This window comes from Hemicordylus capensis, chromosome 3 (assembly GCF_027244095.1).
Source record: "Hemicordylus capensis ecotype Gifberg chromosome 3, rHemCap1.1.pri, whole genome shotgun sequence".
Taxonomy (NCBI): Eukaryota; Metazoa; Chordata; class Lepidosauria; order Squamata; family Cordylidae; genus Hemicordylus; species Hemicordylus capensis.
Window position 1 is genome coordinate 131,337,276 of NC_069659.1, and position 72,089 is coordinate 131,409,364.

General features: G+C 42.9%; 1 protein-coding gene across 2 annotated transcripts; it reads left to right on the forward strand.

Moving 5' to 3' along the window:
* The first annotated feature begins 11,778 nt into the window (after window positions 1-11,778).
* UBE3A (ubiquitin protein ligase E3A) lies at window positions 11,779-57,176 on the forward strand. Of its 2 annotated transcripts, XM_053308745.1 has the most exons (13): window positions 11,779-11,845; window positions 15,186-15,349; window positions 17,762-17,876; window positions 26,623-26,667; window positions 30,214-30,524; window positions 32,115-33,361; window positions 42,768-42,912; window positions 50,138-50,343; window positions 51,216-51,380; window positions 52,723-52,878; window positions 52,971-53,044; window positions 54,979-55,122; window positions 55,475-57,176. In XM_053308745.1, the coding sequence occupies exons 3-13, from the start codon at window positions 17,857-17,859 to the stop codon at window positions 55,593-55,595; spliced, it is 2,634 nt and encodes an 877-aa protein (XP_053164720.1). In that variant the 5' UTR covers window positions 11,779-11,845; window positions 15,186-15,349; window positions 17,762-17,856; the 3' UTR covers window positions 55,596-57,176. The 2 variants fall into 2 exon arrangements, with proteins under 2 accessions (XP_053164720.1, XP_053164721.1); XM_053308746.1 differs by lacking the exon at window positions 15,186-15,349.
* The last annotated feature ends 14,913 nt before the right edge of the window (window positions 57,177-72,089 follow it).

Sequence of the window (72,089 nt, forward strand, 5' to 3'; positions counted from 1 at the left end):
CCCCCCCCCTGCTATGAGTGCATTATGGGTACACATTTTAATGTGGCAGTGCTTGTTGAATGCTGATAATACATTAGGTGTCAAGGCCAGCTGCACATAGTTGAGATGACTGCAAACCCTCCCCAGGAATTTTGTGGGGAAAGGAGTTTGTTTTCACCCCATCCCAGCCTTTGGAAGGATAGAATCTCTACCATCTCTGGATGCCTTACCCTTGCTTGGATGACTCCACCCTAATGTCACAAGGTTATTTTTTTGACACTTATATCTCATTCTTTCTTTGAGAAATGTGCAGTAACTTGCTTGGAGATCCTGGGCAGCCTCTTCACTGAACAGGCTGACATAGAATTTTATTTTAACCATGTGATCGTTGTTTTAGAGGAGTAGGAATTTGGGGTTTACTTGTTTGTTTACATGTACACACGCTACATATAGTACATAAAACGTTTTCTGAAGTGAATGCTATGTGTGTAGGCCCTGATAAGCAAGGAAGATTTGTGTGTGCAAGTGAATGCTTATTTGGGCTTCATTTAATTTCCTAGGTGTGTATCCTGCTTGAGGGGCACTACTCACATTCAACAGACGTAACGAGATGCATCAGAACTATAATGTCTGGAATACTCTATTTGTGTTTCAAAATTATTTAGTCTGTATATTTCTGGGTTTCATTCTAAGTACAGTAGCTGACAGCCAGGCTAATGCTGCATACACACCATTGGAGAGGGGCTCACTACAGAGGATGGGTGATTTTTGCTGATCTCCCCTTCTCTTTTGAAGACCGTTATGGTTCCTGAAAAATCTCCCTGAGGGTTGCTTTTTCAGGAGGCGTGTTATCAATATGGTGAGGACACCCAAATCTATTTCTCTATGTCACACTCATTGGGAGAAGGCATAACCTCTCTAAATGCCTGTGTGGGGGCAGTAATGGGCTGGATGAGGGATAACAAACTGAGGCCGAATCCAGATAAGACAGAGGTACTTATCGTGCAGGGTCAGAATTCAGGAGATGATTTTGATCTGCTGGTTCTGGATGGGGTCATGCTTCCCTGGAAGGAACAGGTATGCAATCTGGGGGTGCTTCTGGATCCAAACCTCTCCCTGGTGTCCCAGGTTGAGGTGGTGGCCAGAGGTGCTTTTTATCAACTTCGGCTGATATACCAGCTGTGTCCGTTTCTTGAGATGAATGACCTCAAAACGGTGGTATATATGCTGGTAACCTCTAGGCTGGATTACTGCAATGCTCTATGTAGGGCTGCCTTTGTATGTAGTCCAGAAACTGCAGTTGGTCCAGAATGCGGCAGCCAGGTTGGTCTCTGGGTCATCTAGGAGAAACCATATGACTTCTGTGTAGACAGAACTACACTGACTGCCGATACATTTCTAGGCAAAATACAAGGTGCTATGTATAAAGCCCTAAACGGCTTGGGCCCTGAGTTTTTAAGAGAACATCTTCTTCACCATGAACCCCACCACCTGTTAAGATCATCTGGAAAGGTTCGCCTGCGGCTGCTGCCAACTCATTTAGCAGCTACTCAGGAATGGGCCTTCTCCATTGCTACCCCTGGACTTTGGAATGAGCTCCCTGTTGAAATAAGAGCCTCCCCATCTCTGGCAACTTTTAAAAAGGCACTGAAGACACATTTATTCACCCAGGCTTTTAATTAGATCTATGGTTTTCAATTTTAATGTTGGGTTTGAATGATTTTAATGTTTAAATGATTTAATTGTTTAATTGATTTAGTTTGGATTCTAATTGTTAATTGATTTTAATTGTTTTGTAAACCTCCCTGAGCCATTTTTGAAAGGACGGTATATAAATTAAATAAATAAAAATAGCTTTTCTTCAATGAATCCCTATGAGGATTCATTACACACCTTCATTTCTTCTATTCATGTTGACTGTCTTTGGACAATGCTAGCTGTCATTTGCCAACTACACCCCGCCCACACACACACCTGCAAGGCAATGGGGTACTCACTCAGTTTATTTTTTTAGGAATATTGAAGTATTTAGATTGCTTGGTGTCTAATAACTTTTCCTCATAATTAATCCCTATGAGGATTCATTATACACCTTCATTTCTTCTGTTCATTTTGACCCCACTGATTTTGACCCCAACCCGCAAGCCACTGGGTACTCAGTTTATATTTTAGGAATTTTTGAGGTATTTAGACTCTTTGGTGTGTAATGAATCCTCATAGAGATTCATTATGAGGAAAGGTTCTTAGACACCAAAGAGTCTAAACACTTGAAAAAATTCCTAGAACACAATCTGAGTAGTACCCCACTGCCTTGCAGGTGGGAGGGGGGTGTAGTTGGCACATGGCAGTTGACAGTTGGCACTGTCCAAAAACAGTCAAAATGAATAGAAGAAATGAAGGTGTATAATGAATCCTCATAGGGATTCATTGAGGAAATGTTATTACACACTAAAGAATCCAAACACTAAAAAATAGTAACCACACATTTTGCTCCATAATGTGGGATAAAAAGGGCTAGAGCTTAGCTTTTTTGTTTTTAATGGAAGCTGGGAATTGGGGGGAATTAATAGGAGGGATCTGAATCTCAAATCGCTTCAAATCAAATCTGGTGCGAGGAGTGATTTGGACCCAAATCTTGCCAATGGACCACAAGGGTGATTTGTTCGGTCTCCAAATCACCCGAATCAGCTAGATCTGGGTACAAATTGATTTGTACCCAAATCCATTCACACATCCCTACCTCCTGCAGATGTTGGACTACAACTCCTATAATCCCTGACTGTGGCTGGGTATTATGGGAGTTGTAGCCCAACATCAGCTGAAGGGACGAAATTGTGCAGCCTTGAGCTAACACAACAATTTTGCACTTGTGTTAAGTCCTTCCACAATCCATTCATTGCTCTCTGTGTCGGCCACTGATTTTAAGTTGTTAGATACTAGTGCTTCTTTGTGCAACTGGAGTGGAATTTGCACAGGATTGAAGTAGATGTGTTTTTAGGCTGGGGTGCCTTTGAGGGGTAAAGCTAGGCTGCAGAGCAGGGTGTAAGAACGGAAGGAAGGAGTGATTGTGCAGCCAAAACAGCTACCCAAAGGATAGTGGGGATTTCCACCTACATTTTCAATTGGGGCCTGGCTGTCTTGCAGCCAATTTCTGTTGGATGTACTGACTGTTTGGGGAGATGAAGAAATGCACAGACTCGGCTTATGTATGAAAAAGTTAAAATTGGGAATAAATATTGTTGCAATTCCTGAGCTCCTGTATTTCCTTACAAAGACGTTCATGTGACATGAAATCCTTAGAGTACACAAGTGATAACTCTTTTTTTCTTATAAAAATTCTAGTCAAACCTTTTTAATTACTATTTTCAGATCATGTCAGTGGCCCAACATAGTCATTTAGAATGTTTTGTTCCTTTTTCTTTCTTTCTGGCCCAGAGCAGCTTACAATATATAATGCACTGGTGCACATAAAATATTCCTGCTGTAAATTATCACTCAAATATCTTAGTCTTCTCCTGATACTGGATGGATCTTGATGCAATTTCCACCCATTAATTCTGCTGCCAGCTTCAGCAAGTGGTTGCACTTGAGAGTGATTTTGCAGGCTCTGAACAAGTCCCTGATTCTGTTCCATCATGGCCACCTGGTTGCACACAACTATGTGCCCTGCATAAGGATGTGCACCCCTATACACATCAAACACTACAGTCAGTTTAATGGGGCCTGGATGAGAATTTGAATGTGATGGAGAGGTGCACCTAGATACATATCTTCATTCCTGGCGTGTGCTGAAAGCTTTTTCCATGTGTGCATCTACCTTGCTGAACTGGGGCAAAAGTCCTTTCTTCCACCCTCAGTGGGAAAAAGTAAAGCAAAAAACAGGGAGGCAGAAATACAAAAAAATACAAATAAAACAAACTTTGTGATTGAGGAGATAATCTAATTTAAAGCTATTTCTCATACAACTAGAGATTTGTTCTCTTGGGCAATCCAGCAAGTCTGTTCGTAAGGACAGATTTTACCTAAGAGAGAAGCCTGCTGGATTTGGAGTCTAGGTTGTTTGGAATCTCATAGATTAAATTAAGATCTTGATCTATTACCTTTACGGTGACTCAGCAAAGTGACTCTTTGCTAACCAAGTGCAGTCTGTCATCAGTGAGCTTTCTTATATAGAAGTATGTTCCTGCATTAGAACTTGAGAAATAGTCATCCAGGATGTTTCAGCTTTTCTGGGAAAGTTTATACACACACGATCCCCCCCCCCAATAATTTTTCTGCTGTACTCAGGGAGTTCTTGTTCTTGTTTTACCTTGAAAAAAGTAAAACCAAATACATAGTCCATATCTCAGGGCATAGGGACGAAAGCATTATGTGGCCTGTGGATTACAGATGCTCAAGAAAATCAGTAGAAAACTAATTACTTGTTTCTACAATATTAAAATTATGTTGAGAAATGATAAAGTAGTTTATGTTCTCCAAAGTTCTTGTAAAGTTACTATTTGGTGGAAATATAATTTAAGAAAGAGGTTCAACTTCTTGGAAGAATTTGGTGATTGCATGCCTGGCCAAGAGCTGCTACCTAATTTAGTTGGTGGTGTAGCTCTAGTGATAATCAGTCTGCCACAGTGTCAAAGATTTCAGGTTCACATCATCAGGGGGGAAACGGTCCAGGCAGTTGAGGCCTGTTCCTTTTTCCAGCTCTTCTCCCAACCCTCTGACCCCCAGGGAGCTCTGAGAACACTCCCTGAAGGATTAGGGTGCTGCTGCTGAATGCCAGGTCAGTCAATGCTAAAACATCTCTCATCCACAATTTGATTGTGGATGAGCGTGCTGACCTGGTATGTGTGACGGAGACCTGGTGGATGGATTTTTATAATATCACTATAGCATCATGTTCTTCTTGTTTGAGCACTAAATCATAGGAAGCAGAATAAACTACATGATAGAATCAAAGAGTAAAACATGTTTTTAACTTCCTAAAATTCTCGTTTCAGAGCTCTTTTGAGACAGTGTCATTCTCTGGTTTTACATCCTCTAAGCATTATGCACAGACACCAAATAACGATTAGTATTTCTAGACCCCTTCCATCATAATGCTGCTTCCTGCTTTTATTACATTGTGTCTTTCTAGTTAGATGACTAGCTCCTGAATACTCTTTCAGTTAACTTTCTTTGTTTTCAGTTTGACGAACAGATTTTTAATGAGTCTTCCTTCATTCACAGGGAAACTGTTTGGCCTATCCTCAATCAGCTTGAAGAGCAAACTGAAAATTTTCATTTTATATATTTCTACCACTCTCCTCCCCAATCCCTATCCGCAAAAAGTTGTGTGTGACATCCTGTCCCGTGCCTATGGGGCAGTGAAGAAATGTTTTTTCTCCGTCTCCATTGCATCTGCTCAGTGCAGACCAGCAGAGCTGTTCCATGTAGCAAAGACATTGCTGCACACATCTCCCCAGGTAATGGGGGAGGAATCATCTACAGCCCGCTGTGATCAGTTTGTGTGTCACTTTGCAGATAAAATCACTTGCATCCGTGCCTGTTTGGACTCCAGAGTTTTGGCAGTTCCAGCAGACGTGGCTCAGGTTCCATCTGGTCCTATTGTGTTGGATTTTTTTCGGTTGGTGCAGCCTGCAGATGTGGACAAGATATTGAGCACTGTGCGGGCGACATCATGTGCTCTTGACCCTTGCCCTTCATGGCTAATTAAAGCTGCCAGGGATGGGACAGGTAGATTGTTGGAGGTGATTATTAATGCCTCATTAAGGGAGGTCAGGATGCCATCGTGCCTCAAGGAGGCGGTGGTAAGACCATTATTTTAAAAAGCCCTCCCTTGATCCCTCCAATCCGGACAGCTATAGACCAGTCTCTAACCTGCCCTTTTTGGGCAAGGTGATAGAGCGTGTGGTGGCGTCACAGCTGCAGAGGGTCTTGGATGATATGGATTATCTGGACCCTTTTCATCTGGCTTCCGCCGTGGATATGGGACTGAGACTGCCTTGGTCACTCTAGTGGATGACCTACGCCAGGAACTAGACAGCGGGGTGCATCCCTGTTGGTTCTGCTGGGCCTCTCGGTGGCTTTCGATACCATCGACCATGGTATCCTTCTGGGCCGCCTCTTGAGTATGGGAATCGGAGGTACTGCATTGCAGTAGTTCCGTTCCTTTCTTGGGGGGAGGGTCCAGAAGGTGGTGCTGGCGGACTACTGCTTGGCCCCATGGCCATTGGCCTGTGGGGTCCCACAGGGTTCGGTCTTGTCCCCCATGCTGTTTAACATCTACATGAAACTGGGAGAGGTCATCCGGGGACTTGGACTGAGTTGTCAGTAATATGCAGATGACACTCAGCTCTGTTTCTCTTTGCCATCTGATCCTAGGGAGGCGGTGGATGTCCTGAATCGAGGGCTGGAAGCCGTTGCCCTGCTCTCCTGCTCACTGGCCATGTGAGCTAAGCAGCCTGCAAGCTGCTACAGCTCCTCCCTGCTCTGCCTCTCAGCTGTTTGATGGGTGGGCGGGGCTTCCAGAGAGGCCTCTGTGTAGGCCTTGCTGAAGCCTGAAGCTCTCCAGGCAGCAAAGAGGGAGGGAGGCAGGCAGAGTGGCCAGCGCTGTCTGCCCTTGCCCACCTCAGCTCTCTGCAGACCTGCCCAGCCCAGCCTAGCCTTTGCCTGCTTAGTAATGGAGGTATAATGTGATTCCCCCCACCACTTGAATATTTAGGGATTGACTTGCCTTAGGGCTTTGATATCGGGGAGAAGGGTAGGGCAGATTGAGAAGACTCTGAATATTTAATTTGAAACTGATTGGGGAATTTGCTGGGTGGGTGTGTGTGTGTGTGTGTGTATAAATTTTTTTAAAAATAACTATTTAAAAAAATGCTGTAAGTGGCTTGTTTCATGGCAGAATATTACAAAAACTTCTGGAATAAACTAACAATAATATTTATTTATATTTATAAATGCACTATGTTCAAGTTAGTTTGCAGCCCAGAAGGTTTGAGTGAGAATTGTGAAGCATGTGTTGTGCTTTTATTTTTATTTTCTTTAACTGGTTGGACATGTCCAAAAACCTCACTCTCACTATTTATTGATGACTGTATGTCATCAATCAGTATGATTCTGTAATGATATGAAATGTTGAGGAGGCCCTGCCCATGCTGATTCACCACCTCCTGGGGATGGCCCTGCTTCTGCACACTTGCAGAGAGTACTATGAGAGACCACAACCTGCCCTCCTTTCACATTGGGGAACTGGGAGAATTAGTTAGGACGGAGGGCATAACTTCGGGATCTCTTTGAGCCCTGGCATGTCTCATCTATTTAAAAATTTTACCAAGAAGAGGCGGATTCCTCATTTTCTCCCTCTCCTTTTCTTCTGAGGAATGGTGCTAATTCTTGTTCTTTTCTCTTTCTCCCCACCTATCTTCCTTGCTTCAGTGGGACTTACTGGTCTCCTATAGGGAGCAAAATATGCTGGGAGCACAAATTGGTTTGGTTTGGTTTATATCCCTGAGCATGTGCAATCCTATATGCATTTACCAGGGAAGGATCTCAGACAGTTTGAACGATATGGGGTTTATTTTTAAGTAGACATGCTTTCCTTGCTAGTAAGTCCTTTAGGTTTCAGTGAAATGTACTTCCAGCTAAATGTGGTTAGATTTGCTGCCTGAGGCTGCAATTCTCCATACACTTACCTGGGACTTTTACACACAGCAGGCTTTACTGCGAAATCAAAGTTGTCCCCAAAAAACAACGCAAGTCGTGGATTTTTTTAACCCTGGATATGAATCGGGCTACACTCTGTGCCGTAAAAAACCTGAATTGTGTGTGAAGTCCCTGCGAGTCCGATAACTCGTAGGGACTTCGGGGTAAATCTGGCCAATATGTGAACACACCCCTCCATTCCAGAGGAGATGCAAGTTAAAGGGTTTTAAAAGCCCTGTGTGAAATACTTCCTGTAAGCAAACGTTACTGAATTTGTTAGGATTTCTGAGAAAACATACATAGGCTCACACTGCATGGCTGAAAGTCTCCTTTGTTAATCTGCTGCGAGGGCCATTTTAAAATCTCATCCCCAGGGCCACTCCAACCTTGCTACGCCCCTAGGAGAGAGAGCACATTAATCTTATTGATATTCATGTCCAGGTTTGCTTATTTCACTCTAGATAAGGTCAGTTCCTTATACTGTTGTTAGATATTCCTCTGCCACCAGTAATTTATTTTATTTTTCTCCAAATAACTAGCTGTGACTTGAGAATGTCCCTGCAGAACTCTGTAAAAATATTCTGGATGATGAGGAAGATTGTACCGTTTGTAGTTACTGTGTATAGAGCCCCTGGCTTCCGTTAGTGAGCTGCTGTTTAGCCCTATCAGCCTTGTTCTTGTCAGTTGCTGTACTTGAATAGGTGTTGGCACTCTTCATCTAATTTTTTTAATAGTACACATTTTGACGTAAATCATGGTAACAGTCTTTTTTTAACCATGTACTATTGAATTGCATTAGACTTTACAAATAGAACACAAATATATGAGTTTGTTTATTATTTGGTTTAACATAGTGACTTTGTTCAGATGATCTGCTAAACTGTGATATGGAAGTTCCATCGTTTGGAGCCTTGGGGACCTACCATAAGTTTACACATTCCCCCTTCCCCTCTTGCTTGCTATTCCTTCCTCCATTTCCAGGTTTTCTCTAAGCATAGTTCTTTGTGGTGTCCAAACTGAGCAACTTTTGGGCCCAGCTCAGTGGTTTCAAATAATGGTTTGAAGGCTATTTCTCAGTTTGGTTTGCCCATTTTGACAAACTGTGGTTGGAGGAACCAAGAAATTAGGGAAAGAATCCACAATTGAGGCAGAGCAGGGAACATGCCAGCCTGCAGAATGTAACATTGGAACTGAGTCACTGAGTCATAATTATTTTGTAATGGAACAATTACTTTTTATTTATATGCTGCTTCTCAACAGAAAGGTTCTTAGAGTGGTTTACATAGAGAAAAGAATAAAAGAAGACTAGCTGGGCTGGGCGCAGAGCATCTATGCCTCTGCCACCGTTACCACTTCTCCCGCGTTTTCTGGTTGGCGGGCCAGCTGGAAAGCCGGCCCACTCCTTCCTCCTGCCCACCCACCAATTCCCAGCTGCCAGGCTGGCCCGCCGCCTCCTGCTCCCGTTCCACCCCCACTCCGCTGCTGCCTTCTCCCTTTGCTGCTTTCTCACTGGCTGGCCACTTCTGCACACCTCCACCCCACCACCACCATCACTTTCTGGCTTCTTCTTTCCTCGCCCCACCCCCCACCTGGCCAACCGGACTTTCCGCTTTCCAGCCAGCCACTTCTCGGCTGCCTGGCTGCCCAACCTCCTGCCGGCGGGCCCTGCCTTCTCCTCCTACCAGTGCCATTGTTTTCTCGGCCATTGGCCAGCTGCTGCCATTAATTCCTGGCCTGCTGGCTGGCTGCCACCATCCCCCCACCCCTCCGCTCATCCCCATCGCTATCCGGCAGCTCTCCAAACTCTCGCGAGAGCTGCCACACATGGGATTAGTGATGGGTACATTTAAGAGAATTAATTATATAGATAGTTCCCTGTCCCCAAGGGCTCACATTCTAAGATAGACACCAGCAACACCCACTGCAGAAATACTATGCTGGGACTGAATAGAGGTGGTTATACCTGCTAAATATAAGAGAACCACCTCTTTCAAATGTGCCTCTTTGCCTAGTTAGCAGTGGTTTCCATGTAATAATGTGACGTTTCAGTGCTTCTAAGAGATCATGTTTTATTTTCTGTCAGTGGACAGGCATGTTTTGGAAGAGTTGTCCAGAGATGTTTTATACAGCAATAGCTTTCTTTCGTATGCCATGCAGGCTGTGGGTTTGTTACAGGCTGGTAGTGCGGAGGAGAAATTGGTCATGGTGCACATCCGCACCAATTTCAAGAGAGGTAGCTTTGTTAGTCTGCTGCAGCGCAGCAAAAGCAACAGAGAGTCTTTTGGCACCTTAAGTACCAATGGATATATTTCCCAGTTCTCTTGGGAAATAGTGTGTGAATCTGGGAATGAAATTTAGGGTTGTTTGCTAGGCAGAATGTTGAAATCCAGGTTTCAATCCAATTTTCCAAAATGCCCAAGGTTCTATGCCCAAGTTTGGCTAGAAAGGTGGATCTGAAGGTTGCTCTTGCTGACTGTCACGCTGTGACATAAAGACAAGGAAGGCACCTTCCTCCTGAAGGTGTCTGAACAACAGCCTGAACAACAGCCTACCCATAAGTGGCATTTAATAAGAAGAACTATCCAGCAGTTGTGTGTTTGTGTGTATTTTGTTCTTTTCCTTTTTTCCCCTTTTAGCTCTAGGAGGGGTAATGGAGAAAGAAAGCTAGTTTAGTAAGGGAGGGTGCTGATTTAGTTGATCGGGAAACAGAATATGATTTTTTAATTTTGAAGCTGCATGATGTTTGTAAATGCTTTGAGAATGGAAACTCAAAACTTAATAGCCCAAAAAAAACCAAAAACGGACACATCTCAATGTGGGGATAAAACTATGGTGTCAGGACACGAGGCTTAGATTTGTTAGGTTCTAGGAATGTTCTAGGCTTAGCCAAGCCTGTACAGAGAGAATGTACTCCATTTGAACCAAAATGGAACCAGATTACTAGTGCTTGATGTAAAAAAAAAAAAAATTGCAGAATAGCTTTTAAAGTGATCCCTGGAGGAAAACCAGAATCTGGTGTGCATCTGTCTTGGGATATTTCCTCCCAAAGAATGCGAGTGTAAATATTCCTGGGCATCCAAATGGATAGAACCTGGCCATGGAAATACTGTAGGGTGTGATAGCCAGGTGTTTTGTGTTTTTTTAAAAAGCCATATGGAAATATATACATGTCAAAGACTTTTACAGCGGGATGTGATGTGTAGATGTTTATGCTAATGCTAGAATGCTAAAATTATTAGGGGCTCTGGAGCACCTTTGCAGTGAGGAAAAGTTAAAGTGTTTCAGACTCTTTGGTATAGAAAAGAGCTAAAAGGCAACATGATAGTGGTTATGTATGGTGGGGAGCAAGTGGGTAAAAGTTTTTATCCCCCTGTCATAATTCTAGAAGTCAGGAATATTCGCTGAAATGGATTGGCAAGTAGTTAAGGACAGAGAGTACTTAACATGCATTAATCATGAGTTAAGAAATTTGTTGGCACAGAATGTGGTGATGACCACTTTGATGGCTTGAAACAGGGATTATAGAAATGTGTGGAACAGAAATCTCTCACTGGCTATTAGTCAAAACAACTATGCAGAACATCCATGTTTCAGAGGCATTTTACCTGTGAATACCAGTTGTTGAGAGACAACATTGGGAGAGGTCTGTTGCCTTCATGCCCTGCTTGTGGGCTTCCTGGAAGCATCTGGTTGGCCACTCTGGGAACCAGAATGTTGAACTTGATAGATTTTGGGCCTGATCCAACCGACTTGGTCATTTCGTCCTTTTCCTATGTTGTTTGACTCTCCTGTCTTGCCCCCAGTCCCACCCCACCACTGCAGAAACACAAAGAAACTAATAATCCTTGTGCTTGGCAAAGGAACATTGATTCAATTTCAAGAGAAGTGTTGGTTTAACATGCGTATATTTAGAATTTAATTTTAAGCATGGTATCAAAGAACTTCCATATTTGTTTTTTAAGTCTACTTTTCTCTGTTCTGAGTAATGATATTTCCCAAAGAAAAGCTGCTTAGAATGTGGTGTTAGTGAATAAAATTATGACTTTGCCTGCTATCATAAGCTACCATTTCAAAAACTGAAGTAAGGTATTATATCCTAGGTCTACAGTTGGTTGAAGGCCACACAGTAACATAAGAGCAACTTCCGGGAGTGTCAGAAAACATGGTATGTAGATTGGTCATATGATGGATATTGTATTTTTGTATCGTTATGCTTCCATATAACTAGTTTATGAACAATCTGAAGCAAACCACCTTTATAGAGACATAGTATGTTCTTTTATATGAAAACCGATTATTGTATAATATACAAACATCTATTGAAAATATGCAGTTGCTGGTAACTGACAAGTGAAGTAATTGAATAGCCTGGAAGTTGCTCCACAAGCCCAGAGTAATTCGACTACTGTATGCTGCTTGTTTGTGAATGGAATACCAATTGAGATATCTTTTGTTTTATTTTAACTGTCAAATGTACTTTTAGTATGCATAATAGATCACATACCTTTTGAAAGTCTACTATGTTTGACGATCCATCTGGTGTATATTCTGTTCCAATACCATATTTTCTTGTCTATTAGTTAAGTGTCATGAGAAAATTCATATTGCTATGAGGTTATTGGCAAATGTCCTAACTCATTTTATACAGCTTATGTTCAGTTTTGGTCTGGCCAAGTGTGGTGAAAAGGCCCGAAAAAGCTGCAAAACAAATTAGGCTTTAAATTACAGTGCAATGTCATTATGTTTTAATGTATGATAAAATGCATGCTGAAATTCAAGTGTTGCTTGCTGTAGCCTGCCAGATTCTTGTCCTCTGCACCCTGGTTTGAGGACAAGAGAAATAAGAGGTACCTGTTCAGTTCTACCTCCTTTATACCATAGCCTGAATTCAGAGATTTAGGTATACTCTGCATATTGAAAACTTCTGTGCATACAGGTGCTCCTTCTTCCATGTCCCTCACTCACTCCCTGTCTAGAAATGAATGGGCAGCCTTTGCAAGCAAACTTAGTGTGACCCATGTGCCTATAGCAAGTTACTGGTTAATGAGCAGGTGTGTCTTATTGGTGGAAATATCTTTTGGAATCAGCTGTTGTTTAAAAAGAGAGTGGTGTGGGAAATGAAGTTTATAATGAATTTTGGGTGTTCTATCCAGAATGTATCCCTAAATTGTTCGGTGAGGGTTATGCTACTTTCACGTACATAATTCCTAGAAGATTTCTAAGCTTGGAGCCTCAGCTGGCAGCCAATGACTGCTCAGCTGCTCTTGCACTCACAGCACCTCTGGGCCAGCCCACCTGCTTTGCTGTCCAGAAAGTTGCTCTCAGCCTCACAAAGGCAGGTGGATGTAGTCCATACAGTCAATCCTTTGACAGTTTCAGATTGAAATCTTGTTTCTGAGGTTTAAAAATATTGTACACTTTATTTTATGATAATCATGGAAGGGTAAGATCCCTGACTGAGGAGTATGATCTAATTGAAGAGTTGAAGCAAACATAACAACTAGACAGCTATAAATATTATTATTATTATTAAATTCAATTTCTATACCGCCCTTCCAAAAATGGCTCAGGGCGGTTTACAAAGAGAAATAAAACAAATAAGATGGCGGAATATGACAGGACTTTACAAATTCCAAGTGCCAGGGAGTCATGGCACCTAGATTAGGATATTCAGAAGTGGAGTTACTTAATAAAACCTCCATTTGTCCCAGGCAGAAAATAATTTGTCAAGGCCTTGAAGATAGGTACCATGGCACATGTGAGCAACAGGTTCTCAAGCACACGTTTCCATCTTGGAAAATATGCTTGTTAAAAGAATACAAAAATTAAAAAGATGAAACTTTTAGCCAAGAACCACTGACTTTAGTTTTGTTTGTAGGTTTCACTGTGCCTTATTGTCATCAAGTTTTACATGTAGAAAGCAATCTGACTCGGCACAGAGGTTATAAATGAACAGCTTTCCAAAAACTTTAAAAAATCTGAAAGTCTGTTTTAATCTTCTGAAATACCGTAGGTTTAATAGAGATAGATAGGTTTAGCCAAACTCCAAACGTGCTGAAAATGAAGAGGCATTGAAAATGAAGAATAGGCAGAACACTTAAAATTGCCATCTAGTCCTGTAATTCATGAAACAATGCTGTCTGTAATGCACAAGGCATTTTACTATAGAATGCTCAGCAGCTTATGTTTCTCTTTGAGCTATCCTTTGTAAGAGTCCAGCTATCATCTTGGGGAGGAAAGGTGGGGTATATTAAAAATACATGAACAATTTCTACAATAAGGATAGAAATTTGGGGCTGGGGTGGAGCTTCTTGTTGTCAAAGATTGACCATTCAAAGATCCCTCACCTTTTCCCATTCCTTTTCTGTTTGACTGCTGCTCACTGCATCTCTATATTCTAGAACATTCAATATTTCTTCTTGGGAATATAGGAAGCTGCCTTATACCAAGTCAGACCATTGATCCATCTAGCTCAGGATTGTCTACACTGATAGGCAGTGGTTCGCCAAGGTTTCAGGCAGGAATCTCTTCCAGCCTTACCTTCTAGGGATTGAACCTGACCCCTTCTACATGCAAAGCAGATGCTTTACTACTGAGCTACAGCCCCCTCCCCAAAATCTTTGCCTATGCCAAAATTTGGAACAAATGGCACATACATTGTTTGTCGTCTTAATGTATAAATAGTGTCCAAAAGTATTAATTTTAATCCATTTTCATCACTTATTGTAGATGAACAGTTTGTATTTTCCAGTGTATGTTTGTATGCATGTGGTTGCATGGTCAAATATCTGAAAATGAAAAAAAGACATCCAGACTAACTCTTTAGGACATTCTAGATTTTTCCATTTCACAAGGGGTCGGTTTTGGCGATTTCCCTTTCCCTCTGCAGCTACCTGTGCCTACTGAAGCCATCTGTCTAAGGTTCCCCCAACTCTCAAGGACATAGCCAGGGGCGTAACTACTATTAGGCAAGGGGAGGCGGCTGCCTGGGGGCCCCCACACCTCGAGGGCCCACCCAGAGGCAAGTCACATGACTATATATTGTGGGGTGTGTGTGTGTATGTGTATGTATGTATGTATGTATGTATGTATGTATGTATGTATGTATCAGCGAGGGGCTCATTTTAAAATTTTGTCTCTGGGCCCACTCAAGCCTTGTTACGCCCCTGGACATAGTTTTGGGAGAGGCAAGCATCTACAGAGGAAAGGGGAGATCACTGGCAATTGCCCCCAGTTAGCCATCCTGAATCTTGGAATAGGCAGTCATTTTAAATTTCTCCTTTATGTTTTTTGCCCAACCCACTGTCAATCTAGAGTTTTTTTAAACTTGCAAAATACTTCATAGTCATTCTCATGAAGCTTATTATCACCAGGAGTTCTGAAAGTGTGACGTGAGAATGGAGTGGTGTTCACTCCTCTTTTTTTCAGTGTTAGTATCTAGAATTTTAATTGCAGATAAGCTCAGATAATAGAATAGGTAAGACATTAACTGATTCCATTTTCAGCAATGGAAGCCCTCAGCTGGAGAGCAAAAAGCCAATGGGTGGCCTCGGGGTGCTGTGGGTACAAGATTTGCTGAATAATCACTGGCTGACAGCGACATGACAGAGTAGAAGATCAGCCCTACATCTTATACCAGTGAAGCCAGATCACAGGAAGCGGTTGACAGGTAAAGTTTTTGAAATGGAAATATCCACTACAAATGGTTACCGAAGCGAAGAATCCAAGCATTGTAAATTGTATTATTTTTCTCCTGTCTTTCTCCCCACCCCCTTTAATTTTTGATGGTGAGGAGGGGTGGAGTTTGAAACATTGGCTCTTTGTTGTAGCAAACTTCAGATCAAGGGAACAGACTGAAAAGTAAAAGGAAAGGATCTGAAGACTATTTTGCATGTTATATAAAAGGAAGCCCAGGATTCCCTCCAATGTATACTAAATAGAAATTTGCCACCAGTCATGGATCTCTGAAGACTGTAATGTGTTAACAATTGTTTGTCATATTCATACTTGTGCATATATTTTAGGCATGCACGTAAGACATTTAAGTGTGTAGCCTAACATGTAATGTGTGAAGTGGTCCTGAGATGTTCTGACGTGGCTCAGATGATCGAACAAACCATAGCTGGTTCTGCTAAAACCGCAGCTTGAAGACCTTTGAGACTGCACATTTCTCCCCCTTATCTCTTCAGCTTGCATGCCATGGGCTTCTTCTTTGGCATAAACCACTGTTCTGTAGCCTTTGCTGAATCAGGAACTGTGTTTGAACTCTAGTTTGCAAACCAGGATGTGAAACTTGGATTTAACCTAGTTTCACCTCCAGGTTTGTAAAGCAGGATTAAATAATGAAGCCATGGTTCAAACAATCCAGGATGCTGACTTCAACTCTGTGCCAGAACTCAGGAAATAGGGGGAGGATCAAGCTTGGGAGACCGCAAGCCTAATTCCCAATCTAAACAAATCATGGTTTGTTGATCAAGTGCAGTAGCTTTTTACTTGTGTAATCATTGTTTTCCAAGAGGATACTACTGGGGGCCAGAAGGACTATTTTTAAATATAGAATGGGCTCCCATTGCATTAGGATCAATAATTACCTCATGTCGGGGTAGGAGAAGTTGGGATCAAGAGTAGTCTAAAACACTGGTTTAACATTCTTCCTTATCAGAAGGCAGGAACTGTTTAGGGTGGCCCCTTCTAGAATGCTTTACGGTAGTCTAGCCATGAAATAATGAACAAATTGGTAGAGACTACCAGTAGGGATGTGCACAGAACTGGCGGGGGCTAGTTCGACGGTGGGGTGGGGGGCTTTAAGGGCGGGGGTGGGTGCACTTCCCCCCGCCATGTTTCCCGCACTGGCGACTGCACTCGTGTGCCACATACGTTGCACACACCCAACATTCGCATGCGTGAGCAACACACGCAGTCGCCATTCCTACTTCCGGGTCCATCTGGTTAACGGTGGCACGGAGCAGCAGGAGGAACTCTTAAGGATTCGTGTCCTGGCAGGGAAAGTGCAGCATGGGGGTAAGTGCTTAAACTTACCTTGTCCTTAAAGGTAAGTGCTTAAACTTACCTGTCCTTAAAGCCAAACCCTCCCCCCCATCAAACGTTTGAGCCAACGGGTTCGAACCAGTTCAGAGGCCCGTAAAATGGCCTCCGAACCAGTTTGTGCACATTCCTAACTACCAGTGTTCCCTGTAACAGAGATTCCCAGATGTTGTTGACTACAACTCCCAGGATCCCCAGATGTAGTAGCCTTTGTCTGGGATGCTGGGATTTGTAGTCAGTAACATCTGGGAATCTCTGTTACAGGGACCACTGGAGACTACTCTTAGCCACAACTGCAGTGCATCAAAGGCTACAAACCTGTGTGATTGGATGTGGCTGAATCAGATCAGTTGTGGAATCTTCTGCATCCTGCAACCCCAAGCACAGGCTGTTGGTCACTGTTGTTTTAGTATTTCCTAGATTTGTTTTCAGTAGTCTTGCCTGCTTTCAATCCCCAACCATGGCTTGATATGAGGAGAACATGAAGACTGAATCACCTGAGTCATGTGTGGTGTAGTGGTTAGAGTGCTGGACTAGGACCGGGGAGACCCGAGTTCAAATCTCCATTCAGCCATGATACTAGCTGGGTGACTCTGGGCCAGTCACTTCTCTATCAGCCTAACCTACTTCACAGGGTTGTTGTTGTGAGGAGAAACTTAAGTATGTAGTACACCGCTCTGGGCTTCTTGGAGGAAGAGCGGGATATAAATGCAAAATAATAATAATGTAATGGGGTAGAGGGAAGAGCTGGATACTGATTGCAAAGGACTCTGTCTCTGGATGCAAATAAACTCTAAATGTTGCATTTCTCACTTACTCTTTGCCTGTTAGGAAACGTCTTGGGTTGACAAACTGGATCAGTTTCAAATATGATTTATAAAGACCAGAAAAGTAGAATTCTGACATTTGTTAGATATTGGTATCAGACACTCTTGCAAGTATGCAGTGCATCTATTAACATTATCACAACAGTTGTGTAGCTTAAAACATGAACAGAACAGAGGATGTTTAACTAAGCATATTTTTATTTATTTAGTACCATTAAGCCTATGCTTGGCTCAGCACAAGAGAACTGGCGAGAACCTGTTTTAAATCAACGACACACAATTGTGATCACCCCAATGTCACCGAATGGCCACAGCTTGTAAAAGGTAAATTTCAGGATACCTTGGAGGGTTTATATATTTTTAAAAATTTTAAATGCACAGTTAACTGCCTGATTAGAGTTCATGTAATCTTAGGGTGACACTGTCCAGGCAAGTATATTGGATGTAACCATGCTTTCTGTATTGTTTTTAAGGTCCGTATAGGAACATGGGAAGCTGCCATATACTGAGTCAGACCATATGTCCATCTTGCTCAGTATTGTCTACACAGACTGGCAGCGGCTTCTCCAAGGTTGCAGGCAGGAATCTCTCTCAGCCCTATCTTGGAGATGCCAGGGAGGGAACTTGGAGCCTAGATGCTCTTCCCAGAGCGGCTCCATCCCCTAAAGGGAATATCTTACAGGGCTCACACTTCTAGTCTCCCTTTCATATGCAACCAGGGTGGATCCTGCTTAGCTTAAGGGGACAAGTCATGCTTGCTACCACAAGACTAGTTCTCTTCTCTTGGTATAAATATTTACCGTTCCAGAATGTGTATTTAGGAGATTGTCCACGTTCAGTAGATACCAGATGTAACCCATCACAGACTTTCAAACTATCTGATTTTAAAAAGCGCAAGAAATCTTGAATAATAATATTTTAGTAACAAAGAGTCCATAGTTTGCTAAAACTTATATTTTTCCCAGGGAGCTTGATACTATTGCTAAGTGCAACAGACTTGCATACCTTCTGCTTTTCTTTCCTGGGGAGTTGCAGTGGAGGTAAAAGGAGTGGCTTGCAGAATGGAGAAGTTGCTCTGAGGGTTGTTGGAAGTGAGCCACCCTTTGAAATTGCTAGCTCATGCTGCAGTGTTCTGATTAGTGGGTGGGTGTTGTGATTGCATTTCCTGTGGTCTCATTCAGGGCTGAAACTTGTAAGAGCATTTATGATGAGATTTGGTTAAACCAAACCTCCTGATTCCTGAGTTATACTGAATATTGGACACTTTGCAGTTATACAGTGTTTCTGAGATTGTTTATGCAATATTTAGCATTGTAAAAAGCTTCTCTTCAAATTACCAAATATGTTCTATGTTGCTGCTGACCCTGTTGCAGAATAAAGGTTTAACAACTACGGGACTTCTTAAATTTAAAAAAGCTTTATAAAAGCTGCCGTCTACTTGGCTAATATTGAAACAATGTCAGTTGAGCTTCTGGAAATCCAGAAACATGCATCTTTTACATTGCAGCTCAGGGCTACATCTTCTATACTACAAAGATGACTATCACTGAACGGAGCTGGTTATTGGGTACCAGCAGGGACATAACAAACTGGACTATTTTTGGTTCAGCTGAAAACTTGGGTTTATTAAAAACATTAAGTAATTGATTGTATAAATATAAAGAACTATCTAAAAGAATTATATAATATGTTCACCACCAGTAATTACTTAAGATCCATACAGGTTACATGATATTGAGGCAAATCAAATTGACTTCACTAATACACTGAAGTTATTATTTGGCAGTGTGTAAATGGGCTTGAAAGGAGCCTTGAGCTTGCACACTTCCTCTTTCCCTTGTGTGCTGCATGATTCCTTCCCTTCCCCCCCCCTCACTTTTTAAAAAATTGTTAACTACCTAATAAACTTGCATTTAGATCTGAAACTTGCTTCAACCCTTGGATTCAGATCTAGGTTTATTTCAAGCATTGCAGTGCGAATAATCCAATATGGGTTGGTTCAGATGACACAACTGATCAGTGCTTCTTTCTAACTCCAGTCCGAAGTAGAATTCTTCCATCTCATGCAAAGGGAGGGGAGATCACGTACTCTCAAGACTCAAGGTTGTCATGTGAAGCCATAGTTTAACCGTGGCATTGCATGATACCTGAACCATGGGTTAATTTGCACATAACATCTTAGATCTTCCAAATCATAGTTTAATCAGATCTGGAATGAGCTTGGTGCTTGCCTCCCTCCTTCCCCTGCATGTTCAGGCCAACCTTTACTTCCTGGGTAAGGCATTAAACCATAGTTGTTTGTTGCATTTGAACTGGCAGCTATGGTTTTGTGTTTGCCTTCCAAACCAGGATTGGAAATCAGCTTCAAACTGTATTTTCCAGTCCTGGTTTTGGGAGAAGCACAAACCATAGTAATGGCAAAGTATAATTTTCCTTGAACCAGGAAGTAGTTGGCTCTGAAGATGCCTTGAATCAGGAAGTAATTGGCTCTGAAGATGTGAGGTGAGGAGGAAGCATGTACAAACCACTGTACTTTGGACAATCAGAAATGTGACATGTAAACCAACCCAACGTTGAGAATTTATAAAGATTTAAGAAAAAGTTTTAAAATAGACTGGTGTAGTCTGTTACACTTTCACCATGGTGTTTTTACAGGCCTAAAATTTTATTAGTATTAGGAAAGTTTCTTCAGGTCTTTTCTTCCACATAAGATTGGTGGGAATTCTGAACATTGTAAAAAAAGCTTACCCTTGCAACAACAGCCCTTGCTTCTCCCAGACATATAAGCATTTAGAGTATGTGTGTAATAAAGGATATATGATATGGATTTTGATAAACTTGTACTGCCTGGCACTGAATCAAGGGGCAAACTATTGGAAACCCTCAGCAGCTGCCTTTAGTGTTTGGACAACTTTCCTTTTGTCCAAGAACCATGTAGGTATTCTCTCTCTAGCTCTTTTGTGTAACTGTGGACCCTGTGCATGGGCCCAGGTTCAACTGCTGAACTATTACCGTAGGCAATTCTGTAGCATAGTAGCCTGTTGAACAACTTGCCATTTGCCTTTGGGTCTAGTATGGAGTATGGAAAGATGAGCAAAGATGGACAGGCAATGGTTTCTGTTGCTTCTGCCAAAAATTGAAACACTGTGTACCTAAATGCTTGTAGTGGAGTATCTGCTTGAAGTGCTAGCATAATATAATTGTTTGTAGACACTGTACCTACATAAGCAGCTAGTGTTCACCCATCTGAAGCACTTACTGTACTTGCTGTCATAATCTTTGATTTTGCAAGTACTGAAGGCTTGGTCTGGAATAAGTATCTAATGCAGTACAGCCGCTTTTTACAACATGTAGGGCAAGTCTCGGATGTACCAAGGGAGCTTTGCAGCAAGCCAAATCATTAATGTGGGGGGAATTTGATAGACTAAACTCGTTTGCATGAATATTAACTCAGGCAAACAATAATAACCATTGAAATAAATGGGGTAACCATAGATTTTTGGAAGTTGCTATTCCTAGCCCCCCCCCTCTCTCTCTCTCCCTCCCTCCCTCTGAAACTAGCTGCTAGCTTTGCAATACTAAGGAATGGTTCCTGAGACAGCCGGGAGCGGGTTGATTGGCACTAGGGATGTGCACAGAACCGTGGAGGTGTGGTCCGGTGCCGGCGGGGGTCTCCCTTTAAGGGGGGGGTTGCACTTGCCCCTCCTGCCACTTTTCCCCTGCCGGCGCTCCCTTTATTTGAAACTGTTTTGGGGCGGCAGTGTTCCTCCCTGCCGCCTCTGCCTCCGTTGTTAGCCAGAAATACTGGAAGTCACAAGCGTGCGTGCACCCACCCGCACACGCACATCACGCATACAACGTGTGCACGCAACATTCGAAGTGCGCAGTGGGCGCATGGGCACTTGTGGCTTCTGTTATTTCCGGCTAACAACAGGAGTAGGGGTGGCAGGGGGGGAACGCTGCTACCGAAAAATTGTTTCAAAAAAAGGGAGCACCGGCGGTGGGAAAGCTGCGGAAGGGGTAAGTGCAACCCCCACCCCCCCGCTGGACTGGGCCACGTTCAAACTGGTTCGGAGGCCTCTAACATGGCCTCTGGACAGGTTTGTGCACATCCCTAATTAACACAGAACAGCAAATTAAGGGAACAGACTGGTTAGAAAATGAGAGGTTAGGCAAGATGCTAGTGTGCACTGGGACGGTGATCTAGGTAAACGAGGTGATGTAAGCCTGCAGCAACTGCACATTGGTTCAAGTAGGGGTGGAGGTTAGGGTTAGAGAGAAGATGAACATGAGAGGGCAATTTTCCCTAGTTGGTCACTATAATTTAGATTGTTGGTATTCAAGTTCAGGACAGAGATCTTCATATAATTTAAACAAATCTTTGAGGTAGCTAGAGAAACCTTTTCACGAATAAGGATCTCCATTATGCTAGCCGGGGGAGAGCATAACATCGGCCCCCCTAGAGACCACCTCTGGCCTGTGAGGACTGTTGGGGCAGCCCCCGCCCCGCCGCCCCCCTTCCCAGGAGCATGGAAAGACCAGTGTGCCCTGAGAGGAAGGCATGAAAGAAGGCACCCAGGCCAGGGAGCTCTTGTCCTCAGCTCCTGGAAAGACCAACAGCCTGAGGCAACCTTTTTAAATCTGTAATTTGCAGCTTTTAATATTGTAAACCGCTTTGGGTGCCTGTGTCAAGGCAGAAAGGCAGTATAAAAGTGTAGCAGATATCAATCAACCAATCAACCTTTATTACAGTCAGAGACCAGCATAAAATTATACAAGTTAAAATGTGTCTGTTGAAAGTATGGGAGAATAAAGGTGATTGCAAATATGATACATATAGAAAGGCTAAAATTAGACTAATTGTGATTTAAAAACAGATTAACATAAAATGATTGCTTACATACACATTAATAATAGAACTAAAACTACTAAGAATAAGAAAGATAAAATGGTACTATGTTATTAAAAAGCGCAAAAAAGATATAAATGATTAAAAGAGCATAATACTGTTTCTATTATAAGAAAGCATAAAATGGTAATAAAAACTGGGCAAGACATTACAAGAAGCAATAATAGCAATAAAAGCAATAAAAGTTAAAATTATAAAATTATAATGTAGCAGATAAATAAATAGCCTTGAGAGAATACATGAATTCGTTTTTATTTGCTTGCAGACAAGGTCCACTATATCCAAAGGCTAGGCTCCTGACCAGGGCTGAATACCTCCTTGACTTAAATTAATTAAGGGGTCTACACTCTACAACTAAAAGATAGAAAAAGATAGGAAAGGGAAAGGAATCCCTGTCTTAAAGTGGATTTGGGGAAGGGGTTATATCTACCTGTATTGTAGCTTGCCTGGGCTGGAACAATGAGGTTGGAGATCCACTTGGCAAGAGAACTCCAGGTAGCTAGGCTAAGTTGTAGTTTGGGGGGGGGGTCAAGAGACCCCAAAATAGTGATTTCATCTCGTTGAAATCTCCTTAGGGTAAAGGCCAGTATAGATTTGCTGCTCACCCTTTGAGATTTTATCAGGGCTAATTCAGTCAGTAGTAAAAATAGTCTTCACGCTTGGGAGGGAGAGATTGTTCATGCTTGCTGAGGGAAATCTTTTTATTTGTTATCAATATCAAGTATGGGAGGGGGGCACTGATGCCACACCTTCTCTCACATTCCATTACAGAATGTCTTTTTCTCTTTTTTATCTGGTTGTTTGTTTGTTTATTCATTCATTCATTCATTCATTCATTCATTCATTCAATTCCTATACCACCCTTCCAAAAATGCCTCATGACGGTTTATACAGAGAAATAATAAATAAATAAGATGGCTCCCTGTCCCCAAAGGGCTCACAATCTAAAAAGAAACATAAGATAGACACCAGCAACAGTCACTGGAGGTACTGTGCTGGGTGTGCGTAGAGCCAGTTACTCCTCCCCTGCTCAATAAAGAGAATCACCACGTTAAAAAGATGCCTCTTTGCCAAGTTAGCAGGGGATAATGCCAATGTGGACCTGGAAAGTTCTGCCTGGGAGACCCATAAGCATATAGTTCTAGACGACTATGGGCCTATCTCAGGTGGTCTCCGGACCGACGCACGTTGCAGGTCACACGCTTGATTTGGTCTTTCACTCTGATCAGGGTGGTGTTCCGTGGGTGGAGAATCTTGTGATTTCCCCATTGTCATGGACGGACCCCCATCTGGTTAAGTTTGGACTCACAGTCACACCCCACCTTTGCAGGGGCGCGGGACCTATTAGGATGGTCCACCCAAGAAGTTTATTGGATCCCATAGGATTTCAAGAAGTCTTGGAGGGATTCAGTGTTGGCTCTGCCGGCGATCCTGTTGATGTTCTGGTGGAGAATTGGAACAGCAAACTCACCGGGGTGGTAGACATGATCGCTCCTAAGCGTCCTCTCCAACCCGCTTCAAAACTGGCCCCTTAGTATACGGAAGAACTACGGGGGCTGAAGCGGCAAGGTAGACGACTGGAGCGCAAGTGGAGAAAGACTCGGCTTGAATCCGACAGATTGCAACGTAGAGCTCATTTGAAGACCTATGCTCAGGTGATACATGCAGCAAAGAAGTGATTCTTTTCTGCCCATATTGCATCCGCAAGTTCACGTCCGGCAGAGTTGTCCAGGGTTGTGAGAGGGCTAGTATGTGCTCCTCCTCCCTTGAATCAGAATTTGGAACCATCTATTACCTGCTGTGATGTGTTTAATGAATTCTTTGTGGGGGAAATCTCTCATATACAGGCCGATTTGGATTTCGTCTCCGCACTTTTTCAGTATCTGATGTGGAGGTATCCAGTGACTCCTCTTATGTGGTTAGGTTGGATCAGTTCCAGTTTGTGACTCGTGAGGATGTGGACAAGCTATTGCAACGGTGCAGACCACCACCTGTCCTCTTGACCCTTGCCCGACATGGCTTGTTCGATCTAGCAGGGAGGTTGTTGTAGAAGGCCTGGTAGAGATCATAAATGAGGGAAGGTAGGATGCCTCCTAGTCTTAAGGAGACAATTATTAGACCACTTCTAAAGAAGCCTACCTTGGATCCCTCGGAGCTGAGTAACTACAGACCTGTCTCCAACTTTCCGTGGCTGGGCAAGGTAATTGAGAGGGTGTTGGCCTCCCAGCTCCAGACAGTCCTGGAGGAAACGGATTATCTTGACCCATTTCAAACTGGCTTCCAGGCTGGCTATGGGGTGGAAACTGCCTTGGTGGCCTGATGGATGATCTCCAACTGGGAATGGACAGAGGAAGTGTGACTCTGTTGGTCCTTTTGGACCTCTTGGTGGCTTTCCATACTATTGACTATAGTATCCTTCTGGAGCGTTTGAGGGAGTTGGAGGTGGGAGGCACTGCTTTGGAGGGGTTCCACTCCTACCTCTCAGGCAGGTTCCAGATGGGGTCCCTTGGAAACTGTTGTTCTTCAAAATCTGAACTTTTGTATAGTGTCCCTTAGGGCTCCATATTGTCTCCGATGTTGTTTAACATCTACATGAAACCGCTGGGAGAGATCATCAGGAGATTTGGTGCAGGGTGCTATCAGTATGCTGATGACACCCAAATCTATTTCTCCATGTCAGCATCTTCGGAAGAGGGCATAACCTCCCTAAATGCCTGTCTGGAGGTGGTAATGGGCTGGATGAGGGATAACAAACTGAGACTGAATCCAGATAAGACGGAGGTACTCATTGTGCGGGGTTGGAACTCGAGAGATGATTTTGATCTGCCTGTTCTGGATGGGGTCACACTTCCCCATCTAGTCTAGGGGTGCTTCTGGATCCAAGTCTCTCCTTGGTGTCCCAGGTTGAGACAGCAGCCAGAAGTGCCTTCTGTCAGCTTCAGCTGATACGCCAGCTATGTCCGTTTCTTGAGTTAGACAACCTCAAAACAGTGGTACATCTGCTGGTAACCTCCAGACTGGATTACTGCAATGCACTCTATGTGGGGCTGCCCTTGTATGTAGTCCGGAAACTACAGTTGGTCTAGAATGCGGCAGCCAGGCTGGTCTCTGGGTCATCTAGGAGAGACCATATTACTCCCGTATTGAAGGAGTTACACTGGCTTCCGATGTGTTTCCAGGCAAAATACAAGGTGTTGGTCATAACTTATAAAGCCCTAAACAGCTTGGGCCCTGGGTTTTTAAGAGAACGTCTTCTTCGTTATGAACCCCACCACCTTTTGAGATCATCAGGAGAGGTCTGTCTGTATTTGCCACTAGCTCATCCGGTGGCTACTCAGGGATGGGCCTTCTCCATCGCTGCCTCGAGGCTTTGGAATGCGCTCCCTAGCGAAATAAGAGCCTCCCCATCTCTGACATCTTTTAAAACTCTAAAGATGCATTTCTTCACCCAGACTTTTAACTGATATTGTTTTGATTGTTTTAATGTTGTTTTTAGAATATTGTGTTAAAATTTTAAATTGTGTTTTAAATTTCTTGCTTTTAATTTTTTTTGTTTTTGTTTTTAATTAATGTTTTACTTTTAATCTTGTTGTAAACCGCCCAGAGATGTAAGTTTTGGGCAGTGTAAAAATATATGAGAGAGAGAGAGAGAGAGAGAAATAGTTTGGCCTAAAAGTGGGGTTGTTCCTAACAACCTGCAAGTGAAATCTTTTTGAACTTCCCTAATGTTTCCTCTTCCGGTGTTGATCATATGAAAGTGCCGTAAGCTTGATACAGTTTGGTTATGTAGTAAAAAACATTAGTCCACCTATCCCATTGTCTACTCTGACTGGCAGCAGTGCTCTCTCCCAAGTGTTCTCCAGTTCTGTTATTGTACTGTAACTGCAGGAAATACTGAGAAGAATCCAAAAGCAACCTTTTCATAGCTTCTGAAATTTAATCTCCTTACTTGGTCCGAGTTCTTACTGGAAGCCATTTTTCCTACTAGGTTTACTTCACTCAGAAGAGCAGTGGATTGTTGTGAGCTTTTATATGTACTTCTCTGAGTCCAAGTATCTTTTCCTGGATGTAACTTTCATTGAAATTGGTGAAAGTGACTTCTAAGAAAATGTTATTGGGGTGTTAATCCTGTATTATGCCTTTTTAATTTAAAACTTGCAGATCACCAGGAGAACCTCACTCTGAAAACATTGAAACTAGCCGAATGTAAGTATAACTAGCATCGCAAAAGGTTGCATTGGGTGTATTGTGTGTTAAAATGAGATGCAACATCACAATTGCATTGTTGCCATTCTTCAACAGCTACCTTTAAGTTGTAATTGAGAGAAATTACGTGGCAATCACTTCCTCAACAATAAAATGGTATCTTAAGAATAATCTGATATAAAATCTTGAGACTTTAAAAGTTCGGGTTTTTTTGAACGGTCGATTGCACAATACAGTAACTTAAAACATATAGTATTTTGGTAGGGTGTCAATGTGACTTGACAAGTTAAACATACGTACAAGGATGTCTGTGCACTGCCATACGTCTTCCTGATGTTTGCAGTTGCAGCACCAACATGCAGTAAAGCAAGCTGCTTTTCAAGCCGAACTGCAACTTCTTGTCTTGGTAGGAGAACCTATGTCATTGAAAGGTAACACTTCCAGTTATACGTGCCTTCCTTAAAAGCGAATAAGTACAAGTGAAATTAAGCTGTGTTCAATTGCTTAGTCGTATAGAACAGGGTTTCTCAACATCTGGGTCCCCAGATGTTATTGGACATCAACTCCCATAATCCCCAGCCCCAGTGGCCTTTGGTTGGGAATTATGGGAGTTGAAGTCCAATTACATCTGGGGACCCATATGTTGAGAATCCCTGGTATAGAGTTCCTTTCATTCACAAAAGAAGACTCGTGCTCATGGATGGGCTCCTTACATGGAAGGAGCTCCATTTATGAGTGGTAAGTTAGGATCCAACTCACAATCTTTATTATTCCTGAAGTTTGTCTGATACCAAGTGTCTGATGTGTGACCACTGAAGCATGCTCCTAAACAGCACCTCCAAGCATACAGCAGGACTGCTCCATACAGATCCATCAGTTCCCTTATGTGTGTGCGTTTGCACAACAGAGCCAGCAGGCATTTCTCCTAGAACACTCTCCTGTGCTCCAAAAGCCCTCTGTCAAGCATAAACACATCACTGCCCTTAGCAACATGTTTCTGCTGTGACAAAGGGCTTTGGGAGCACAGGAGATTGCTTCTGGTTCTGTTACACAAAAACGTGCAAAAGGGACTGATTGAGCTGTGTGGGGCAGTCCCACTGCAGGGTTGGAGGTGCTTTTTGCGCACACAGTTTGGTAGTCAGGGTGTCAGTTTATTTAAACTCTGATTTATTAGGCTGGAAAAATTCCCGATTTGTTCATTCAAAATGTGCTCATAAAACAATTCACATTTGGAACCCGTCAAACCTAAAACGACCTGAGTGAGTGTTTGCAATTCCCACAGCGATGACTTGACCCCATTTTGTATTGCCAGTGCATGTCTTTATCTTCACTTAAACCTAGATAATTGTGTGGTGTTCACGTCCCCCAGTCACCCTTTTGTTCTCTTTGGAAAGTAGAACTTGCTGTTTGAAGTGTATTGTCATTTTTCTGGAATATTTACTGATTGCAGAATTATGGAGATGCACATAGGAAAATTCAGTATTGTTAGATCTCTTTTATGATAGCAAATCTCTTTCCATGAACAGAAGCTCTTTTCATTCACAGAATGAAAACTTTGAACATGATGATTTTATTAGTTAAAATATTTTTATCCTGCCTTTCTACCAAATCTGGGTATCCACAGTAGCTTATAACACTTATATCTTATTATATTATTATACTTTAGCTTATATTGCAAGCTAAAATGTAATAGAACCCGCATATGCTTAATCAGGACGCAGTGAACACATCAAAATGTTCAAGAAACATGTTCCATGAGCCCAAGGGAGGGTAGACATTTCATTTCTCAAAAAAAAGAAAGAAAAGAAAAAGCCCCTAGGCCTCAAGAATCACATTTCTCCTTCCCTCCCCCACTTTGGAAGTAAGGGGGATTTTTAATGTGTGGTTATGTTTCTAACACTTAAAGGTTGATTATTTTTATATGTACATCCAATAGCATACACTCACAGCATGACTAATACCAAATAACTGTCTCATTGGAGAGTCCCTTGCATGTGAATTCTTGTTATAGAACTTTGTTATAAATATCTGCATGGGGTAGTTCTTGACGGTGTTAATTTGGTCAGAAATATTGTCTTCGATGCATATTTATATTCTTATCATCGTAACCTCTATTCTTGAAGAAAACTATTTTTTTATTATTTTACAATATCCTATATAAGAGATTGTTTACACCTGTAGCACCAAGAGTCTTGACTTGGACTGTTAATCAAAATTGTCCCAATAACATTTTATCCTTTTATTTCTGAAATTCCTCCATTACACTCTGAATAGCACCAGTAGACAACGATGAATATTTTATATACCGCTCTTCAACCAAAGTTCTCAAAGCGGTTTACATAGAAAAATAAATAATATATCAATAAGATGGTCCCCTGTCCCCAAAGGGCTCACAATAAAAAAAGAAACATAATACCAGCAACAAGCACTGGAGGGATGCTGTTGGATCGGGCCAGTTGCTCTCCCCCTGCTAAATATAAGAGAATCGCCACTTTAAAAAGTGTCTCTTTGCTCATTTAGCAGGGGTTAGTAGAGTACTATTGTCTTTCCCTGCCTACCATGTAGTTAAACTGAAACATTAAGGCCTAAGCTGCTTGAAACTCATTGATAAGTTTTTCAATATTTCAATTTTTTAAAAAAATCAACTCTCTTATTATATTTGTATCACAACCTTTCTCCCAGGAACTCAGAACATCACTTATCCTGCAATACAGTTGAGTGACTATTGTGGCCACACTAGATGTGATGGCAGAGATCAATCTCCATAAATGTGGGTCTGCCCCATTTATGTACAGGATGACGGTGTCCAGTTAAAGAGCAAAAGAGTGAGCAATGTTAAGCGCTCCTTGTCTGCAGCTTACTTCCCCAGTGATCTTTTCCTCCCAGAACTTTCATCCACAGCCAGACTCCAGTATCAGAGAGTTGTCAATCAGCTCTTTTAAAATACATAGTTGTACATTTTAATTAAGTAGTACAATATGACAACACAGAATTCTAGTTCAAACTTTTCTACTTCTGTAGTATCTTCTCTTACAGTTAAACAAATGAATTCAAAACCATTTCATCATTTATTCATACACTTTTGTGCTAGAATTCATCATATTTATAGCATCTTTCAGGAGATATAATCAGCAGGAACACGCTTTAAGGTCTAGCATAAGAATTTATAGGATATTTAGGATTGCTTTGAATGCCATGTGTCTGAACCAGTTGTAGTGTTGGCCATGACCCTGCTCTAGTTAAGCACTTTTTAGAGTTCCTTTACTTAAATCTTCCCCTGCCACACACACATACAGAAATTGAAATCAGTGGGATTCAAATGCTTCTTAACTTGGGCATGATCTTGCCTGTTATGGAGAACGTAATAGATCACTTTATTCAACAGGTGCATCTTGTATTTCAGGATCTCTTGGTGTGTAATATCTCTTAAATTGAAAGAGATTACTTCAGAGCCTCACTAATCTGTGCTTTGCTGATCATCTGAATGAGCTTGGTATATGAAAGCCATACTAATCCTTATGCTTACTGTTTGAATGTTTGGTACAGGAAGCGAGCAGCTGCAAAGCATCTAATAGAACGCTACTACCATCAGTTAACTGAGGGCTGTGGAAATGAAGCCTGCACGAATGAATTTTGTGCTTCCTGTCCAACTTTTCTCCGTATGGATAACAATGCAGCAGCCATTAAAGCTCTCGAGCTTTATAAGATTAATGCAAAACTCTGTGATCCTCATCCCTCGAAGAAAGGAACGAGCTCAGCTTACCTGGAAAACAATTCCAAAGGTGCCCATAACAACTCCTGCACTGGCAGAAAAATGAACAAGAAGGAAATACAAGGCCCAAGAGATGACTTTAAAGGTAAGGCATTCCAGGATTTCCAACAATAGCACAGCATTGTTTGGGATCTTCCTAATTAGACTGTTCTGTCTGTATTCATGTTGTAACTGCGCAGCAGCTATCATAATTTTTTCTAGTCTTGCATACCTTTTGTGATGAAAGTAGAGATTGGATGCTAGAAATAATGGTTATAGTTGTCAATGTAAAATAAACCAAACCTTGCCGCCCTTCTATACAGGCTTGTGCCATGTAGCAGATATGGTAAGGTATGGTTGTGGGGGGGGGAGCAGTGGCGGGTTTCTCTGCCCCAAGTCCTCATCTAACAAGTTAAAATGTTAATCCAATTTCTCATATGATGGTTGTTATCTAGCTTATCTCTGGGTTATCTGACGAAGCCTTGTCAGCAGAGCATACTTGCTCACCCATAGCAAGTAAAAGCTGACCACAGGTAACCAGGCACAGTCCTACCAATAAGTGTGAGTACATTCTGTTTTTGGACATAATAAAAAGATGGATGGCCCAAGCAAGCAGCTTCAGTACTCAACTGTGTTTTTCAAGTCAGGAAATATAAGCAAGTACTGTGTCTGCTATATTTGGATGGATGCCTGACTGGTTTTGGTGTGCCACAGTTTTATTTGTGGTTAATTGTGAAGGCTGCCTCTACGATCTCCTGTTCTCTGGCAGAGAGAACCTGACAGAAACCAGACTAGCTGTAGAAATGGCATGCGACTTTGTCTCTCTGCTGGGTGAATCAGAGGCCACGTTCAGACATAATGCCAAACCATGGGTAAATATGCCAGAAGTTTGAGTTTGTGATCAACTTTGAGTGTGAAGCTGCAGTTTTGTCACCCAACCACGGTTCTGGTTTTTGTCCAAAACCTGAATTTGAACCCTTGGTTTGCAATGAGTTTCACTGCTGAAACATGAGGTTAGGAGGCACCATTGTGTCTTCCATGTTCTACCACCCACTGTAACTTGGGTTTTGTGTGCAAGTTCCTCCTGCACCATAGAGAGGCTGGTTCAGAGCAGCCCATAAATGCATCAATCTGAGAGCATCACTCTCATGAGATGAACCTTCAAACTATAGGGCCCCCCACTGTTGTGGGGCTCCTGGCATCACTGGTTAACAATAGAACTCATACTCTGAACTTACCCCTCCACCAAACCCTTCCAGACTTAAAATTGGTTTAGGCCACTTTGGGTGCTCAAGCAGTTCCGGGTTGGGTGGGCAGACGAGAGACGGGATGGATGCTAGGATGCAGCCTGGGTGGACTAGGAAGAGGAAGGGGTTCCTCTGCCCAGAAGCCAGAGGTTACCAAACTGCAGTTAGTCAATTGTCTGCAGCATGACAGATTAAGCTTCACAGATTAATCACAGCTTGGTTTACCCGAGGTTTCACGCTATGTCCGAACAGGGCCAGTGTGAGCTCTGACTATTACTGTTAGATTCATGGATTCAAGAGAGCAGCAGCAAATTTCTGAAGTGATGAAATTCACAAGTTGTATGTCAATTAAAACTGACAAATAGTGGTTCTCTTAATGTTTTATAAGTAGATATATATGTAACCTAACTTCAAGAAGGTTTTCTCTGATTTTGTTTTTGAATTTCTAGATGTGACTTTCTTAACAGAGGAAAAGGTATATGAAATTCTTGAACTATGTAGAGAAAAAGAGGACTATTCTCCTTTAATCCGTGTTATTGGGAGAGTATTTTCTAGTGCTGAGGCATTGGTACAGAGTTTTCGGAAAGCCAAGCAGCATACTAAGGAAGAACTGAAGTCTCTTCAAGGAAAGGATGAAGATAAGGATGAAGATGAAAAGGAAAAGGCTGCGTGTTCTTCTGCCATGGAAGAAGATGTGGTTGCACCATCATCGTCAAGAATAGGCGATAGCACGCAGGGGGATAACAACTTACAAAAATTAGGCCCTGATGAAGTGTCTGTAGATATTGATGCAGTCAGACGGGTCTACAATAGATTACTTTCTAATGAAAAAATAGAAACTGCCTTTTTAAATGCACTTGTGTACTTGTCACCCAATGTGGAATGTGACTTGACTTACCATAATGTGTACTCTCGAGATCCTAACTATCTCAACTTGTTTATTATTGTTATGGAAAACAGTAATCTTCATAGTCCTGAGTACCTGGAAATGGCGCTGCCGTTGTTTTGCAAAGCAATGAGTAAACTACCCCTTGCAGCTCAAGCAAAACTGGTGAGATTGTGGTCAAAGTACAGCGCAGACCAGATTCGACGAATGATGGAAACTTTTCAGCAGCTTATAACTTACAAAGTCATAAGCAACGAGTTCAACAGCCGTAACTTAGTGAATGATGATGATGCCATTGTTGCTGCTTCAAAGTGCTTGAAAATGGTTTACTATGCAAATGTAGTAGGAGGGGATGTGGACACCGATCACAATGAAGAGGAGGATGAAGAGCCCATCCCAGAATCCAGTGAGCTCACTCTTCAAGAACTGCTCGGTGAGGAAAGAAGAAATAAAAAAGGGCCTCGAGTAGACCCACTGGAAACTGAACTTGGTGTAAAAACTATAGATTGCCGAAAACCACTTATTCCCTTTGAAGAGTTTATTAATGAACCACTGAATGATGTTCTAGAAATGGACAAAGATTACACTTTCTTCAAAGTAGAAACAGAAAACAAATTCTCCTTTATGACGTGTCCCTTTATATTGAATGCTGTTACCAAGAACCTGGGATTGTATTATGATAATAGAATCCGTATGTACAGTGAACGACGCATTACTGTACTCTACAGTTTAGTTCAAGGGCAGCAATTAAATCCATATTTGCGACTCAAAGTGAGACGTGATCACATCATAGATGATGCGCTTGTACGGGTAAGTGGTACATTATTGCGAAAAGCACTCAACTGTCCATTGCTGAATATGCAATAGCTAGAACCCAGAACATTACAGTTATTTGGGTCTCCTTGTTTTATTCAGGATGATATGCCTCTCATATAATTATTGTAAATGTTAATGGAAGTTACTGCTGCTTTGAGACTCTATGTGTTCAGGATGGGTCATATAAATTGATAAGCACCGTGTTATCTATATGGTTTCATTACTTTTATGAAAGCTGTATTCAAACCTATTTTGAATGTGTTTATACAGGTTTTCTTTTGCTAAACTCAAAGCAGTTCACTAGCAATTTTCATCTCCACACACCTTCCCATAATATTTTTTTCTTGATATGTTTTGGCTCTTGTACAAAGATTTCCTTTCAAATATATATTTGAGCTTCTTGAACATTATTCTCTTAAGCTTCTATAAAACCTCTTATCCACCCCTCCCCCTGCCCTTTAATGGACTGATTATGTTTTCTCCTTATCAGGGTTGCCAACCCTTGGGGTGGGGTGGGGGGATTATGGACAGCATGGAAAAAATTGTTGACTGTGTTTTTTACCAGATGCATTTTTATGTAACATACCAATTTATGACACAAATGGCCAAAAGTGGACAATATTCAGTGTTTTCCTACGTACCTCATGACAGCAATGCTACTATGCTAATTTTAATTGTGAATTGATATCTGATAGAAAGGATAAATAAAGTGTGCCCAGTGCATTTTCCATGATGTTACTCAGAGCCTAAAAGTGTATCCCTCACAGGTAATTTTTGCAAACATTGGTGGCAAATAAAATAAGCAGCCAAGAAATGTAGTCCCCACAAATAGTGTGGGGATCACATTTGCCAGTGTTTGGCAAGCAAATGCAAGCCAAGTCTATCTGCCCTGGAATCGGACAAGAAAATACCAGCTCCATACTGTGGATTCCTTCCATCCTCAAGGTGTGAGGGAGGCCAGTTCTACTTCTGCTGCTGTTTTCTGCTAGGACTGGCAGCTCTGGGCTTCGAAGCTGTGCCTGGTAGACACTGCATGACACCCCCTTCCTTAGCAGTTGTCAGCAAAGGCCAGGTCTACCCTTGCAGGGTAGGGTGGGATGGTTGGAGCTTTGGGGTTTATACTATCAGAAATCATATTTTTCTGGATACAATTTCCTTTCTTGCTGAATATGAACTTTCCTCTCTGGCTTGGGTATTGGCTGGCTTTTTTAAAAAAATTCCATTCCACCATGAGTGAGTGAATGCTGCAGTAAGAGTGTTGAGAATGTCTTGTGTACCTTACTACATCAAATATATATCCTTTAAATAATTAACATTATCCAGTTATTTTCCAATTGCTTTATGGCGCCAAATGTAGTCACGCCCTTGGCAACTTCTGCACTCATAGTCAGGCTCAAATCTTATTTCTGTTCTGTAGACTCTGTTTCTTATATGCTTTAGGGAATAACTGCCTTGAGTTCCAGAACCCAGTTACCTCATAACTTGATCTAGAAGGAATCCTTCTTGAAATGTTGTTATGGCTTGAATAGATCAGTAAAATATAGTGTGGGGTAAATATTCTCTTAAAGCAACCTAACTACTTGATTTGCATACAGCTGCACTCCATAAAATACTTTTTTCATGCCTTGCTTAAGTTGCTTGTTAAGCAAATTCTAATACTTTATCACCTCTTCATATTTAATTGCTCCTATTAATTGGTCTTTTGATTTAATGACTTTGTTCCAAATGGCTGACTTAAATGAGGCACCTTTCTTTAATATAAATGTACAATTTTTGCCTAGTTTTTAATGTTGGTTATAAACTTCATAACTTTAAGTGTTCAGCCTTAAGAGAACTGAGAAAGAAAAGGAAAAGTATTATATGGATGGATGGATTTGCAAAGACTAAATTGACTCATCCGTGGCATTAACCTCTAAACATGTGGGTCTGAAAGAAATCCACCAGAAAAATTGGTGATGAGAAATTGGACAGGATTATGTGGCATAAAGAACAACTCTCTCTTAATTCTTGTAGTGCTTCAGGTTTTAATTTATCTATTTTGGATGTTTCCACTAGGCTAGATAAGCTGGTGGCAGCTGTGTTTTGTTTTCCTTCACCCATTGTGCATGCCTGATAGATATGCCTGAGACCTTGGGTTAGGGCGGTATAAAAATGTGCTAAATAAATAAATATTGATATGGGCTTGGTGTCAAGCAAAATGGTGAGCAGTGAGGGGTAAAAGCTGGGCATGATTTTGAAGCCCCCAGATGTGTTCTAGACTAGTGTTTCTCAACAATTTTGGAGTCATGGACTGGTACATTCTTTGTACACAGTTTCCTGGACCAGCAATTACTAAAGAGGCCACCCCTACCCCCACTGATGTCATGTGCAAAGGAGGAGGGCCCAGGATCCACGGAGCCCAGGTGAGCTCTCCAGAGCTCATTTCTAGGCAAGCAGCGATAATGCTCATTTTGCTTCCTCAAAATGAACATTATCCAGCAGCAAGGGCTGCCTGCAAATGAGCTTCAGAGAGCTCCCAGTGGCAGCACCTGCTGGCCCGAAATTGGTTTTTTTTTGGGGGGGGGGGATTTTTATTACCCAACGCCTCATGGACCAGCACCAATCTGCAGACTGGCAGTTGAGAAACACTGTTCTAGACTGCCATCTTGTTTTGCTTAACATCCAGCCTGGAGAGGAGTTCTGGCTGTTTTTCACACTGGACGCTGCAACGTACTAGCAACATTTCTGTTGAGTGCCTGTCCAGATTGCCCTCGGTGTCGCCACGTTGTAAGAAGGGTGCCATCCACATTCCCCATGCCTGGATTCAAATCATAATGATGCGATTTTGCCCTACAATGCTGTTAATGCATCTCAGGAAACTAGCTGTATTTTGCCGTATTAGGGAGGCTGTATGTGTACTTAACTGGCTGCAATGTGTGGCAGGCTGGACAGATTTTAATATTTATTCTGAAAATGACATCTTCTGCTTCCTCCTCCCTCTTTAAATGTTCATCTGGGGGCAGGGGGGCAGCGGCATGCAGCGCATATGGAGGGAAGGGTGATAGTCTCCCACCCCTGCTGGAGGCTGCTTAAGGCAGAGCAGGGGAATAGTCTCCCTTCTTCAACCTCCTGAGTATTTGTTCTTGCGGCCCCTCTCCTAACTCTCTCCGACCCCTCCAAGGACTAGGAGCTCCCACCAGCCTCTTCTCGCATCTCGCTTTTTCAAAGCAGTTCAGACATACCCTGTTTCGCTGAAAGTAAGACCTACCCCAAAAGTGAGACCTAGCAGTAATTTCTGATGTACCGCTAATTGCCCTAGTGCATTTTGGGGGGCTAAAATTAATATAAGTCACTGTCTTATTTTCGGGGAAACACGGTATTTCTGTGCTTTGTGTGTGTGTGTTGGGGGGCAGGGGTGTTTCTAGGTGTTTTAGAGAAAGGAGAGCAAGAGGCAGCGTCTCAAGCTTTTTCTTCCTCCCTGAAGATGACTTGATGGATGCTGAGTGAAATGAAGGTACTGGGGGGAAATATTCTACAGAGAGATTGCAAAAGCTGCTGTGTAAATAAAGAGAGCAGCAAACACAGAGAGAGCAGAAACTAATCCTAGTGAATGAACTCAGTCCCAGGGGGAAGGGAGACAGAGATGGGGTGGTGAAGGGCAAGGGAAACAAATGACTGTAAACGTCCCCCACCTCCCTCCCCAACCCCCGTTTCAGGCTTCTGTTGCTCAAACATACCAACATGAGCAGGTAGAAAGCAGGAAGTTTTAAGCAGAACCCCCCCCCCCGCATCTTCAGACGGCTCTCCTCTCCGCCTCCTCCATCCCTCTCTTCCATTGGATTAAATATATATATGTATGTATGTATTTGCTTGTCTTGCGCTAGCCTGCATTGACAGGCATTTTTTAAAAGGTGCTTCCACCTCCTGGCCTGATTTGCACAAGTGCACTGAGAAGCTGTTGGTTGGTGTCTTTAAAGGTCCGTTGCATCGGACCCCCACCCCCCAAAACTCCATTGGCCCGAGATAGAGGAAGAGGAGGAGGGGCCAGCAGATGCATTTGAGAGGTGGAGTATGGAAGCTCCCTGCCTGGAAAAACCTCTGCAGTAATCAGACAGATTACTGCCTGAGAATCACTGTGCTCCTGGTTTCAAACCACTGCCTCATTCCATTACACTTTGCAACACTTTAAGCGAAGCAAATCTCGTAGTGTGGAAAACACCCTGGAGAACTTGCAAATTTGTCCACTACTTTGTGCTATTTAAGTACCCTTTTAGTACCTGCACTTCTTGTACAATCTAGTGATATGGTTCCCTTGCTTTGAGTCTTGTGAGTAATATGGAAGTTGGTCAGTTTCAACTCAAGGATCCATTTTTATTGCTTTGTGAATAAATATTTAAAAACTTCTACTTTGAAAGGCTAAATATAAAATGATAGTTGTGTGTATGGCACAGCACTGGGGGGTGGGGGTGGTTTTTAAACAAAGGGTACCTGATGTTTGGGTTTTTTGTGGCCTAAACCCATGGATTTTTTTTCCCCTTGGGGGTTGCTCATCCTTGGATGTATTGTGAATAAAACACTTGGAATAAAAAACTCAGTTTTATAAAACAAACAGTAGCTACTGTGGGGGGGGGGGGGGCGGTCGGAGGGGTGTCCTGATTTGAAATGTGTCCAGAGAAGACAGAGTTACAACAGTGGCAGAGACTTGTCTCATCAGAAAATGTATCTTTCTACCCACCCAGCCAGAGATGTAAAATTTTCAGAAACCTATTTGTAAACCTGCTTTACTAACTTAAGAACATAATATATTTTATGTATAATTTAGCACATAACATTCTACTGTCAAAATATTTATGAAATTTAAAATAATACCTTGGTTCTATTCAGTCAATAACTGCAAATATACTGGCCATCATCCTGAGTAAGGTACTATGAAGAGCTTCTCAACTGTTGCCAGGCCCCTGGGGGGTTGGGGGGGTGATTTTCAGCTAACTTTTCTACCTCCAAAAGTGCCCTATGCCTTCTGAAAATATGTCCCTGAGGGCTGCATATTTTCAGAAGGCACAGAGCACTTGCGGACAGAGAAGATGGCTGAAAATCACACTGCTTCTCCTCTCCCTCCCTACGTAGCACAGGAAGGATGCAAAGTTGGGACTTCAGCCACTGAATGTTAAAGAGGGAGCAACAAACTTCAGCACAATATGTACCTTAAACATATTGGATTTGCTCTGTTGTATAAAAAATAAATAGAAACTATTAACATAGTAAACAAAAGGATCTTTATTATCTTATCTCGATAGTGGAGATAATCAGCATTATCCAGAAAGATAAGAAACAGTAAGAAAGCCTTCTATACCTGTTTGCCAGAAGCAACAAGGAGATGAGTATACTTTTCACCAGCAACAATCCTTCTTTCAAACGCTTCCAACTCTCTGGAGGAAAGAACAAGCAAGCACTCTGCAATCCAAGTTTCTGGCCTGTTGCATGCAGAGTGTTCTTGCTGTGAGGTTATGAAAGCATGAACATCTAAAACATTCCCACCTTTTTCTCCAGTTGAAATTGATAAAACTAGCTGGGCTAGGCGCAGAATATCTGCACCTCCACTGGCCCGCTTCCCCCCCCCCCCGCCCATGTGGTTTCTGGCTGGCGAGCCGGCCCGCCACCTCCTCCCACCCTCCTGCTTGCCAATTCCCGGTGGCCGGCCCAGCCCACCACCACTTGTTGCTCCCACCACCGCCTGCTCCCACCAGCCGGTTGCCCACTGGCAGGAGCAGCCTGTTTCTTTGCCCGCCTGCGGTTTCTGGCTGGCAGGCCGGCCAGAAGGCTGGCCCGCCGCCTCCTCCCTCCCACCCACCTGCTCCCGGTGGCCAGCCTGCCAGTGGCCGGATCCCTATTTTGTCCCCCATCCCGTCACTAATCAGCAGCTGCTTGCGAACTCTCGCAAGACCTGCCACACATGGGATTAGCGACGGGTATGCCTTGGAGAATTAAATATATAGATACGTATCTGGCCACAGCTACAATTTGACAGATCCAGAAGCATTCCAAGCTGAGCAGGCAGGGGGAACTGAATCCCTTCAGTGATGGGTGAATTGTCTCCCCAAATCAGTGCCCAACCATTTTAACTTCAGTCCAGTCAGAGTTTAGCGCCAGTTTACTTGTCCACAGTCAGTGGTCAAAGGTAGAACTGCATAAGCGTGTAATAGGGATGTGCATGGAACCGAGCAGGGTGGTTCGAAGGCAGTGGGGGGAGGGTGCACTTACTCCTCCTGCCACTTTTCTCTGCCGGCGCTCATTGCCAGTAAAAGCCTTTGGGGCAGCAGTGTACCTCCCTGCTGCCCCTTCTTCTTCCTCAGCCAAAAGTGCCAGGTGTGCCCACAGTGTGCATGCATACCCAGTACTTCCAGCCAAGAAGGGGGAAGGGGCGGCAGGGAGGTACGCTGCCACCCCGAAGGCTTTTACCAGCAACGAGCGCTGGCGGAGGAAAGCAGCAGGAGGAGTAAGTGCACCCTCCCCTGCCCTGCCGTTAAAGCAGCACCCCCCACCTTGAACTTCAAACCCCCACCCAGTGTTCAAACCTGTTCGGCGGCCCATAAAAGGGCCTCCGAACACGTTCATGCATATCCCTAGCGTGTAATTTCAAGAAACTGGGCTGAACAAAAACCTAAGCAAGTTTCTGCTCATTGACCAGAAGAAAAGGCTGGATCCCCCTGGGAATGCCCTAAGGAAGTGAACCAATGGCATCACACCTCAGAGGCAAGATGCCTCTAAATACGTTGCAGGGGAGCAACAGCAAGAGAAACGTCATCCCTTCACCTCTTGCCTGTGGGCCTCCCAGAGGCATCTGGTGGGCCACTGTATGAAACAGGATACTGGACTAAATTAGCCTTTGGCCTCATCCAGCAGGGCTGTTCTTATGTTCTAACCCTTTGGATCCTCCTTAAACTCATGCTGCTGCTCATTCCTGTTATCTGTGAACACTCACCAACACCTCACAGTCAGCAGGTATCAAAGGCTGCAGAGAAATCCAATAGAATTAGTTACTCTGTCTATACCTAAGCAAAGGGAATGGGCAAAGAGTACAGGAATATACTTTGTGCCATGCCAGTGTTCTGAAATCTAGACTGGTTGGGGTCCTAGAAGAAACCTGCAGTTTTAGCACTTTGATGCTGTTTGTTCAGTAGATTTAATCTGAGAATTCTGGGACTTGTTTGGTTCTTCATGTTTTCTGCAACACACACTTCTAGTTGTGGTGCCTCAATCCAGAATGAGAAAGGATTGGGATATAGCACTTAGCAATAGCAATAGCACTTACATTTATATACCGCTCTATAGCCGGAGCTCTCTAAGCGGTTTACAATGATTTAGCATATTGCCCCCAACATTCTGGATACTCATTTTACCGACCTCGGAAGGATGGAAGGCTGAGTCAACCTTGAGCCCCGGTCAGGATCGAACTTCTAACCTTCTGGTTACAGGGCGGCAGTTTTACCACTGTGCCACCAGGGGCTCTTCATATGTGCCTGCATAACTATGAGTGTCTTGACATCCCTAATAATTGAATAGTTCCATGGTGTCAATGAAGGGAGTGAAGTCCAAAATCGTATCTGAAGAACTGGCTTCAGCATATATGGCTGTTCAAGCTCTGCTTATCCAAGCACACAGTCTGCAGCAGAGTGCCAAGCAACCAGAACAATCCCTGGTCTACCTGAGCGTCCGGAGTGGGGGTGGATGCAGCACCTAGTCAAAATGGAGAAAAGAGGAGGGGAAAGCAGAGCTTCAAACAGCTGTTCAGGACAGAAGATTGTGATTAATTGGTGCATATATACCCAACATGTTTTAGCCTCCACCTTTCTCAAAAGCCCGCATATTTAATGCTTACTAGAGACTCCATAAATTTGTGAATTGCAACAGGGCTTCCATTTATGTGGGTGATCATCCAATGGTTGTACTAGGGATATTTTGATTAAGCCATGGCTTCCTTGTGCCTGTCCTCGGTTAACACCGTTGCAGAGTAATAACTCCTAGGATATGTTCCAAGTTTCTATGGTTTATTGTAAAAGTGGGACCTATGCTTTTGTTGTGGATCCTGAGCTATGGGACAATGGAATAGACGGGGGGGTGGGGGTACACAAGCTGGGAAACTTGAATCCACCTCGAGGTTATTTCAAGTTAAAATAACATTAATGCAATAATGTTAGGTAGGGGTGTGCAATTTGAGTTTTTGGTGATTCGGTTCGGGACCCGAACCGAATCACCCCCGTTCTGTTCTGTGCCCGAATATGGGCTTCCCGAATCACCCCTGATTCGGTTCAGATTCAGATTAAATCCGAATCGATTCGGGTAGGAAAATCGGATCCCAGGGGCAAAATAGTGGGGTGGGGTGGTAGTGCCTAATGGGTGGAGGCTACCACCCAAGTTTCAGGGGAATTGGGCAAAGGGCTGATTTTGGGGGAATTTTTGAAGTTTTAGTGTCTTTGGGGCAGATCGGGGGCATAGCGTGGGATCTGGGCAAAAAGAGTGGGGTGGGATGGTAGTGCCTAATGGGTGGAGGCTACCACCCCAATTTCAGAGTGATTGGGCAGAGGGCTGATTTTTGGGGAATTGTTGAAGTTTACGCGTCTTTAAGGTTTTTCTCCATAAAGAAGCATTGAGGTGTCAGCAAATGTATAGCTTCACGTGGGGGACAAAGGGATGACCTAGAGCAGTGTGGGGTTGGTGGTAGTGCCAGGTAGGGTCAAGGAAGCTACCTGAATTTTTTCAAAGGATTTGGGCAGAGGGCTGATTTTTAGTAAATTGTTGAAGATTACGTGTCTTTAAGCTTTTTCCTCATAGGGTATACATGGAGCTTTCAGCAGCCCCATAAGTGCACTTGGGGGGTGCTGGGGTGGCCCAGAGCGAGTGGTGGTGTAGTGCACATAGGGTGCCAACCACCCCCATGGGTTTCTAACCCATAGGGTACAGGGTTCTGTTGTTTCTGAGGTATTCTGAGTGTGGATTCTATGATAGCAAATGAGATTTTCAATGAAACACCATGAATCCACTCTAATTTGCTTGAAGCCTTCTGTCATTGCAGAAACAATGTCACAGCCCTCTGTGACATATTTCCACAGCAATAAGGCTTCAGGAGGAAGATAGAGTGTGGCACAAGATGTTTCCACTCATTCCATTGCACAACAACATGCACACACACATTGAGCAGTGTACTGTATATGTCCACCCCGCGCGTGCACACATACACCCCTGTATCGCTTCCTACCGCATACACTTCTTTGTCAGAATGTAGGTCAAAGGCTATTTTATTTTTGCTTATGTTGTGTTTTTTTATGCTGTGGTATTTGAAAGATACATGCTGAATATACTACATAGTTTATGACCTATAAAGTGGATATACTAAAAGAATATTTTGTTTCTCATCCAATAGTTAGAAATGATTGCCATGGAAAATCCAGCAGATTTGAAAAAGCAGTTGTATGTGGAATTTGAAGGAGAACAAGGAGTTGATGAAGGAGGAGTTTCCAAAGAGTTTTTTCAGCTAGTTGTAGAAGAAATATTCAACCCGGATATTGGTATGCAATAAGTTTTTTACGGGCTCTGCTGGTGGTTTGACACTTTCCTTGTTAACTTCATCCATTATTTTCTTGAATTGTTTGTTCTTTAATGGAACCTTGAGAGAATCAATTTTCCTTGGTCCCAAACAATTTGTTTGGTAAAGACTAAAACCACTCAATTTCACACCTAAGAACTATTTCTTTAATCGAGCCCTTACAGTAATCTTTTCATTTTCTTTCAGCATGCTTACTTCCCAGGCATTGATACAACCTTGTTACAATTCTATGCATGATAGAGCCCCAGGACTGTGACCCCATTTAATATGCCAGTGGGGATTGCACAGAAAAAACTAGCTGCAGCCTTCTACCAGAAATTTTCATTTTTCTTATAATGGTAGTTCTTGATATGGACTCCTCAAACATGCAGTTTCCCCACATACTCCTCTTCCAATGTGTTTTCTGAAGTGGGGGAAGAGTTGTCCTATTTTTCTTAACATGTAGATTAACTCTAAAAACATATGTGAACCCTATTTATTTCTGTAGGGATCCATGGTCCCTCACAACTGGGTCTTCTGTGCCTGTGCAGGAGGCCCTTGGAAGAGTCTATGGCCCCGTTTAGGAGCTCATTGGCCCTTTAAGGTGTGGTGATATCAGAGCCTACAAAGCTGGCTGTAGAGCACCTCCCTTCTTGTCCGCTGCTCGCATTGCCTCAGGAAGGATCTGCTCCTGTTTTCCCTTGTTCCTGTAAGAGATTGTGGTTTTATTTTTGTCTTTCTGGCTGACTATGGACTGTTTCTTGACAATTCTCTTTGTATTTGGATTGTTTTTAACTGATTTTGCTCAGTTTTCGGACCACGGACTGTTTCTGGACTTGGCTTAGTTTTTACCTTCAGTTTCGGCATTTTACTTCTGACTTATTGGCTGACTCTGGACCGGTTTTGGGACTTGACTATTTCTAATCCTAAAAGCTTTAAACAATGCGCTATTTGTAAGGTCACGATGTCCTCCTCCGATGGGCCATCTGATTGCCTCATATGCTTGGGTGACTCACACAATGCTTGTAAAGTGTGTCCATCTTTTTAAAAGAAAACCCACCCAAGTCGGGAACTTTGCCTCAAGGCTTCTATGTATGAGAATATTCTCCGGCCAGGGATGCCAAAACCGAGTCCTCCATCCCCACTAAAAACCACAGCACCTGCCCGGTCGGTGCCGTAAGCCTCGACGACTTCGGATTCATCTGCCTTCAAGAAGCCTTAGGAAATAGGATGGGAGCAATCACATAAACATAAGCATGATCGCCATAGCTCCATGTTGGGAGAGTCCCATAAGAAAAAGGAGAGACATCCTCCTTCTGTGACCTCGACTGCAACAGCCTCAGCACCGGCAAGGTCTAAATCAACGCCAGGCTCAGCACTGAAGGGCTCGACTCAGTCGGCAAAGGCACCATCGCCTCCATCAGCTCAGCCTGGGACTTCATACTCGCCTCATCTTCAAAGATTGTCTCAGCATCATTGACACTGGGAACTTTGTCAGTGCTGAGATCTTCAGAACCATCGACTCAAACGGCACTGGCTCGACGTCAAGGACTTAGGCTCCAAGTGCTGGTGCCAGGATCTTCAGAACCATAGACATCAATCAGCACTGGCTCAACAACTCTGCATTTGGTGCTGAGACATCCGTCATTGTCATCAAAAGTTCCAGCCTCGACGCCATCGACACCAATTACTTCTTCGGCTCCGATTACCACTGCTGTTCCTAGAATTTCACCTGTTGGTGCAGTGCTGTCATCACCTATTGTTATATCTCAAACTTCGACTCCTGCACATGCACCTTCCCACCATTCACCAGTTATACAAGTAACGTCCTCTTTAGACACTCCTGCGTTGCAAGTGCTACTCCGTGAAGAACTAGTGTGTTTTCTGGGATCCATGAGCTCTACTCCCTCAGATACTACTTCTAAGGGCTTTTTATTATCGCAAGGGCTTGATGGGGATGAGCCACAGTCACCTGTACAAATCCCTAAGACACCAACAGGTGGTCTTTCTACTTCCACATCAAGGTGCCCTTCTTTTTTTGCCCTGGAAGGAGAGGTTCCCTTGCCTCCTGTGTTCCTATTAACCCGCTTGACTATAATAGCTCTCCAGGGCCTTTTGATTCGCCACGTCTCAGAGCTAGGGAACGACTTCGTTCCTGTACCATATATAATTCACCTGCCTTGCCTTATGATTTTCATGAATACAGACTCTGGAAGACAGTGCATCTCAGAGGGGATATACCTGACCCCTTGGATATTATTATTATTTATTATTTTACATTTTATATCCCGTTCTTCCTCCATGGAGCCCAGAGCGGTATACAACATACTTAAGTTTCTCCAAAATATACAAACTGCTGACCCTTTCAAGAGGCTGGCTATACCACCTGTACCTTTACGGCCTGCCACACCACTGCCTAGGTCCCTGTCACCCATGCCAGTACTGCCAATGTCACCTGCTTCTGAACCTCCAGGACAGCCACAGCCGCCTACTCTTCCAGTGACCCCTGATCTTGTACTCCCTGCACCCCTGTCTGTGCCTGCATCACCAGCTCTTCCTTCACAGCCTATACCAAGGGACCCTGTTTCGCAGGACCCTGATTCCGATGGGGAGTCCTCATACCCCTCTGATCTGGACTCTGATGTTTCTGAGGTGGCTCTGGGGACTTCACCCGATTATTCTGTGGGGACTCAACCGTCAAACTCCCCCTTCTGAAGAAACTAAACCATATCAGGTGCAAATCCAAGAGATGGTGAGGGCTTTGGCTCTGGAGGTTCCTCCTTCTGAAGAGACTGTTACAGACCTTGTATACATCTACATGGCTACCACATCTATAGCACATCCCACTGTGCTACCAATGCTCCCTTCCCTGGTGGCTGCTTCTAAGGCTGCTTGGTCAACTCCAGTGGTTTCTACTCTCCCTTGCAAAAAGATGGAGAACATGTATCTGGTCCAAAAAACTTCCTGCCCTTTTCTTTTGAAACATCCAGCCTCGAATTTTCTAGTAGTGGACTATGTACTGCAGACCAAGTCTGCTTGGAAACATTTGGCCCCTGTAGATATGGAAGGCTGGACTCCATGGCACGGAGAGTTTACGCTTCTGGATGTCTCTCTCTCAAGGTGGCTAACTACTTGGCCTGCATGGCCAAATACCAACGTTATGGGACAGCTTGAAAGATGAGGCTACTGCCCTGCCTGAGCCTTTCAAGAGCATGTTTCCATCTACCCAAGTCGGCAGACCTGACTAGACAGCAGTTAAGCACGGCCAAACACCTGACTGAAACAGAATTGAATGTGTAAGCCGGTTCCATTGTGCTTCATTGCCATACCTGGCTCCATTCTACACCACTGAAGCTGGGTATGAAAGAAAAGATTGAGAATCTCCCGTTCCGTGAGGGGTTGTTTTCAAAGGACACTGACGAAACAATGGAGAAACTTAAGAAGTCACGCTATACCGCTAAGACCTTCATGCAGTCCCTGCCATCTTATCAGAGATATCATTTAGATTTCAGAGGTACCAACCCCGCCCCCCTCAGGATTGGGGATGTTACCGTGGAGGATCCAGGCCATATGACAGGCGCCCCTTCCATCAGCAACAAAAGGTCCAACAAACCAAAGCCCAAGTCTCATGATCAACCTAAGCGATCATTTTAATATTTCAGACCTGGAAGTATCTCTTGCCATTCCCCCAACTGGCACCCATCTCTCCCCCTTCCTCCCTTCCTGGTGTCAAGTGACATCGAATGCCTGGGTGTTCTGTATAGTGGCCAGGGGCTATGCTATAGAATTTGACTCTCTACCCACCCATGTGGGCATAAGATACACCCACTCAACTCCTATCCTTGAATAAGAGGTTTCTTTGCTACCTCAAAAGGATGCCATAGAACCAGTTCCACCTCCTCGATGCACACTGGGTTCTATTCCAGATAATTCCAGGTCCCTAAGCATGATGGTGGGTTGCGCCCCATCTTGGACTTGCAAGAACGGAACAAGTTTGTCTGAACATCCAAGTTTCGCATGATTTCTCTGCAATCGATTTTACCGCTGCTATGGGAGGAGTATTGGTTTGCATCCTTAGACCTGAAGGATGCTTATTTCCACATCTCTATAAGGCCTCAACATCACCAGTTCTTGGGTTTCTGCCTGGGCACTAAGGCCTCTCAGTACAAGGTGCTCCCATTCGGCCTCTGCACTGCTCCTAGAGTTTTCACTAAGTCATTGCCTGCCTTCGCATCCAAGGCGTCTTTGTTTTTCCATTTCTAGATGACTGGCTTTTTACGGCAAGAGAAAGGTCTGCTCTGCTGTTCAACCTAAAGTTCATTCTTTCTTTCTCTCCTGGCAGATTTGGGGCTCAGTGTCAATAGGAAGAAATCAGTCTTGACCCTCCCAGCGTGCCATCCAGTACATCAGAGCAACGTTGGATGCCAAGGAAAGACGTGCATACTGACCTGTAAAGCACATCCAGGCCATTTCTTCCATGATTATAGCTTTCCAGGGAGCTCCCTATCAATGGGCTCGATCCATCCAACATCTTCTGAGCCTCATGGCCTCATGCACCACGATTGGTGAATGCATGCTTACGGATGTGGAGACTACAGCTCTGACTGCTGTGTGTCTTTCAACAGAATCTAGACAATCAGAACAAATGGTTGCTAGTCATACCAAAGAATGTTCTGCGAGACCTGCTCTGGTGGTCCCTGCCTGATTCCCTTTCTCAAGGGTCTCTTTTCAAGAACTGAGCCCTACGATATCAGTAACTACTGATGCTTCCATGCAGGGTTGGGGTGCTCACTGTGGTTCCCTGCAGGCAAGGGGCCTTTGGAACTCCCAACAACAGGAGCTCCATTTTATTATTTTTTAGAGCTCTTGGCAGTGTTCCTTGCTTTGAAGGCCTTCCTACCCGTCCTCCAGAGCCAGGTGGTTCAGGTTCACATCGACAATACTATCGCTATCACCTACTTAAATCATCAGGGAGGCACTGTATCTAAGTCCCTGAATAACCTTGCATTGCAGTTGTGGGAATGGTGCCTGAGATTTGACATCCTCCCCATGACAATACATATTAAGGGGGAAGATAACATCCTGGCTGACTCCCTTAGAGAGGACCTCTCCTTATCTAATCTCCATGAATGGGAGTTAAATGACTCTATTCTGTCAGATGTATTTGGCTCTTGGAGTGTCCCTACTGTTGACTTATTTGCCACAGCACAAAATGCAAAGTGTTCTCTGTTCTGTTCTAGGGTGGGCATTGGCCCAAACTCTCTGGGGGATGCCTTCCAGCTGCAATGGAAGAACAGAATGTTTTACCTCTCTCCCCTCCCACTTCTTACTAATGGTCCAGAGTGGTGAGTTAGATACTGCAAGAACGTACACAGTGCATCCTGGTGGCCCAGTCAACTCTGGTTCCCAGCTCTTCTCTGACTATGCAAAGGGTCTTACCGTCGCCTTCCACCATAACAGGACCTTCTCACAAGGGATGGGGGTCTAATCCTACACCATGCCCTTCTGACCCCCTTGCTGACAGAATGGAGGTGGCACTTTTAGACAAAATCCTAATAATTGAGAGAAAGTCCTCCACGAGATGGCAGTATAGGTGCAAATAGAAGCGTTTCACATCCTATGTGTCCACTAAAGTTTTTGACCCACTCCAAGCTTCACCAAATACTTTGCCTCGCCTCTCTCAAGGGTTTGGGTCTCTCAAATGCTTCCCTCACGGTTCAACTTGCTGCCATATCCGCTCTCCACCCAGGCTGGAATGGCAAGTCGGTTTTTGTTCACCATGACTCCAAACGTTTTTTGAAAGGTATTAACAACCTGTATCTCTCCAGTGCAGTCATCAGTTGAGCCTTGGAGCCCCTCCCTTGTGCTGTCCACACTCACAGAGGCCTCCTTTGAACTGCTGCTGTCATCTCCCATGAAGCTGCTATGCTTAAAGACTGCTGTCCTGGTGGCCATCACGTCTGCAAGACGTGTAAGTGAACTGGCTGCTCCAAGGGCTGACTCCACCATATGCTAAATTTTACCTGGGTAAGGTGGTCCTGCGTCCGGATTCTGCCTTTCACCTGAAGATCGTGTCAGACTTTCATATCAACCAGGACATAATACTACCTACATTTTTCTGTAATCCATCTTTGCCTCTTGAACATTTTATGCACACCGTAGAAGTCTGCAGATGTTTCCTTTATTTCCTAGATCTGACAAAGGTGTTCAGGCATTCTAACAAACTGTTCATGTCCTATGCAGGACCTAGTAAAAGCCATTTCTAGACAAAGACAAATGATTTCCCTTTGTTATAAGAAGCAAGGCGTTCAGTCGCCCTCTGAAATTCAGGCGCATTGCACTAGATCCATGGCTACCTCAGCTGCCCACATGTCGGGCATCAGTATGAAGGACGTTTGCAGGGCTGCCACCTGGACCTCGGACCTGCCCTTTATCCGTCACTATGCTGTGGACTTGCATTTTATTTCAGAGCCCAATTTTGGTCAGGTGGTTTTAAAGAAAGTACTGTAACTGCTAGCACCCACCTCCTCTTATGGGAGCTAGTCATTCACTCAGTTGTGAGGGACCATGGATCCCTACAGAGATAAACAGGTTGCTTACCTGTAACTTATGATCTCTGTGGGAATCCATGGTCCCTCACAACACCTGCCCTGCCGTCCCCTCTGCTAGCTCAACATACGATGTTTACTTACCTGTGCTGCTGTGGCTTGTCTGCTGTCTTCTCTATCTCTCAGTGTTGTCCATCACTTCGCAGCGGCCAATTCAGGAACTGGAGAGGGAGGCGCTCAACAGCTGGCTTTGTAGGCTCCACTATCACTACACCTTAAAGTGCCAGTGAGCGCTGAAACAGAGCTATCACGGGCCTCCTGCGCAGGAACAGAAGACCCAGTTGTGAGTGACCATGGATCCCCACAGAGATCATAAGTTACAAGTAAGCAACCTGTTGTTTTTTTCATGGACTCAAGCCTTGTTCATTCAAGATACTGCTGTTTATTTGAAGCCCTGTTGTGTTGAAAGTAGTTTGAGGAGGAAGATAGTGGTTTTATAAATGTGATCTTTTGAAGGAAATGCAAGTGGAGCTATTGGATGTGCTCATTTTCTTTATGAATAACAGCTGGATTTTAAACAGAACCTTTCAAATACAAGTAAAAAGTATCTTGCTCTCTTGTGGTTTCCAGTCCATAATCCTTTAATGTCCTCCCTTATAGGTATGTTCACTTATGATGAGTCTACAAAATTGTTTTGGTTTAACCCATCCTCTTTTGAAACTGAGGGACAGTTTACATTGATTGGAATTGTGCTGGGTCTGGCCATTTACAATAATTGCATTCTGGATGTCCATTTCCCAATGGTTGTCTACAGAAAACTAATGGGCAAAAAAGGAACTTTCCGTGATTTGGCAGACTCACACCCTGTAAGTTTCAGATATATGTTTGTATATGGTAATTTTCCTGCCATTTGGAATCTATATTTCTATTTTGATGTTTTTATCTGTTGGCAAGTAATAATATTTAAGAGTATATTTTCTGAGTGTTCAGGTGCCTCACATATGTTATGTCAACCCTATAAGGAGAATAAGTACTGTCTCCAAATTATGTAGTGGAGAGGCTGAGGCTAAAAGGGAGTAGCTTGTCTAGTCGTTTGTGGCTGAGATTAGATTTTAGTCAGTAGCTAACTTAGTGTGCATTTTAGAAATGTCACTAGACAATTGGCAATAGTTTTCTACTTACTAGGTGACTACTGCATAACCCACAGCCAATTGCAGAAGGAAATGGCCCAGCACTTCAGGATTGCCCGTCAAGAGCCCTGTAGTCTTAACATCATTATTTTGAGATTATTAGAAATGGGGAAGGGCAGCATCACTTGGCCTATTTGTATCTTAGCTATGCACTGTAGTTCAAACTTTCATAAGTGGTGTTAAGCTTTACTTACAGTTGAGATTTATAGGAGAAGATTGAAAAAGATTCAAAGATAAGCTTACTCAAAACAATGCAATTGTAAAAAAAAAAAGTCCATGTTCTTTCAAAAATCTTGGAGAAGTTTACATCTATGCAAAAGCTTTCTTGAATATAATTTGAAAACCTCCTGTTGGAGAAAGGATTAAAGCACTTCCTCCTCCTTGGCTATTCCTGTGATCGAATTCACAGCCTCCGACAGCTGCTTTTCATTTAAAAACAAATCAGGAAACTGTTCCACATGTCTGCATTGGTCATTTGTGCATGCTGTGAAATTATCAGAATTGTTGCTGAAGTATTAAATCTGCATGAAGTATGCCTTTTATTTTAGGTTCTCTATCAGAGCTTAAGAGACTTGTTGCAGTATGAGGGAAGTGTGGAAGATGATATGATGATAACCTTCCAAATATCTCATACGGATCTCTTTGGTAATCCAATGATGCATGATTTAAAGGAAAATGGAGATAAAATCCCCATTACAAATGAAAACAGAAAGGTAATTTGACAGGGCGCTTCTCCAATTGTAGAGTGATTACTTGAGTAGTATTCCAGAACTGCTTCATTACCCTGAAATCCCACCCCAGACCTGGAAATGTTACTTAGCAAACACTTCTGCCTTCTAGGTTTTTAGCGAACATTGCTCCCAAAATTCCCAGGGCTCCCCCCCGCCCCCGCTTCCCTAGTGATAAGAGCTAGAAATGTAAACCATTGAAACCGGACATTCTCAGGGAGCTGAATTCTCTGCTTTTTCTGAACTTGTGAGGTACCACGGTTAGGGATATACAAACAGGTTCAACGTCAAACCTGTTCAGTTCCACAGTTTGGGGTCGAACTGAACCATCCCCTGTTCGGTCCGACCCCAGACCGAACACCCCCTGACTGTTCAGGAGGTTTATGGATTTTATTTTATTTTATTTTAGGTTTTCACTTACCCCCTTCAGGGAAGTTGTTGGAGACGGTGGGGGAGTCCGCAGAGTTTCCCCCTCCCCCCGCTGGCCTCCTTTTTAGTCACCTTCGGCCGTTTCTTCGGCCCATTTGGACCTTTCCCCTCCGGCACGGTGCCTCTGTGAACAGCCGTTGGAGGCAAAAAGGGAGGCCAGGGGGGGAGGGTGAACCTCCATGGGACACACACACACCCGCCGCCTCCAACAGCTCCCCCAAAGGAGGTAAATATAAAAAGGGGGAATTTAATTTTTAAAAGAATGTTCGCCACCCCCACCCCCCAGTCTGAACCAAACCCCAGGTGGGGGCCAAAGGTGTGCCGGACTGAGCTGGCCCGGTTCCATGCATACCCCTAACCACAGTACATACACATGTCTGTGAGGAGGAGTGCGTGATTTTATACAAGCTCTTCCACTCACATCCCATGTGCTAAGAAAAATAGCACAGGCCACCAAGTGTTCGTACAGTTCTCAACCTCTGTCTCTTAGGGTGGCTCTCTTGTACTGTTGAATCGAAGGATGCTGAAGCATCTGTATTTCAAAATCCCTTTGAACTTCCATAGCAATTTAGTTCTTCTGAAATATTCTCAAACTTAAGGAAGTGAATGTTGTCAGACATTCTCTGTTACTTATTTAGTGAGCCATTTGATTCATGGTAGAAGTGAAAAAATGAGAGATTGTTTAGGTGAGGCTTCAACATTATTATCAGCCTGAATTATTCACATTCAATATTTTATAAAGATCTCTTTGCCTTTGAGTGGATTGTTTAATAAACGGGGGAGTCAGTATCTAATTTTGGGGATGTTCCCATGTTACCTATGTAACCATGTTCTTGTTGAGAAAAGGTTTCATACAACCACTAGGAAAGCTTATAATTGTTTGGTTTTCATTAAACAGGAATTTGTCAATTTGTATTCTGACTACATTCTCAACAAATCAGTGGAGAAACAGTTCAAGGCCTTTAGAAGAGGATTCCACATGGTAACCAACGAGTCTCCCTTAAAATATTTATTTAGACCTGAGGAGATTGAATTGCTTATTTGCGGAAGTAGGGTAAGACTGCTTAAGTGTCCAGAACACAATAAATTGCTCTTGCTGCTTGATGCTAACGTGCAGGATAGTGATACAATGTCTCATTCTTACAGAATCTAGACTTTCAAGCCCTAGAAGAAACGACGGAATATGATGGCGGCTATACCAGAGACTCTCTTATTATTAGGTATGGGATTTTAGAATTCAAGTTTCAAAATTTACTATGAGTTCTTTCAAATGATACTTCCTCCCTAGAATTGGCCCACATAATTAAAAAGGGGCACACACTTGAGAGCACACCCATCCTGATATCTTTCCTGGGTATCCTGCAGTGCTCCTGGCACATTTCTTTATCACATAGGTTGGCGGTTCTTGTGAACCACTACTCTACACACACATTTTAAATGCACCCTCAGTGAATCCCCCTTCCTAATTACATGGGTCAGTTTCAGGGGGAGAAGTATATGGTAATCTGAACCAGTTCTGTATAATAATACCCATAGTTAAAACAGAAAATTGTATGTGCTGGACACATCATGAAATGGCATGTCTTGTATATGGGTGTGATTTCTGCTGCTTGTGTCGATGTCTCTAGCCATCCCCAGTAGCCACTGGGGAAGGTTGTGCATGTCACCCTAGAGACCCTGAAGTGTTTGCCAGAAACAACTTGGGACCTGCATCTCCCCACTCTCAAATGATCTTGGATTTAGTGCTAGTGCTTGTGTTGACTCTCCAACAACTGAGGACAGTTAAGGGAGGGAGGTATTGGGTAGTTTTAAGCTGTGTGGAACAGAGGAGGTGACCTGACATTAATTTCACTTCCCAGTCAAATAGAGAAATATCACCACTCAGCAAATACTGCTTTATTAGATTTAGAGGAAGCTACTGACACTGCTCAGCCTGCAAAACTGGACTTCAGAGTTAGGTCATAGTGGGATCTCTGTGTTCCAGAAATCTTCTGTGGTGGTTGTCATCTTCAGCTTGACAATCCTGCTCCAAACATTAGATGGCAGTCCTCACTTTTAACTGCGCCATTTAATCATACCTCCAAAATACCATTCATTCTAAATGTCAGATTGATTTGGCTTTCCAAGTCAGAGATGGACTTTAGCCGAAGAACTACCTATCTGATTAATTCTCTTAAATGTACCCGTCGCTAATCCCATGCGTGGCAGCTCTCGCGCGAGTTCGGAGAGCTTCCGAATAGTGACAGGAATGGTGGTGGGGGGGGAGAAAATGGCAGCAGCCAGACAGTGGGCCATGAGTTAACGGCGGTGGCTAGCCAGTGGCCAGCTGGCCGGGAAAACGACAGCACTGGAAGGAAGCCGGCCGGCGGGAGGTGTGGCAGCCGGTGAGCAGCTGAGAAGCGGCCAGCTGGAAAGCGGAAAGTCCAGTTGGCCAGGTAGGGGGCAGGGAGAGAAGAAGCGAGAAAGCGGTGGGGTGGGGGCACGAAGTGGCCAGACAGACAGAAAGCAGCAGACAGAGGAGAAAAAGACAGCGTCAGGTGGGTGGGCCGGGAGCAGGCGGCGGGCCAGTCTGGTCGCTGGGAATTGACGGGTGGGAGAAGGGAGTGGGCTGGCTTTCCAACCGGCCAGCCAACTAGAAAATATGGGAGCATGGAGAAGAGGGCTGGGCGGCGGAGGCGCAGATGCTCTTTGCCCAGTCCAGCTAGTATAAGATAACGTTCCTTGTTTGTCGCTGATGATCTAGCCAAAGCTCTGTATATGCAGCAGCCAGCTGTTGGATGGAGCTTTGTAGTTGTTTGGGAATTGCACTCTCAGTTCCTCATCCAGCTAGGAATATGCCTGCAGAAGCATCCTCTTTCTCCCATATCCCAATTTTTGTATGTTTTCTGTATGGCCTATGGCTGTAATAAACTCATTCATTCATTCATTCATTCATTCCCATATTCCTCGCTAGCTTCCAACATCTTTGTTGCTGCTTTAGATGGGATGTCCCAGAGTTTATGCACTTTGAGACAGAAAATAAAGTTTTGGTCTTGCTACATTTTTGACTAAGAAAATAATATAAGGAGCTCCTATTTCATTCAGGCTATCTGAAGGCAGTATGATGTGTCACTTTGACTGCATTTTTATGCTATTTAATTTTCCACCTCAACAGGGAATTTTGGGAAATAGTCCATTCATTTACAGATGAGCAAAAAAGACTCTTCCTCCAGTTTACAACGGGCACAGACAGAGCACCAGTAGGAGGACTTGGAAAACTAAAGATGATTATAGCCAAAAATGGCCCTGACACAGAAAGGTAAATATATCTGTTTTTAAAAATTAGGCACAAAAGAGTTGTGAATGAGTAGCATCCACACCTGCCCTCACTCCAGAGCAAGGAACCCAGTTACAGGTTAAGAACAGCTGTGGGTGTCACCCATTGTAATTAAGCAAATGTACTAAGCTTCTTTCCAAGAAGGGCGGGGGGGGGGGGGAGAGAACGAGAATATGTTGCTACTTTGAGAAAGGAGTGCATTAAATAGCAGAAAGTTAAAATGAAAATAGATTAAAATGTTTGCTTTATTGTACCAGCCTAGTTGTTTTTCAAGGTGGATGATAATTTGTTTCCTGCACTTAATTCTCTGTTTTGTGTTTGCTTTCTCTCACAGATTGCCTACATCTCACACATGCTTTAATGTCCTTTTACTTCCGGAGTACTCCAGCAAAGAAAAACTTAAGGAGAGATTGTTGAAGGCCATCACATATGCCAAAGGATTTGGCATGCTGTAATAAAATAAATAAAATAACAAAAGGGATAAAGAGATTGGTGGTGATGGTGTCCCTGTCCAAAAAATAAAATCAAACAAATAAACCCCCCACAAAAGGCCATAAGATATAGCAAGCTCCAGTAGTCACCTGTGTTTGTGCCTCCCTTCTTCACTTGGGGACTTTGGGCTGGAACAGCAGATTTCAGCTGCTTCTATGAACAAATTATTTTCTTTTAGTGTGAAAGTGTTACATATTCTTTCACTTGTATGTACAGAGAGGTTTTCCTGAATATTTATTTTAAAGGGTTAAATCACTTTTGCTTGTGTTTATTACTGCTTGAAGTTGAGCCTTTTTGAGTATTTACAAGAAAACAAAACTGTACTCTCCCAAGGAAAATATTGCCATCATTTGTAGATTGTGTAACCTTACGTATGTGCTACATTTTTGTCCCCGTTATCAAATCAAAATCAGGAACTGTACTTTTTTGAACAGTTTTGCTTTTGAAACTTGAAGTCTTGGAAAAAAAGAAAAATGGTGTGATGCAATGACTGCTGTTCTAGCCCCCAAAGAAATTTGTGGAAAATCTTTAGAATCAATAAAGATTGAAGGGAGAACTTGGAATGTTAAACTGCAGCCTTGAGAACTTTACTTTAGTCACAGCACAACTTAAAAAAAAAAAAATCTCATTTCACTACTATATATGTTGTCTTTCCCATGTCTTGTCTTGTAGCACACTGTGTTCTAATTAGCAAGGTTTCTAGCTATATGAAAGCGTAAACATAGTTAGGTTTTTCTTTTTTTAAAAAAAATGTTTACTGGGAAAAGTGCATTTTTGGCCAAACAGCATTAGAATAGAGTGAAATGTGTTGTGGAAGAAAACAGATCATTGGGTCTATAAACAAAAGCATGTGAAGTGCACTTAAAATGAAATTTTAATTGCCTATTATGTTGACATTTTAAAATAGACAATCCAGTCTTCCCTGCAAGTTTTTTTTTTTTAACAAATTGTTGTTCCTTTATCAAGGCATACGATCAGTGCTGCAGCAAAGGGATGCCTTTTTTCTCTCATCTAGCAATAGGAGGGGAAACAATAAACATTTTAAGGGCAAGTTTGCATTGTAATACTCCCATCTATTTGTTGTATGTGTAGAAAGTAAATCCTAAGGTCAAGTTTGTCTCTTACATACCATACCATACCATAGATCTGGAATGTAAATCTGCACACCACACCAGAGGATCCCTTACTTTTCTACAGATTGTGTCCTTGCACGCCGGTGATTTCTGCTGTTGCAATATAAAATAAAGGGACTGTAGTTTTGAACCAAGACCACGTAATTGGCATAACTCTTCTTCCTGCAAGTGACAACTGATGTGCAGAACTGAGCTTGTGCCTTGGTGATTGCTATGCCTGAGTCTACTGCACAGCAAATCAGCTTGATTTGTGCAAAATTTGATATTAATTTTAAAAGGCAAAATTTTGAAATCATTGGAGGGAGAAAAGATGTCTTTCAGGATTATTTTATTAAATTCCTTTTAGTAATAGAAACAGGCAACTGTTATGTAACTATAATGCTAAATAAACCAGTGATGTTTTCCACCATGGTCCAGTGAAAAAGAAGAAAAGTGATTTTCTTTCTTGGATAAGTTAACCCTGGATACCATTGGGATTGTTTGTGCAGGAATTTTTGTTTAAACAGTGCTGCATATTGAGTAACAACTGATTCATCAGAAACAGAATGACAGCCTTTACCATACAAGAATGTCTGGAAGTAACTGGGACTTTTAGAAACCTTCTAGATAAGAGCACAGAAACAAAGCTCAATATATATCCTCTGTGGCTATTTATAGATCTCCCCAAATTATGAGTAGCTTTAAAAACAAAGGGCTGGAATTACTTTCTAGTACATTTATGTTAATGTATAAATGTGCTTTGTGTTAAAGTAGTGGATGCTTCTAAGGAGACACTGCAAGGTATATTTCATTGATCTATTTCTTCTAGGTTGCTTGATCTTGTTATACCAGGCCTTTTTTCCAGTAGAGTTTTTCTCTGTCAGGTTTCTGAATAGTTCTCGAGCGGGGGAGGCAGATTTGAGTTAATATTTCAGACATTTGGGGGTGGGGCTTTATTCTAGGGCAGGCCTGCTCAATGTAGGCACCCCTAGCTGATTTTGGACTACAGTTCCCATAATCCCTAGCCACAGTGGCCAGTAGCCAGAGATTATGGGAGTTGTAGGCCAGCATCTGCAGGAGGGCCGCAGTTGAGCAGCACTGTTCTAGGAGCAGGGGAAAACCAATTTTCATGGGAGAAACCCCCAGTTTTCATGGGGTGAAACCCAACTTTTTAAAGCTTGGAGCATTTAGAGCAATAATCTTGGGTATTAAGATGTTGTGAGACACTAAATTGTGTTTCTTTCCCTACTATGATGTACTTTAGTAATTAACCCTTTACGGTACACAATTCTAGATTAAAAATTCAGCCCAGCCCAGGGGATGCTATCTACAGAATGCTGCCGCTGTTGCTGCTACTACGACAAATATTTTTATACCATTGCTTCACGTTCTCAAAGCAGTTTTGAGAAAGAAAAATAAACAATACCTCACTAAGACGGTCCCCTGTCCCCAAAGGGCTCACAATCTAAAAGGAAACATAAGGTAGACACCAGCAACAGTCACGGGAAAGGTGCTGTGGATGGATAGGACCAGTTGCTCTCCCTCTGCTAAATGTTAGAGAATCACTACTTGAAAAGGTGTGTCTCTGTTCAGGTAGCAAAGGTACTATAGTCTTTGATTGGGGGAAAGCAGGAAGTGTAGGTAACTGGATAAGTGTAGGTGCCAGGTAACTTTTACTATATAACTGCCATGTATGAACACTGTGAGTGGTGGAAAGTACTAAACAGTATTTTCCAGCACCTGTAATAACACATGGCAGTTGGAGTCACTGGGCATCTATCCCAGTTACCTACATTTCCTCTGTCCCTTTTTCAAAAATTATAATATTCTATATTGGTAGTAGATAGCTGATAGAACTCCGGGGCAGGGCTAAATATTTAATCTAGAATTATGTACACAGAGAGAGGTTAACTACTAAAGTACTTTTAAATACCAACAGAACAAAAAATGCACACTGTTTAGTGTACAATAGGCACAATATCAGTCTAACATTTTTTATAGTAAATGGTTTCTTTATGTAATTTTATACCACCAATAGATCAAAAACATGGGAGTTTTTAATCAACTAATTGCCATTGCAGCTGCATAACTACACCATATAAACATATGTAATATAAATGCCAAGCTTTGTTGTTTAAGATCCAGTCTTCATTTTTCTGGTTTGTGATCTCCCCTTTATAATTTTGGTTATATAGTGCTGAAGGAGCAGATACAAGGAATCAGAAAGAGTACTTTTCTCTGTATTTGGGCTCTGCCTGTTTATAGGAAATTGCCCTGGAAATTTGAAACTATGAATATGATCATGGCTCACTAATTAAAAGGACTTTTGCTGGCCAGTTCTACCCATTTCACCTTAAAGGGGAATGTGTGGAATAAGCAGACAAGACAACCCAAAAGAACCCACCAGGGTTGTCTTGTGTATTAGGTTGAACCTGCTCAGGTCCTTTTTCATTCTTGGAATAAGCAGGCCTCCGTGGCAAAGGCTTTGGGTATTCTATTCTTATAGCGGGGATTGAGACCAAGAAGCTATCCTGGAGTGAAGGTCGTTTCCAGCATGGAGAGGGAGCCAATGCTCATGGTCTAGAATTTGTGAAAGAACTGGAAACAAGAAGTAATTCTAAGTAGAACTGATTGAGCCAAGTTTCTGCTGCTTTCACCATCCAACTCACAATGTGTTAAAATGAAATCCATTCAATAGTATTTCATCACTATTCTTGGAAGCTGAACTTGTTCATTTTTTAAAAATGCAGTGTTAAGGAGAGGTGCTTATTATGTGCATGACTCCCATCTGTTTTCAAGATGGGGGGGTGGGGGGGTTGTAATGAAAAGCCCTCATTTGTTCTCTCCTATGTGCTATAAATTTGGTTTGTATCAGACTTTCTATGCATGAGTTCTAAAAGGGTGGTGCTTATAAACTGCCCTCCATCTTATTTCAGGATGGCAGATGGGGAAGAAGGGCCACCAAGAGGAGTCCCAAGGCCTTCCCTTCTGCTGCAATTATGGTTTCTGTGGGACTGTAAACGCAGGAGTTCTAAAGGAGTGGTGTTTATAATTTGAATGGCTGCCATCTTGAAACAAGATATCAGATCAAAATAAAAAGTATCCCCATTGGGGTCCCCTAGCACCTACTCCCATGTGCTGTGTATTTCGTTTGTACCTGACTAAACATACCAGTTATTTGGGGACATGCACACACAGATGGTGAACTCAGAAGCTTCCCTTCCTTTGGAAAGTAAGCTAATAAAAAGGGAGTTCCTTAGATGCTTCCTCCTGTGTAAGAAAAACCAGATGAAGGAGCATAACTCTTCCCCTGCCCAGAAGCTCTTATGCATTAACAGAAGTAAAAAGACTGCAGCTGCTCTTTCAATAACAGCTTAATGACACCAGCACGAACCAGAAAGAAGTCCAAAAACTTGCCAGCTGCATTGCAATGAAAGGTAACAGTGAGGCAAGAGAGACTCGGGTTACTCTCCCTTCTCAACTAAGCACGATGTAATGTGGATCTTAATCCTGTGCCCTAATGCCTTCTAATGTAAGCTCAATAGGAAAAGGAATGAAAGGAAAACAAGGAATTGTGTGCTACCCCAGGGTGGATAATGGCAAACAGGAAAGAGATTCCTGTACATCAGATGGCCTACGTGTCAAAGTTCTTGTCAGCTTAGAAGATTGTCTTTCTCTCTCTCCCAAATAGGTGATCGTTACTCTGAACAGAATTGTCTTGATCACTATCAGGTAGGAAGTGCGATTAGTACATAGGCACTTTGACCAAATTGATTAAGGGTGTGTTTATGTCCCAAATCCCAACAAAATTAAGTTGTGAAATTTGGCTAAATTATGCAAATTGAGCACATCTGTGTGCATATAGTAAGCTTGCATGTTTTCCTCCACAAGGTGAGTGTCTGTTTACCCACCCACCCCAAGAAACTGTGGAAGGAGGTTAGGAGTAATGTAGGCCATTTAATATTCCTAATGGGGATTTCTCCCAGCTCTCCAATTTCAGTTTCCCTCTTATGATTGCATCAGTTACATTCTCAATAGATAAAGGAAGGAGATAGTTACTGTAGCTTCTTTAATTTCAAAGAAAACTGGTAGGCGAAGCCCATCGTTGACCAGGCTGCATAGATTACGCTTACAAGAAAGTTCAAGAAATTATTTTTATTAAGTGTGTGTGTGTGTGTGTGTATTTGAACATAATAAATTTGAATCTGCAAATTCATCTGGAGATGGAGGAGAGTGGTGTTTGAGGAATGGTCCCTTTCACCAACTCTACCATATGGGACTCTAGGGATGCCTCAGGGGAATGTAGGGGTGGGGAATAATGGGGGAGATATAATTTGGTGATGGGGAGAGGGATTGCTCGAGCCAAGTGAAAGGAGAGACTATATGTTACTCTTCATTTTTGCTGAGAGAATCTGGGGGTGGGGGGAGAGGTGGGATCAGAACAGAGATAAGAGTGCTACATGCAGTTTGCAGTGTCTGTATGTTTTGCAGTGTGAGGATGCCTGTGCTACGTTGGCTGTAATGGAAAGACACAAAATAGGTGTAAACGGATCATCGTTCCACTGTTCACAAACACATCCAAAAGTGCTTCTGACAAACTGTACATAAATATCCCAAAGTATGCAAAATCTAGGTAGGCATAGTTCAAGGAATAGACACTAGGAGTGGGGAAATCAGTAACAAAAGCAAATATTTTCTATGCAATAACATTCTATAGCTGAATCGCCAAGAATATTGACTGAATTTAAGGGTGATATTTAAATTGCTTAATAATGATGATTAAATGCTTAATATTTACAGAACCTTTCCTTCCTAGTGCTCGGTAGCATCACATACCTTTACTCAATAGTGGTTGTAACAATCCTGCAAGTTTGTGTATTGCTATATTAAGCCCTCATTACAGTTGTGGTGGCGCAGCAGGGAAATGCTTGACTAACAAGCAGAAGGTTGCCGGTTCGAATCCCCACTGGTACACCTATATTGGGCAGCAGCGATATAGGAAAATGCTGAAAGGCATCATCTTATACTGTGCTGGAGGAGGCAATGGCAAACCTCTCCTGTATTCTACCAAAGAAAACCACAGGGCTCTGGGGGCGCCTGGAGTCGGAATTGACTCGACGGCACACTTTACCTTTACCTTACAGTTGCAGAAGTTTGGTGAGGCTGAGAAATACTGGCTTATGATGTCTGGGAACTGAAGACAAAGCCAGGATGGGAACTTGGTTCAGAACTGTTAAAAGCACAGAGTAAGTCTGTTCACACAATGGAAAACTGGGTAGGACAAGTGTCCCATCATCAAAGTCTCCCTCTTCCACTCCACTTAGGCATTCCTATTTTTCCTAAAGCTGGAGATGGGGAAAGGGATAGATCTTCAAGCACGCCCTACCACTACCCCCCACATCTCCCACCCTCAAACAAGAACTGCAGTTGTCTTGTCCTTCAAAGGCCCACTGTACAAAGCACAAGATTTGGTAGCCTATAAAGTGACAGCAGATTGATTGAGAAAGTTGCGAAGCATACAGAGAGGCCAGCTCAATAACAGAAGCTGAACATTCTTCCACTCACCTAAAAAGCTGCAACCTCATTACTGTAAACAGTGAGAAAGTGAAATCTCACTTGCAATCAGCTCAGTAGCTGTAGATTGCTAAGTAGTAGCTGGAGAAACCAAACAATGATATCATAATCATGCCAGCCAATAAGGAAGTGGCTTCAGGCTTTTTGCAGTTTCAAGCAACTTTAAATAGACACACACACACACCCGCCACCTTAAAAACTATGGCTGGTATGGTGATTATTCTTGTTTCTGTAGTTCTTGATAAGTAACTGCTAATACACACTGAAATCTGAAATTTGGTGGAAGTCCTCTTCCCTCCTAATTGTATTAAGTGCATAACCCACCCACCCCCACTCCCAGATCTTCTGTCATATTAGACTCTTTAAATAAGGGGTTTTCTTGTGTGTGGTCAACCTGGAGTCTGAAGGAAGTGTCTATATGATGGATTATCACTTATGCAGATTTCCAAAGCTCCTTTAGCTATGAGACTGAAGTCTAAGTAACATGCAGCTCATTTTAAAGCCATGGTAAGAGTTGACAGACTTGGTGTATCAGCATTCTTGTAATCCCTTAACCATATTGATTTCTAGTCCATCATAACAAATGGCTAAAATGCGAAGCTGAAATTCAGCAGGAAATATTTTGCAGATAACATAGTCAGTGCATGTTTGCATGAGGATTTATTATAAAAGAAAAATTGTTCAGGATAGATTGCAAAATGATATTTATTTTTAAGAAAATGCCAGTACAATAATTACAAAAACAACAAAGAAATGTTTAGTACTGTAAAGACTTAAGAAATTTTAGCCTAAGGTTTCATAGACCAGAGACCACTTCATCCGATTCATGAGTGTTATTCTCAACTGACACCGGGGCGGTGGGGGAGGGGGCGGTACACATGTGTCCACACACAGGAGAAAGAAAAAACACATGAATAGCGACCATTGTTATGTTAAATGTAAATGTAAAGAGATACATATAGTAATAATTCACAGGAGCAGCAATAGATAAAGCAGGCTTCCTGGCGATGCAAAAGTTCTAAATTATCGACCCCTGTTAACTGAGCAAAGAGGCACCTTTTAAAATGAGGGTTCTCTTACATTTAGCAGGGGGAGAGCAACTGTCCCTTTCCAACCTCAGCACAGCATCCCTCCAGCAGTTGTCGCTGGTATCTAGCTTATGTCTTTTTAGGTTGTGAGCCCTTTGGGAACAGGGAAGCATATTTGTCTGTCTATGTAAATTGCTTTGAGAACTTGTGTTGAAAAGTAGTACAAATAGCACCAAACGTTCAATGGGTAGACCCAAACCTGTGGGTCCTCAAGTAGACCAAATGGCTATGGAATGTGAGAGAGGCAGTTCTTATGCAAGCTTAAATTTATGAGATAAGCATACGCACAGCGAGCAACAATTACCAAAAAAAATCACTGTTTGGCAAAGTCCCTGTGAGAAACAGATCTTAATACAGATCAAAGAAACTTGCCCAGAGCCAGTGGATGCCTGTTCCTCTGATATGTCCCAGTTTCCAGACCAGTTGTTGCTCTTAATGAGAACTTGGAAACAAAGTTCCCTAAACCTTAGGTTGTGATCAGTTGATAAGGGTTATTGTTCAGCCAGTTTCTTTCAATTAGGTTCTCTTTGGTAAGTATCTCATTATAATATTCCCATGTCATCATCTCTAAAGGACTTTCCTTGCTTGTAAAGTCCGTGTCCAGTTTTTTTATTGTAATGCTTTGGTGTTTGGTCTCTGAACCTACTAGATTCCATTTGTTCCGCTCCTGTTCAGTATCCATGAGAAATTCCTGATTTACCTGATATTTCCTCCCTACATTTTCTAGCAGCCGCTCAGAATAATAATCCTGTAAAGGACCATCTTGCTCCTGCTTTAGTGCGGTGGCCTTCTGGAGGAAGAGTTTGACTCTAGTATTAAAAGTGTCATTGTTTGCTGCCACATAATTATGCATACTTTGGTATGCTTCCAATGGTGTGTTGTTCAGCCCCAAGAAAAGATTCCTAGCGCTGAGTCTTGGTTTGTGACTCCATTTGTTCCTGCTGCCTTTACAGTTTTGCTCCAGACAGCCTTTCTTTATCAGTCCTTCAGGGGAAGAAGGCAAGCCAGATTCTATAGCCTTCAGTGCTGGATCCTGCTGTTCTGAAGGGATTTTCACAACAATCTCTCGATATCTATAATTCATATCGGACAGCTTGTCACATTTCTGTTGTCTGGTAGTGCAGGGCCTTTTGTATTCCAGGAAGCTGACAGGTTTACTGGGAATTGAAACCCTTCTAGCACCCCTGGTATTCCTCCTCAGATCCTCTGTCTGTGCATTTATTTCCCCAGCAGCCGCAAGGCATTTTTGTCCATTCTTAACCTCCGCTTCCTTACCTTGCAAGTCTTTCCATCTGTCCTGCTTTGCAACTAAGAGTGGAGGCTCTGCAGCCAAATGGGTCTGGATTTGACAAGGAGCTGAAAAGGCTCTGGAGGCTTCTTTGTGCTGCAATATAGCCCTCACGGCCTTCTCACTGCCATCAGTCACTACCGAGTGGAAATTTGGAAAGAGGCTCAGGGAGAGCTGTTTGACAAGATCTTTCTTGCCAAGCAGTCTGGCATGAGCCAGTTCAGACCTCCTGAGCTTCAGGGTGAATCTGTTGTACAAGATCCTTTGATCGAGAGTGAGAGCATTTTCTGCCTGTTTCTTCATGGACTCCAGGATCCTAAGCTGCTTCTTTAACAGGATCTCCTCCTTTGCATTGCAAAACAAAGCCAGCTGGGATTGCTCCCCAGCTTTGAATCTAGTTCTTTCCCCCATCATGAAAGGGCGGGTAAGGTTAAAGTTTCTATCTGAAGCCAAGCAAGTGCTTGATCCTCTCTTTTCTCTCCTGACTTCTCGTTCTCCTTTTGCAGAAGATTATATTTAGCGGTCAGTTGCATCAACTGCTGGAGTGATCAAGACATCTTTGGATTTGCTCAAGCGGAGCTCTTTAAATCTCTAGAAGCCTTGGACTTCTGCACCAACAATCAAGGGCTTGTTGATCAAGTTCCTCATCTTGTTGTCAAGGAAGCACAAACAAAACGCTCTTTATTCAAAGGTGGGAAGAACATCCAATGATATCTTTATTGGTTTGGTTCTTTCCATGAATGTCCGGCTTAAGCTGAGTAAATATATTTTGCAGGAGAATGCTACAGTTTCTGTAAACACTACATTTCTAAAGAAGCAAACAGCTCAGAGGAAGGAAGCCAGATCAGTCTTGTGAACTTTTTATTGGAGCTCTAGTTGATGTTTGTACAGTTAGAGCATAGAACACAATGGGCAATTATTTGATGTGGATATGGTGCTTTCTAGTGGTAGTGTTTCCACCACTTACATTAGGTACCTGTGGCCACATTTAATCCAGGGGTTCTTGGTCTCAGTCATGTTGTTGGACTATAATGCCCATCTTCCCCAGCCAAAGGCCATTGTGACTGGGGTTTATGTGAGCTGTAGTTCAGCAACATCTGGGGACCCAAGACTGGGAAGCCCTGGTTTAGAGTCCAATCACAATAAAGGTTGCCAGGATATCACCCTTGATTTGTGGGCAGGAAGTCCTGACATCCTTTATTTCAAAACCCATAGGCCTCAGTGAAGAAAGCATGTGATTTGACTGTATTTTCGTTTTGGACAGAAGGTATTAATTGAAATCAAGGTAATGTGAGAGAGCACCTAAATAGGGAATTAACATATTCATGAGGTATCACATTAGTATGCCCTGCACTTTGTAAGGAAGCAAAACTAATATGAAATCAATGCATTTTTAAAAATGCATATGCTTTAGTGATTGTGTGCAACCAGAGGTCCTAATTATGATCTCTTACTGTTAGTACCACTGCTGCTATTTGCTGCAAACAATATGCAGGACTGGGAGGGGAGTCAAGGACTGAGAATGCATAGTATGGATGAAGGAAGGGGAGAATGTGCAAGCTAAGGTCAAGGGGAAAGGGTTTGTTGCTAAAATTCATTTTCAAAAGGGGTTAAACATTATGAACAGCCATTTAAAATAGAGCTTCAGCTGTTCTACTGAGTTATAATAGAATCTCAGTTTTAAAACCATATCGATCATCCTGTTCTGGAATGAAGAAAATGCAGCAGCTTGATCTATAGACCCCGTGACATTGATCAGAAAGCAATGGCCATTCTTTTCAAGAGCTTAGGTCCTATAAGTTTCAAACCTGCACAAATTGTAAGAGTACATTTTAATGCACAGCAGGCTACTACAGAGAGGTTTATCAGTCAAGGCACAGCTCTTCAGGGCTCATTCTTACATAGCCAATAGAGGGAAAGGCTTCTTTGTGAAAGTTACCGCAAGCAGCTTCAACACAGGATGCTCACCACATGGTGAGCAAACCACATGGTTGGCCTGCCACTTACAATTCAATGCAGAAGCATCATTTTGAGGGGGGGGGGGTTGGAGCCACTTTTATTTAATTATTTTTCCATTTATACCCTGCCTTTTGCCAATGATCCTAACATAGCCAACAGGTAGATTAAAATACAATACAAACGTTATAAAATTCAAGGGCCATGTAAAAGTCAGAATGAAAGGGCCCAGAATGGCTTCTTTAAAATCAAGCTGTATCTCAAACAGTGAGATATATTAGGGACAATTCAGAATAGAAAGGGAGGGGTTTGGTTGCATTGATTAGGTCAGGGCATCTCCATTTTGGGTCCCCAGATGCTGCTGGGCTACAGCACCTATCATCCCTAGCCAAAATGGCTGAAGGCAACATCTGGAGACCCAAGAAAACCCATGAATTAGATTATATGCATCATATGGAGCTTACGGATCACCAGTTATTATATAAAACTGGTCATTAGACTCCAGAGAACATGACATGCAATTTGTTGGATCGGTGTGCAAAAAGGTGTGTGTGACAGGGAGCGGGGGAATACTGCTAATTGGTCACTTCAGTGTTCTCAAATGTGCTTTTATGCTCCTCCAGAGAAGCAATTGTGCAAAATATGATAGCGTGTCTTGTTCTCCAACATGTTTCCAGTGTGCTCTGCATCTACAAACAGTGGAATACATCTGTGTGCAGTTATCGCATGTGATAGTTCACAAGTAGTTTTCAAGCATTTTCCCAAATGGAAGTGCTTTATATACAAGAAAAATGTGTGACATCTCAACTGTCAATAGACTACCATTTTTCCTCCTGAGAATCAGTTGCAATGAATATTACTGGGCTTATTCTAGTTCTTTTTCTCACTTTTCCAGATACTTGAGGAATTCAATGTTATATTTGATGTGTATTTTTATTTCATGTTTTAAGTGCTGTGTTGTGAGCTGCCCAGAGAAGTTTGTTATGGGGTGGCTAACAAATAAAGTTTATTCTTATAATTATTTATTATACCCCATAGATGTTGAATCTGAAGAACCAGATAAGGAGACTAGAGCCACTTGGTCATGAACTGATGGTTTATTTGCCAATATTTACAGAAAGAAATACCAATGGCTTTTAAAGAAATGCCGATATAGCACTGAAATGCCGATATAGCACTGTTTTTATACTCCAGATTGATTAAATAACTCAGATCATTAACATGAAGAATTAAAAACAGAAAGTTTTGGCATGTTAATTTGATAGTTTGCCATATTCTTCAAGGATGGCCTCTGAGGACCGGCTATATGTGTAGCAGTGACCACATGGAAGGGATCTGAAACTGTCTTTGGGTTTCATAATTGTCCTCTCCCGTAGCCGTAACATATAGAGCAGTTTACCACTTGAATAGCCCACAGCATCATATAGTGAGTGCTAGTCTCTAGGGATGTGCAAAACGTTTTGACTCAAAATGGGCCATTTCAAGTGTCTTGAGCTTGAAACAAAACACCCTTTAAATAAAGGGCCTGTTTCAAGCTCAAAACAAACAAACAAAAACCCTGTTTTGTGTTGAAATGTTTTGAGTGCCATTTGGGGGGTCTGTTTTTCCCTTGCTGATTGGTTTTTTGGCACTGGCTTCCAATTGGCTTGAGATCCTAGGAGGATTTGTGGGCAACGTTAAAAAAATGTTTAAAATCGTTGACTTGCTCATTTATTTTGTGTGTTGGGTGGATGCATCATGCCCTACCACCCAACCCACTTTGGTGTCCCTAGCAGCTGCCTGTGGGGAGCAATGGGCTGTTTTGAGCTTCCCTATTGTTCCCTATGGCCAAAACACTTGAAATGTTTTGAGTTTTTTTCCGTCAAAACAACCAGTTCAATCGCTGTTTCAACGAAACCTTGTGGCCATCTGCGGGGGTTTTTTGAGCTTGAAGCAAAACCCCAAATCCGTTTCACACACATCCTTACTAGCCTCATCTCCACTTGCAGCAGTATGAGATTTTAGAACCCCAAGGTGCTAATGTGGATTGCATCACTTTAAACGGCAGGAGGGAGAGTGCCATTGTTCAATGCTCCCCAATAGAGTCACTCCTTGCAAATAAAAAGCTAGCACTTTAGGGACAAAGATTCTATTTCAGCATACTCCCCGCTGTGTTAATTTTCTACTTGCAGGGGATTGAACTGTTCAAAAATGTGATTGTCCATTTCCAGTATGAAAAAAAGACCCCATTCTTTCACCTTTGGAAGTTCCTAGTGGTAATTGGTTCTGACAAGATAACTTCCCACATGATCAAAGATATAGTCAGTCCCTCTTTTACAACCACAATATTGGCATGACTCCACACAGAGGTTATTTCAAGCATCCTCCAGGTAATATTTACTATTTGTGATGTGTAAACCAGTTCAGATTCTGTGCTGTAAGAGGGGGAACTGGTATAACACCTTTATAGAAACATCAGAAATTTGAGTATATGTATACTAAAGGCTGCAGGTCATTGGCTGAATTCAATCGCTGACCTGACTTCTTGGGTCATTAAAATTGTCTGCATCCTTTCCCTGGCTATTTCATTGTAAACAGCTGTTGTGATAATAAAGCCTTATGACAAGGACATGACCATAATGAACTGATGTTACTACATGGATAAATAACCATGCCCTATACAAATTGAGGACCAACAATTCTCATCCTACGAGGAGAATCGCAGTATGCTTAATTCAGTGCCAAATATCAAATTCTCTTGACATGTACCAGCCAAAACACTTGGTTAAGTCACATGAACTGAAATCAATGGGATGGCAAAGTGCTTAACATTGACTGGACTGTCCCTTGTGGTTGCATATATGGAATCAGGACATGCACAATCATTACTATAGAGCCAGCGTGGTGTAGTGGTTAGAGTGCTGGACTAGGACCGGGGAGACCCGAGTTCAAATCCCCATTCAGCCATAATACTAGCTGGGTGACTCTGGGCCAGTCACTTCTCTCTCAGCCTAGCCTACTTCACAGGGTTGTTGTGAAAGAGAAACTCAAGTATGTAGTACACCGCTCTGGGCTCCTTGGAAGAAGAGCGGGATATAAATGTAAAAAAATAAATAAATATATAACAGATTTTCTATCTCACTTGAATTTAAATTAGCAACCTCTGTACTGAAGAGACATGCATGCCAAGATAACATGAGGTAACAGCCCCTTTAGAACAGTTAAAAAAAGAAATCTGTATATACACTGTATATCAGAAACTTTCCCATACATTACACGAAGCCTTTGGATGTAATCCATTGACAAGAGAATTGGCTAAACCAGAAAGTATGCTGAATGAATCATTGGCTGGACTAGATGTGCCTTTCATCTGATCCAGCAGGCCTCTTCTTACGTGGGGAGTTGTGGCTCTTTAATATTTATGAACTGTTTGGGTTGGATCCAGAATCTTTTCTCCATTCACAAAAAGAGCTTCATAGACGGAGAGTTGTGCTCAGGACCAGCTTGAGGGATGATGCTCAAACTGAAGCCCAACAGGACACCATGCTTTGCGGGGGGGGGCTGCAAAGGGGTGCTGCAAACCAGATGCCAGGCTTCAGAGGGTAACTTGAGGCAAAACCAATGATACTCATATTTTTCTCAGGGAGTTATGCCAATTTCCACATTTGCATATGGTGCTGGTTAGCAGAGAGCCAGGCCTGGTGGTGCTCACAGACAGGCTGGTGACTCCATGAGCTCCCCTCTCCCTCAATGAATCCAGCTCCTTTTGTTTCTGACATGGAAATGCAGAATCTAACTTCTTATCTTTGTAAAGCCACTTGAGTTTGTCGTACTTTCTCACCCTAACTCAGCACCACTTCATAGCTCAGTCTCAGAACCACTTCATGGCTGCTGGGGTAATAAGAGGCCACACATTCATGGGGGCTCACTCAGCTGTTTCTCCCACAAATGTCATGATACATGGTGGCCAAAGGACATGAAATGTACCAGATAGTAACCTGCGTACATGATTCTTGCCAGTCACATTTGTTCCAGCTTAGATCAGCATACAAGCTTAATTATGAACAAAGATAAATGCAAAACCACACCGCACTGGCGATTTAAACACGTTTATGGTTCACAGCAGACTTGGTATGTAGTAGAATGTGAAATATAAAACATGAACTGCCTAGAAGCAGTACTAAGATAAACATGATTGAAGCAGAAAGCACTTTGATACCATGACTGTGAGAATCGACAGACGATTGCACAAAGCTAAATGGAATTATCATTCCTCTGCTTAACAGTAGGGATGTTAACAGTAGGCCCTTTACGGGCCTCTGAACAGGTTCAAACACCGGAGAGGTTCAAAGGTGGTGGTGGGGATAACTTTAAGGGCAGGGGAAGGTGAGCTCCCTCCCACCCCCCTGCGTTCCACCCACCAGCGCTTGCTTAAAAACCGATCCAGCAGGGTGGCAGTGTACCTCCCTGCTGCTCCATTCTCTCTGACCGGAAGTAAGTGGAAGTAGCCTGTGAGTGTGTGCACGCTGAGCTCGCTCACACGCACATGCGCATGCTGATGTGTGCACATGCTACTTCCATTTACTTCCGATCTGAGAGGACTGGGTGGCAGGGAGGTACACTGTCGCCCCGCTGGATCGGTTTTTAAGCAAATGCCAATGGGGAAAATGCTGTGGGGGTGGGGGTATGTGCACCTTCCCCCGCCCTGAAATTTATCCCACCCCGACCTTCGAATTGGCCCCTGTCAGTTCCATGCACATCCCTACTTAACAGCTCAGGAAGCGGGTTCCCTGCATTTGCATAGAAGGGAGTGAAACGAACACTCACTGACATACGGCACAATGTTTTGTGTTTCTTATAATGAAACATGCACGCACTTGTGCAAAAGCACTGTTGCACTAATGCACTAAATTGCACACATGGAGATACGCAATGGCTGGCCATTATTTCCAGTGGATTTGGATATAATGGCCATCCATTGTGCAACGCCATGTGTACAATTTAGTGCATTAGCACAACAGTGCGCGAGTTCTGTTAGAAGACACGCAAAACATTGCACAGTATCTCAGCTGCTGAGGAGGTGGTTTTTTCATGGCTGAGTTAATGGTGTCGGTAAAGAACAAGAAGGCTGGCACAGACTGCACACACCCACTGACATTCCTCACATCAGCTGATATTTAATTGGAATGGTGAAATGATGCATATTAGACAAACTATGCCACAAACGAGTCCCAGAAATGAGAGAAAGCCAAAGTGCATAACCTGCATGTTGTTAAAATACAATAGAATATTACATTTGAAGGCAAGAAACTATCTCTCTGCAGGCAGAAAAATAGTACCAGAATATGAGAACAGGCTCACACAATAATGTTGAACTGCTCTGCTTGTTTATAGAATATCCCAGATAGGGGTGATGGGTGAAGTGCTTCTCATCTGCCTGGTTACTCCCCTTCAGGACCC

What these genes read in the sequence shown, in the direction of transcription:
- UBE3A (XM_053308745.1), top strand. Translation starts at nt 17,857, where the DNA reads ATGGCCACAGCTTGTAAAAG. An exon ending in AACATTGAAACTAGCCGAAT is followed by an intron (nt 26,668 to 30,213) that starts GTAAGTATAACT and finishes TGTTTGGTACAG; the next exon opens with GAAGCGAGCAGCTGCAAAGC. An exon ending in TGCTTATTTGCGGAAGTAGG is followed by an intron (nt 52,879 to 52,970) that starts GTAAGACTGCTT and finishes TCATTCTTACAG; the next exon opens with AATCTAGACTTTCAAGCCCT.